The following is a 71,543-nucleotide window of genomic DNA, read 5'->3' on the forward strand; positions in this document are numbered from 1 at the left end:
AATTAAATCACAATATGAAGTGTTTCATATACTTCCTCAAACACAATAAATCCCAACTAAGTAGCAACTAAACAAACAAGAATTTTCCCTTTACAAACGTGGGGTCCCACAGTGATTGAATTTTGTATCTTGTTACCTTAGGTGCTTCATCATTATAGATGTGTGGAAATGGGCTTCTGCCATGAGTTGATGAATGTCCCCACAGGTTGGTGTGTCAGTGGTCTGATCCCCACGGAGATGCTATTGGGGGTGATGGGCCTTCCAAAGGTGGAGGCTAGAGGGAGGCTTCTAGCTCACTTGGGGGCATGCCCTCACACTGTGGTACCTAGATCGCTCCTGTTTGTCTTCATGCTTCTTGGCTCATGCAGGTTCTCCTCACATCATGTTTTACCCTCTCCAGAGGTTCTAAGGTGACCACTCCGAAGCCATGAGGCGAAATAAACCTTTTCCCGTTATAAGCTAATGGCTTCGGCTATTTCAGGATAGCCACACAAAGCTGGCTAAAATAACTTCTATTCCCAAGGAAGTACATTTCAAATATAAAAGTTTTCAAATACCCAGGTGTCTAGAAAACAAGAGGATATCATGTATCCCGGACTGGCTTCAAATTTGCTATATAGCCAAGGGTGTTCTTGAACTTCTGATCCTCCTACCTCTATGTTTCCAATACCACTGTGCCTGGTTTGTGTAGTACTAAGTAGCAATCGGTGCGTGCTAGGCAAGCACTCTATCCACTGAGCCATATCCCCAGCCTTCACTTACGTTCATAATGATGTCAATTGTCAATGTGATGCATGTACTTTTGATTGCTTTCTTCATGATAATACAGCCTCACAAGTGCAACAAGCATTGATACAGGCTGTAGGCTCTAGAAAGCTAAATGGGGACAAGCCAGTGTCTCTCTCTCTCTCTCTCTCTCTCTCTCTCTCTCTCTCTCTCACACACACACACACACACACACACACACACACACACATCTCAACAGTAGATTGCACTGGCAACTATACAAAGCAATGGAGCCTGTAGTTGGAAAATTTTCAGGAAATGGTAAAGTTAGTTACCAAGTTAGAGACAGAATTGTTTTTAAACTTATTTTCATAAAATTTTACTGACTCATTTACTTTTATACAAGGTTTCACTTTGTAGCTCAGGCTGGTCTTGAACTTATGATCCTCCTTCTGCCATCCCACAGGAATACGGGTAGGGATGGAAGCCAGAGCCTCGCATGTTAGACAAGCACTTTACTACTGAGCTGCACCTATCCCTAGCCTGAGACCTAAAGCTTCAAATTACAAATACATGCACTTCTAGCCAGCAAGATGATTCAGAGGACAAAGGAGCCTGACGATCTAAGTTCAGTCCTCAGAACCTGCAAGGCAAAAGAGAGAATCTACTCACACAAGTTGAGTCTGACCTTCATGTGCATGCCATGACACACAAGCTCACAAGTGTGCACACGTGTGTGCTCGCTCATGCACATATGCACACAAACAAATATAATTTAAAACAATGAATACATAAACACAAACACACACATTCGTTCATATGTCTGCTCTTTGTGTTGGGTATTATTTTGGGTTGGGTTGGGTTGGGCTTTGTGTGTGTGTGTGTGTGTGTGTGTGTGTGTGTGTGTGTGTGTGTGTGTAATTCAAACAATCTAGGTAGAAAGAGTCTTTTCGATGACAGAGTTGCAATGAATAGAGTCCCAGCTGGCAGCAGCACCTCTAATCTCCATACCCACTGGCAGGCAGCCGGCCAGACACAGCTAAAGAAACAAATGGCCAAGCGCCAGGGTGGGTGTGCAAAGCCAGGAGCCTCTGTGTACCCCACAGAAGACAGGAACAAAGCTCTGCCTGTGGCCTGAGAACACTCGTAGTCTTCATAGGGAGTCTCCAGACAGGTCAGTTGTTGGGAAGCAACAAGCTTAGACCCAGCATCCAAAGCAGATCCTGGGGGGGGGGGGGGGGGAGGGTGTCAAACCCTATGTAGCTACTTACAGACCCGGGACCACGGGGAAACTATTGTGGGCCTTCATGTCCTTATCCATTAGGAGTAAGTGAGACATGAACTTTGAGACATTAGAATGGCATTCGGGGCACAAGAAATACTTTTAAAATGTTTGCACTACTTAGGTTTTTTTTTTTTTAAGAGTTCTTTTTATCATTTCAAATGTTTTATTTTTGATATTTATTTTCATGTGCGCCTGAGTGCACACACATGGAGGCCAGAGAAGAGCTTGCAGGAGTTGGTTCTCCTTTTAGACAAGGTTTCACTTTGTAGCTCAGGCTGGTCCTGAACTTATGATTCTCCTTCTGCCAACCTCTGGAGTACAGGAATACAGGTAGGGATGGAAACCAGAGCCTCACATGTTAGACTCGCGCTTTACAACTGAGCTGCACCTATCTCTAGCCAAGGAGGCCAGAAAATTGCTTAGGATCCCCTCTAACTGGAGTTATAAGCACCTGAGAGCTGACGTGGATACAACAGCCCTCCCACCACTTCCTTGTTTCTGCCACATCTCCAGCCTTGTCTCTGGCCATGCTCACCTGCCCCTGGCATCCAGAATCCTGTCTGCCCCTGTATCAGTTCACCAAGATGGCAGAAACCTGTACCTACTGCCAGCCTGAGACCTGAGCAACACAATAAATGTCTCAGCCTGGGCACAGGATGGGGTGAGCGCATGGTTGCATGAAAAGTACCCACCTATGTGCTTGGGGCACTGGAGATCAGGAGTACTGAGTGGGACCGAAGGAGCCAGTCTACCTGCTTCTCATGTCTCCAGTCCTAGCAGCCAGGCCTGGCCAAAGGGAGGGGGATGCTGTGGACATATGTTCTGTATTAAGAGAGGAGGTGTTTTATAGGGCGTATTGAAATAGTCTGGGGGCTTTGCAGACTTCTTTCCTGTATCTTGAAGGAGCCACACATGCCCTCCCCACAGGGTCTCCACCCATCCAAAGTCTGTCTCTCCCCCTGTTTCCTTTGGCCTGGCAAACTGCCTAGGCTGATTGCCTTGTGTAGCTCGTGTGCCCCAGGAATCCACCCATTGGGAAGACCCTCTAGACCACAATTTTTAGGTAAATTCTCAAACTTTTCAGTCTAGAACTTGCTATTGAGCTGGGGCATGATCCTCCTGCCTCTGTCCCCTGAGTTACTGGTGTGCATAATACCACAGCCAGCTCAACATAAACCTGGGTTCTCCACCAGAACAGTTATTTTTCCAGACCCTGTTCATTCAACTCCTCTGACTTGTTCTGTTCAGGGTTTAAGGGCAGTTCTGTGTATCTGGTGTGTTTGTGTGTGTGTGTGTGTGTGTGTGTGTCTGTCTGTCTGTCTGTCTGTGTTTATGTCTATGTCTTTCTATCTGTGTGTATATGGTGTGTATGTAAGTGTACATTTGTGTGTCTGTGTATGTAAATGTCTATATGCATACCGAACATTTTCAAACCCTGTTCCAGAGCTGAAGGCCGGGCTAGGCTGGGGGCTCAGGGGTAGAGTCCTTGCCCTGGCCACGCCCAGGCTTCCATTCCCAACACTGCAAAAAGCTAAGGAGCTGAAGATGGGGGAAGAGGCAGAGTAGGTCAGCAGTGGGTACCAGTATTGGCTTCTAGGATTCAATTGCCCAGATGCCAGGCTCTTTGGAGGGAAGGGAGCCCTGCAGGTCATGGAGCCTGTGCTTCAGCTGTGTCCCAGTAGCATGGAGCCATCCCTACACTGAGCAAGGCTTGAGGCCTGCCTTTCTATATCTTAGATGATGATTGGCGGCCTGGTTGCAATGGTGGCAAGGAGAGAGCTTTGTAAAAGAAAACCTCTCAGCCTTCACTGCTTGGTGCTGGGTGGAAAACAGAACAGGCTCAGCGGTCAGGAAGCTACTGGCTGCCTCAGGACCACGTAAAGCTAACTCATTCGGCAGTCTACTGTATCTGAGTGTGCAAACTCACACATGCACGTGAATGGGAGTTTGTGTGATGGTGTGAACACACACAGTGGCCTGAAAAGGACTTGGAATTTCTCCTGTTCATCTCTGCCTCAGTCCCTTGAGACAGCATCCATCACCGAACCTGGAGCTTGCTGTTTTCCAGCTAGGCTGACTGGCTAGTTGCCAAGCAAGGATCCGCTCACCAACTGGCCCTGCCCACTTCTACCCCTGGCCCTGGGATTATAGAAGCACACGACAACATCTATCTTTTTACATTGATACTGGGAACCAAAACTCAGGTCCTGGTGCTTGCACAGTGACAAAATTAGGGTTTCTTTTGCTGTGATAAAGTCTCATAACCTAAAGCAACTTGGGGGAGAAGGGTTTATTTCACTTACACTTCTACATCATAGACTGTCATCAAAGGGTGATAGAGCAGGAGCCTAGGGGCAGGAGCTGATGCACAGGCCACACAGTGGCCTCCAGTGGTGCTACTTACTGACTTGCTCCCTATGGCTTGCTCTTCTTAGAGCGTCCAAGACCACTCATGATGAGCAGAACCTTCCCCCATCACTCACTAATTAAGAAAATGCCCTGCAGGTTTGCGTACAGCCTTCTATTATGAAGATGATTCCTCCATTAAATTCTCCTTCTCTCAGATGACTCCGGCTTGAGCCAAGTTGACATAAAAACTAGCCGGAAGACACAGCACGTCCTCTTACCCACCAAAACATCTCCCAAGTCCCTAGACAGCCGACTTCTGATTCTAAGGCCAGCAACCTCCTTTCACTGTCTTTAATCGCAAACCAGGAAAGTTGGAAGGCAGCTCAGCCACAAGGTTCCAACTGGCCCTCCAGGAGAGTTGTTTCTTGCACCTCCCTAGCTGTGCCCAGCCCCAGCAGGGCTGAGTCATGGAAAAGTTAGTTCTGCTCACTTCTCCCATCAAGCCCACAAAGGCTTCTTTCACGTTGTCAGGAGGGGAATGAAAAAGTGTGGGGCCCTCCACCCAAAGCTGGGATGCAACATTTCAAGCTTCTCTCTAGAGCTAGACTCAGTACCTCCTGCATCAAGAAAGCAGAATGAACGAGCACCAAGGGGGAAAGGGGACACATATCCCATATTACAACTTTCTTGTTGAAATCAGCCTGCTTAGTTGTACCGCCTTAACCCAGTGCTTCCCCCCACTCCTATCTTCCTGGGAACGGAGGTGTAGGGAGGGGGATGGATAAAGACAGTTACAGCTCATCTCTGGAAAGCTGATGCTGGAGGAAGCCTTAAGCTCACAGACACCAGGACCACAAAATCCACATCCTGGTAGACCTTGGATCTGACAGTCGATTTTGGAATTACCTGGCAGGTTTTTGTTTGGTTGTTTGTTTTGTTAGTTTGTCGGGGGGGGGGGTGTTTTTTCTTTTATTTTGAGTTATTGTTGTTGTTGTTGCTGCTGCTGCTGCTGATGATGATGTTGCTGCTCCCCTCTGACTCCAGCTCAAACTCAACATGGAGCAGACTGTAATGGCTTGAGATGCTTATTTATCTGTTGGGCCCAATTTCCTTCTTACGTTGAAAGGGCACGCGACACCCACCTCCCCAGACCATTCAGGAAATTAGAGTGTGTATAAGACACGTGTGAAGGTCCATTGGGGTTCACAGTGTCTTTCCACCTCTGTCCCAAACACATACACACACACACACACACACACACACACCTATGGGACCATGGACTCAGCTGGTCTAGCATCTGAACTGAATGTCTTTCTCTGAGTGGCGGATCTCTGGGTGTTAGTGACCTTTGCTATGAAACAAGTAGAGAAGAGGCTGTGATCAAGAGACAAGTCCTTGGCTTTACAAAGTTTGGGGGTTGTTAGCCTTACATGGAGAGAAAGGCCTAAAGCAAAAAGAATAGCTCATTAGCACCAGCACGGTGTTGAAAGCACCAGTAGCTTAGAGGTGCAGTGTCCCAGGTTAGCCACTAGGCGTCTCCAAGGATAATAGATGAGCGCAGACGCTATGCAGCGTTTTGGGGGTCTCCCCTCGTTGGCGTCTAGTACATAGGCCTTAGGAACTGCCGGGCGCCAAGAGTCCGACTTTCCCTGGCTGCCATTTCTTTCCTGTTGTTTTATAGACCTGGAAGATGGGGAGAAATGGCCACCATGAAGGGGTGGGATCTAAGGAATGGCCAGCCCTTCTGACAGTTCTTTAAAAAGAAGAACGGAGCCTGCAGGGACTCTCCACTGCAGTCCTTGGCCGCGCCTGTCCTCCACCTCTCTCCGGCCTTCTTGCCAGACTGGGGTGGGATAGGAAGAGAAATTGGGTCCGGATTGAATCCCTCTCTCCTGTACTTCCTGGCTGGGTAACCTGGGAAATGGGATGACAAAGTCCCCAAAGCGAGGTCAGCTGGAGGTAGAATCCACGCAGGAGAGTGGCTTCCTAGCCCCCTTCAACCCTTATGCTCTACCAAAAACTTGAGAGTTCTCACGACAACTTCTCCCCAGAACTACAGTAGCTGGCAAAAGAGGAGGCGCTCTCCACCCCCTCCCCCTCCCCAAATCAGCACTTCTCAAAGGGACTTGTTCACACCCAGGCGGGGGAAGGGGGAAGGGGGGATTATTAAAAGCACAGTTAGTTCCTTGTGCACCCAGGGCCTGCTGGATCCGTCTTTGAGGCTGAGGCCCAGGACTCCCAGCCTGAACACGTCCAGGGCTGGAAAGGGCTGCCCCAGATTACAGGGCAGGCTCCCTGGCTGTCTCTCCCTCTCCCGCCCAGGGATGTGCAGAGGGGGCGGGTGGCAAGTCTCATCAGCACTTTTCACTGGGCCTGCTTTTCGTGACTCACCTCCTAGACTTCCCGCAACAGGCAAGTCTAAATAGCTGCGTCCCGCCCTCCCAACAGGGAGCCGTTCTTGCAAAGGGTGGGCAAGAGGTTACAAGGTGGGTGCCTAACAGGTCAGCGGAGGTAAGGGCACCCAGAGAGGGGGGCAGTGTATGAACTGAACAGTGGCATAGGTCTGAAGACGTGTTGTTTACAGGCTTTTGCTATTAAGGAAATTGCTGTCAGTCAAGGTAATTCTAGCCCAGATAAGCAATAAATATGCTCCCAGCTAATCTAATAGGGATTTTATTGGCACCTGGGGTTAGAGGTTCCTTTACCCTGCTCCCCTTTCTCTCAAAACAAAATCCTGCTTCCCAGAGGTCCCTCTACCTCAATGTGAGAGACTTCACGCTAATACAACTTCGGATGTACACTCTTTGAAGGAAACCGGGAACGATGAAACACATAACCTCCTGGTCCTACCTGGAGGCAGGAGGATGACCAAGTGACCTGAAATGAACCCTTGGTGACCCAACTGCATCAAGGCATGCGTGAGCTTCCTTGCCTGGCCGCTCAGGGGTGGTCACCTGGCCCAGGCTGGGAGGAATGTCTGATCGGGCAAGCTGGCTTGCCAGAGTTGGTTGCAGCGTGTTCGAGTTCCGGCTGCGAGCCCTCGGGGACTAGGGCAGCAAGTCCCAGCTTGCAGAAATGAGAAGCGAGTCCCCGGAGAGTGCGAGACGCAGAGAGACCGGGTGCGCGCCCAGGCGCGTGCCCCGCCGCCGCGCAGGGGGAGGGGAAGTCGCTGCAGCCACTCAGAGGCACGGTAGTGAAGCCTCCCAACAACTTTAACTGTCAATCAGACTTAATGGGGTATTAAAAAAAAAAAAAGGAGGGGGCGCCCTTTCGGTCCACGCCGCAGCTGCCCCGCGGACGAAGTAATAGGGCGGCGCAGACTAGGGCGTCCTATCCACGAGTGCTCCAAGGCCCGACCAAGTTGGAAAGAACAAAAAAGAAGGCAATAAATACTAAACGGGAGGGGGAAGAGAGAGAGGGAGCCACACCGAGCGGCAACTCCCAGCCTGGGCTGCAAGAGAGGGAGGAGGGAGCCAGAGAGAGAGAGAGAGAGAGAGAGAGAGAGAGAGAGAGAGAGAGAGAGAGAGAGAGAGAGAGAGAGAGAGAGAGAGAGAGAGAGAGAGAGAGAGAGAGCGGGCGCGCGCGAGGGCGAGCTGTGCACGGGAAGAAACTGACACCCGGACCCCCCACTTCTCCTGCACGGTGCTGGCAATCAGATCGCGTTTAAGCAATTTCCTGAGCCCAAGAATAGCAATGAGTCGGGAGACTTTCGCGGACTGAAATTGGGAGCTGCAATCACTCCCCAGGTTTTGTGTGTGGTGTTTTTGTGTGTGGTTTTTTTTCCCCCTTTTCTTTTTCTGGAGAAAGTTGGAGGGGGCGCTACAATTGGGAAACAGCTTTTTTGTTTGTTTGTTTTTTTAATCTTGCACTTTGAAACCGCGGACTGTAGCAGTGTGCGCGCTTGTGGTTGGTGCTTTTTTTTTTTTTCTTCGTCCCTGGCCTTGCTTAAACTCCTCTGCCGGTCTGTAAACATTACCTGTGAATTTCCCAGCCGAAACGGCTGTTGGGGCAAGAAACTTGTTAAAACTTCCCACCCCTGGACTCCCCACCGTCCCAATCTTCTGAGACGCTTTTCTCCTCTCCGCCAGAGCAGAGTTTATCTCTTTTTTCTTTTTTTTTTTTCTTCTCCCCCCACCCCCATTTTTTCTCGCCCAATCCTTTGCATCTGGAAAGAGATCAGATCAAGAGTGACCAGGTGGGACCCCTCCTTTTCCTTATTTAGTTTATTATTGTTTGGGGGTGTTTTCTTTCTTTTTTTAATTCCTGTTTTGCTTAGTCCGGGGAGTGTCCACCGCCTCCTACCTCCTCCCCCTGTGCCCGGCTCCGCCGCGCGGAGGATGGTGTGGAAATGGCTGGGCGCGCTGGTAGTGTTTCCTCTGCAAATGATCTATCTGGTAACCAAAGCAGCCGTGGGACTGCTGTTGCCCCCCAAGCTTCGGGACTTGTCGCGGGAGTCAGTCCTCATCACCGGCGGTGGGAGAGGCATCGGGCGCCACCTCGCTCGGGAGTTCGCAGAGCGTGGCGCCAGAAAGGTACACGGCGTGGGGGCGGGGTGGCACTGCGACACCTGGAAGTGGGAGCTGTGGGTAAAGGGACTCTGGCGCGCAGGGAGGGGGAGGCGTTGGAGGGGGGTGCTCCCACCTGCTGCGGGTGCGGAAACCAGAGCCAAGGATCTGAAAGTCTCAGGTCACCAACTCCTTGCATCACCTGGGACTGCGAAGCCAGTCGGTTTCAACCTTAGTAAAATTTCCGGGCACCGGACTGTCTGTTTTGGCAGGCCCTGAGCTGCTCGGCTCCTCTGGGATTGGTATCTCGTTGGCTATTTACCCCCACCAACTACCATACCTAGAACACCCACCCATCCTGTCTCCCTCTCTAAGGTGTAGTGCCCCCCCCCCCCTCTCTTTGCCGGCACCCTGCTGAGCGCAGAGTGTGCGCGCCTCTGGGTAGAGCTGGAAGCCAAGCCGCCTGCTAGCTTGCGCTTGGTATTTTGCTTGGCAACTCGCTGCCTAGTCCCAAGCTGAGAGGTTGCGGCTCTGCAGGGACGTGGGGCGGGGGGGGGGGGGGGGGGGTACACGGTTCAGATTTATAAAGGAGGGAGTTGACGTGGATGGTCTAGCCCGGCTGAAAGACTGGGAGGCCCAGGTGTTTAAAATCCTGAAAGAGGAGTGCGGAGGGGGGGGGGGGGGGGTAGCCAGCCGCTGATAAAGAGCCCTTGTCCTCACCTTCAACCTTGATTCCCACCCCCCCACCACCCCACGCGCCGCCCTCTTCAACGGAGGGGATCCTTCTCCACTAGATTGGGAGGTGGCACTGTGCCCCACTGACCACCGCCTCTTATTATGTGAGTGACACTAGTTCCCCTTGCTCCAGGTTTTGGAGACTGGTGTAGCAGAGTACTGGAGGGAGAGCCAGCTGTCACCCAACTTGTAACTGCAGACCAGGCTGACTCACCCAGTGGCAAGAGCAATGGAGAGGGATTTGAGGCCGGCAGGCCGGGCTGTCTCCAGCCGGCCCTCGAAGACGAAGAACAAACTAGGGAATTAGTTTGAAATTTAAACTGTTGCTAAGGAGGGGGGTGGGAGGACCAGGCTAGCCAGCTGATCTGACATGGAGCCGCATACCTTGGGGATTAGAGTAAATACGCTCTGTGGAAAGCCAAACCTTCACGTAATTCCAGGTTGCTTTTGTTTTGTTAAATACTGCCCTGAGATTTACAATTCCTTCGGTGGCTGAGACTGAACTTTGGAGTCTGAACTATCATCCAAAGCTGATTGCCCATTAACTCTTCCCCGGCCAAGCTGTTCTAGCACAGCTGGGGCTGGGGTCCTCCAGCTGTCCAGGGCTCCTGAATCTCCTTGGGTGGTTTGGACAGCTGTTTAACCTTGCCTTTGGAAGGGGGGTTCAGAAGTGTTTTTAACCCTTGGAGTTGCTGAATTAAAAGGAAATAAGGGTTGTTCTCACCAGTTTCTCTTCTTGGGGTGTGTGTTGGGGGGAAGAGGGTCTCCATGGAACTCTTCCAAAGCTCTTTGTGGAGGGGGACCAAGAGAGCAGAGAAGGGGACCCTCACAGAGGGGATACTTGTGACAGTTGCTTATGCTTGACACAGTGTGTCTCAGTTGCCTGAATCTTCCAGCTGGCTCTGGTCCTGACGCTCTTCCACTGTTCTTGTGGCAGACTGCAGTAGCTTATGAGAAAGGCTTTTGTCAATCTGGAAAAACTTGACCGACTGTAAACAATCCTAAATTGAAGGCAGAAGTAGGCTTGTTGGGGTGGGGGTAGGGAGTGGTAGGAGATGTGAGGGCAGAGTGGATTAGACAGGTCCATACCCTGGAAGGCACAACCTCACCTATTTTGGAAAGGACAAGCTTTTCCAGGAAACAAGCCCAGGCTGATGAGAAATAGGTCTTTAATTGGTGGCAGGGTCGCCTAAAAGAAAATCCAGGGGAGCCTGGGAAACTCCTGGTGCCATTTCCTTGGCTGGCAGAATAACCCCCTTCTCTCTCCCTCCCCCGCCCCCCCAGAGCTCCCTGAAATAACTATCTGCAGTTACTGGAGCACTGGATTCAGAAAGCCCTTTCTCCAGCCATATCTGTGGGAAGATAGACTCTATCCTCTTAGCTGAGTGCAACTAGGGTCAGCGTGTGCACAACCCCCCAGACTCAGGAGTGTTTAGCTCCCTCTGGGCTTGGCAACAAAGGGCTGACTGCTGTAGGGGGTTGATTAGGTGTGAACTGGGCACTGGGGGGTGGCCCAGGAGTGTGGGAGGAAGCCAGGAGAGGTCTGTGGTGCCCCAGGTACAAAGAGGTAACCACCAGCACAAGTCTTGGTGAAAGTAGCGGCTGCCACGGCGAGAAATCCCTGCCTGGGTTCTGGTGAGACTGAATCTAGGAGAGATTCCCTAAATGGGGAAAGAAAGAAGGCTCAGAGCCTTGTGCAAACAGCTGGCATGTCCAGGAGGGGGCGGGCAACCCAGTTTCCCATAATGACCTTGAGTTAAGTAGGATTTGCAATATTTGTAGACCCATGGGGAGCCTCAGGCTACAAAGCTGACCCAAATAAAGGGTTTCTTTTTTTTAAAATATATATATTTCATTTACGTGTGTGTGTGTGTGTGTGTGTGTGTGTGTGTGCGCGCGCGCGCGCGCGCGTGTGCATGTGTGTCCCCTAGAGCTGTAGTTATAGCCTGATGTAGGTGCTTAGAACTAAACTCTGGTCCTCTGAAAAGAGCAGCATATGCTCCTAACCACTGGGCAATCCCTCCAGCCCTTAACTTGAGTGTCTTAAAGGAACACCAATGTCTGGAATTCAAAAGTTCTTTATCACAAAACAGCTCTCCCTACCCACAAGACACCAAGATGAGCCGAGACAGAAACAGTAAACTCTAGGGACTCAGAGGGAAGGTTCTTGTTGGTTCATCCCCTGAGCAAAACTTTTTTTTAAAGTTTGTTGTGCCCCCATAATTGCTCCCCACAAAACAGTCAAAACTCGGGCCTATGATCACATCTATAAGTTTAGCAGCGTTTTAACAAGAGCTCTTGACTGAAGCAGAAGGAAGATGTATGGGGGGGATTGTTTGGAAGAATTTGGGTACCCCACCTTTTGGTCCAGCTAGAGGCAAGCATCCCTACCATGACTGAATTCCTACAGAAGAGCGCCCAGTCAAGCGAGCATCCCCACTGAGAGCCCACGGCCCTATTTCAGGGAGGCAGTCTAAGAAGCAGCTTGAGTTGCATCTGCCTCAGTATTTCTGCATTTATAGTGCATGTGAGCATGTGAGCTAGCCAGGGCCTGGCCTTCAGGCCCATTTGTAAGTTTCATTCTCTTCCCTTCCTTTCTGTGCTCTTCTTCCGGCTCCCAGCAGCTCGTGCTCACCATTGCCTTGACTAGAGACCCAGTTCAAAGCTTGCCTATGGCATCTGGCAAGTGATGGCACAGCTCTGGGCTGGCAGCAGAGGCGGAAGGCAGGTAGAGGTATACCAAAAATTCCTAAAGACTGATCAACATCACACCTAGACGTTACAGCAAAAGCAAAAATTAGTATGTGGCAGCTTCCAGTGGCCTTTGTCATAACTTAACACACCAACTAGCTTGTGACAGACAGATGACGTGACGTGTAGAGAAGCAGAAGGAACTGGACCTTGTCAGTGACTGTCTCAGCCTTTCCTGCTGGTCATCAGATCTCTCTGAGTGAAGAATGAACGGGTTGGAAGATACACTGTCCCCCCGCCCCCCGCCCCCCGCATCTATAATACACTCCGTACCCACTTCCAGCCCCTTCAGCAACACCTAGCCACCAATTATACACTTTGAGAAGGCAGTCTCTGTACTTACAAGCAAGTGTCCTTCTACCTAGGAAAGGGGTCTGGTTGATACAGTCCTTAGGTCATTCCTAAAGTCACGTTGCCACCATCAGAGAGTCCTTCACATTTGATAGGTTCTCTGTTGGAAATTTTCAGGCTGCAGAGATGTCTCCGCAGTGAAGGGGACTGATCATTCTTCCAGAGGACCTATGTTTGATTCCCAGCATCCACGTGGCAACTCACAACTGTCTGTAACAGTTTTAGAGGATCTAACACCCTCTTCTGGATTCTACAGGCACTGCTGCGTGTAGTACACATGCATGCAAAGAAAACATTTGTACACATAAACAAATCTCAAAAGGGGGGAGTAGTTGCTGCCAACACTTAACATAGAAGAATACAGCCTTCCCAGCCTGCCCTCACCAGGGCCTGGGGCAGTTACGGCGTGCCTTTGTTCAGGTTTTTTCAGGCTACAGTAGGGAAAGTAGAACTAGGTAGGCTCGGGCTTATAATCTTCACCCTCAAGTTACTATAAGTTTCTAGAAACGCGTGCTGACATCTACTTGGGTTCCTGGCTCCTGGTGATACTTTGAACTGTCAGGCAAACTGTGATCATCTGTATTACTGATGATGTGAGTGACTGAGGTCACATGCAGGGTTATGGTCATACCATGACTGTCATTGTACATAGTAGTCATCCCACCGGAGGCTGTAACATTGTGGAAGAAGGTGGAATTACATGTGGCTGTGGCAACATCTGTAGTATGGTAACACACACGCCTTCTTACATCATTGTTTTGGGTGGACTTGATGGCACTTGGAGGCATGTGTGACATGTAGATTGTGTCCAAGATGAAGTTGAGACAAAGGCCCTTTGCTAGAACCCGTCGATGAACCCCTGATTCACAAACCCCAGTTTCACAACCAGAGTTTCTCTTTCTTGAGCCAGATAATCTCAGCTCCACCCAACTGCCTCCCTCTGGGTCACAGAGAGGTCAGACAGGAGCTGTTAAGTCCTGGGGCCTAATATACAGAGGGCTCTGGAGAGGGAGTCTGGCAAGCAGGGCAGGAGTCAACAGGATGCAGGCAGGATGTGGATAAGCCCACTTATTCAAAGAACCAGGTTGAGGTGTATTTAAATACAATGGATGGGATGGGTGCCAAAGGGTCAGACTAATTTTAAGCCAGGCTTGGCAACCCAGGTTTGTAATTCCAGCCCTTGAGAGGAGAAGCACGCCCATCAGGAGCTCAAGGCCAGCCTTTGCTACATGCTGTTTTGTTTCCTTTTGTTGGGATTTTTTTTATATAGTTTACTTATTTATTTTATATGGATGTGTGTATGCCTGAGTGTTTGTAAGGACACCATCTAGGCACCGGTGGCCTTGAAGGACACAAGAGGACTTCAGATCCCATGAAGCTGAAGTTACAAGTGTTGGTCAACTTCCCTGTGTGGGTGCTGGCAACAGAACCCCAGTCCTCTGGAAGAGAAGCAAGTGTTCTTTACTGCTGAGTCATCTCTCCAGCCCTCATAGCAGGGGAAGGAGTGACTAACTGGGAGTAGTACATCAGAGATGCGTGGCCCACTGTTAAAGAATTGCTACTGGGTCCTTAGGCCCAAAATCTGGATCCTGGCTACCCTAGAAGGTGAGGGTTGTCCACCTTTTCTCAATACACCAATTAAATTAAACAGACAAGGGCTAGCAAGAAAGCCCATCTTTGGGGTACTGTTAAGGGTTGACCTCTTAAGGAAAAGACCAGAGATATGCGTAAGTAAGTCCTGGTCACAAAAAAAGGGACACATGCAAGTGTCTCTCTTTATATCATAAGATGAGCCCTCGCTCCCTCTTGCCAAACCTGAGACCACCAAGCTAGAGCCTCACACATATCTATGACCTCTGAACCTGCAGGGTCGGAAAGGTCATGCAAGGAGGGAAATTTTGGGAGACTTCTGGAAGGAGGTGACTGCCATGGGAGAATGCAGTAAAGGCCTACGTCTTCCTGGATGGTGACCCTAGGGAAGGTAGATCATGGAGTCTTCCTTTCAATATATTAGCATCTTCTAAGATCACTTGTAGCTGGAGGTGGAGGTAGGGCGGGGCAGGAAGGTGTCGCATTCTCCCCTACTCCACCCACTAGGAAATACCAGAGGCCCCATTCCTTTTAGCATGGACCTGACTACCGTTATGTTGGTAGCTGCCATGGTAACTAGACCAAGGTATTTTCCACTCCAAGATGGGCAAGTAACTGTTGAAGGTATAAAGTTTTGAGCAAAAACCCATAGAACCCTCTAGATGCTTATGAACAAAATGAATGCACATCCTTGGAGGGCAGAGCAGTGAAAGCCAGGATGTGGAACCCATGATTGCGGTGAGCCCAGAGTCATGGGTAACCATGGCAGCTCACTATACTGTGGCTGCTGTTTTGCAAGCCTGTGCCTCAAAATCCTTTAGGAGGGAAGAGGCCTGCACAGGCTCTGGCTTTTCTTGCTTTTGGTTCTGGCATGGTGACTGATACTTGGTGGCACTTCATGAGTGACTGTTGTCTGAATAGACATAGGACCCACATTCCCTTGCTATTGAAAACTCATGTTTACTGAGAACCTATTACATGCCATGACCTTCTAGTCAATTCATACATGGCAGGGCCACTATCTCCTGATAGTAACCTATATTAGCCACTCTTTTTTTTTTTTCTCATCACTGTAGCAAAATACCTGGCAAAAGCAGTCTAAGTGGGGGCGGGGGGGAAAGGTATCGTGGCTCACAGTTTGAAGGTTACAATCCATTATGGCGGGAAGGCATGCTGACGGGAGTGTGAGCAGCTGATCACATTTCCACAGTCAGGAGGATTTGGATGTTCAACTCAATTTCTCCTTTTTATTCAGTCCTGGACCCAGACTACATTCAGTGTGGGTCTTTCTAGCCCAATGAGCATACCCAGATATTTGTCTACGGAGTGACTGTAGATCCTGTCAAACTGACAGTTATTGTCCACTGTCACACCTTCCAGTGAGACTACCATTGTTGTCCTCTGCTGACAACTACGACTATAAGAAAAGACAACCTAAAGTCAGCCAGCTGTGGACCAGGATGGATCCACTGGTAAAGCATGAGGCCTGAGTGTGTATCCCCAGTACTTATGTAAAGAGCTACGTGCAGCAGCTCATGCTTATAAGGCTGGCACTGAGAGACAGGCCTGCAAGCCCTGAGGCTTGCTGCTTCACCAGCCAACCTGGCCTACTTGGTGAGGGAGTATGAGCAGCTGATCACATTTCATAGTCAGGAGGATTCGGATGCTCAACTCAATTTCTCCTGACCTGGGTCCAGGTCTAGGTCCATCCTGAACCCAGCCTATGTTCAGTGTGGGTCTTTCTAACCCAATGAGCTCCAGGCCATTAAATGGCCCTGTCTAAATAAATAAATAAATAAGTAAGTAAATAAATAAATAAAGTGGAGATTGACTGAAGAAGATGTAAACCTCTGGCCTCACATACACAGGCACACAGAGACACAAACTCATAGCTCCTAAAAGACCTCAGAGTCTCTGCCCCTAATATTACCTCTGCTGCCACTCATTGATTGCATGGAAGAGACTCCTCACAGCCTCCCTGTCTCTAACAGCCAGGTGGTCTACTCTGGTCAGACCACAGCAGTACCAGTTCCTTTGGTAGAGTCTGGAGGAGTCCTTACGGTTCTAACGATTCTGGGATTGGGTGCTTCAGATCTCGCTGCCGTGCTCGTAGAATGATACTGCGCTCAGCCTGCCCATCTGGATGCTCCACTCACCTTACCTTTATTGTTCACTGCCCCTTGGTCATCCTCAGCAGAAACTGCCAGAGGAGCCAGGCCTGCCTGTGCCAGCCTGTCCTCCTGGGCTAGCCCTGCTGGGTTTGTCTACTGACTTTATCGGGTCATTTGCCAACATCCATGAGCAAAAATGGTGGAGGGGACTTCTCACTGTTGAGAGGAAACCTCTCCATTCTTCAGAGTTAGGAGTTCAAAGGGACAAAGTAAACAGCCACCAGAGTGGTCTAGTGGCTGTCTATACACCTCCTGTGCAAGCTTTGCAAAGGTATAAAGTCACCATGCTACGCTAGTAGACGGAGGTATTTGCTAGGTCAATGTCTGGGGCCATTTTTGTGGGTGTGAGATCTGCTTTTCCTCTTACAATCTCAATCCCTTGATTTGGCAGTTCTGAGGTGGCAGAACCAACTCCCCTCCCACCTTACCACCCCACTTCCAATCCCCCCACCCTCCACCCCATGTTCTTGCAGCTCCTGCTTCCTAACACACAGTTACCTACAGCCTGTCACTTGTCACAACCACATTGAAGGTCACCATGTGGGTAGGGCCAGTATGACCACAGAGGACAACTTCACCTTCACGTGGGCAAATGGTGCTGCCAGACACACCCACGTGGGGCCCCATCCACCCTGGGCCCCACCTCCCAACAGCCTCAGCTTAACAAAGACCTAGCAATCTGTCCTGCCCATCACAGCCACTTCCCTGTGAACACTCAGTGGAGAGGCCAAGGACCTTATGGATGGCAAGACACAGGTTCCGTGTGGGCTGGAGACTGTGCTCCCCTGGGGATTTGCACCTCCTTGGCTGTGACACAACTATTGTCTTGCATCATGCACGTGTGCTTCTCAAGGAACAAGTGTAATGAAGCAATTCCGATTTGGAGCTCAGGAGTCAAGAACAGCAAAGTTCACAGTTTGCCTCTTCCGTTTGCTCACCGAGTTGCCCCTGGCAAGGTTGCTAAACCTCTCCCTGACATTCACTTTTCCTTCTCTGCCAAATGGAATTAGGTAAGATAATTTGTGTAAAGGTCAGAGCATGGAGTGAGTGATCAGGAAGTGTTGACCACAATGGCGAGGGCTACAGGCTGTCGACTGGAAGGCAGGTACAGTTTGTTGTGTCCTTTGAACTGATGCTGATAGGTTGCCGTGGATTGCTAGGCTGCGGGTCCTGGCTGGGGGTGGGGGTCATGGACCGTGATTGCCATCTGAGTTTCTATGCTCATGCGTCTGGTGCTCACAAACTTGGGGCTTTCAGAATAGTGGACGGTGTCTCAGAAAGGTTTCCAGATGTCAGAAGCCCGGCCTGGAACTCAACTGGACTAACTGTAAGGTGTTAGACTGTGTTCCTTCTGGAAGCTGCTTCCTTCCCCTTCCAAATTCCCCTCCCACCACAGTCCTCAGTTTTGACCCTTGTTCAGACTTCCATTCCAGAGTCCTTGAATTTATCTCTCTGGACCCACAACAGACTCTTCTGTCTCCATCCATTCAGCAGGAGCCAAAACACAGAATCCCACACATCATATATGCTGAGCAGGTTCTCTGCCACCTCTCTGTAGCCCCAGCCCTTCCTTTGCCTGCTTCTTAAAATTTTCTTTTAAACACTGTGCATCTGAAGCAAGGGACATGTGTGCATTTGAAGGCAGTGCCCGTGGAGGCAAAAATAGGGCATCAGATCCCCTGGGGCTGGAGTTACAGGTTGCTGTGAGCCACCATGTGGGTGCTGCAAACTGAACTTAGGTCTTTTGCAAGAGTAGTTTGAGCTCTTGACCATGACACTGTCTCTCCACCCCTCCTTGCCGGCATTTAAGTCACCCTGTGACAGTGTGTGCTAGCTTGAATAATCCAAGATAACCTCCCCTGAAAAATCAAAGGGGTCAACACATTCAGTTCCCTGGGCCTTCCCCCCCCCCTTCCCATGTAAAATAGCATGTACATAGTTTGGGGATTCCAAGATGACCCCTTGGGGGCTGGTTTCCTGTAAGTCACTTCTCTCTCTTTGTATAGGCCTTGGTGTTCTTATCTGTGAAATGAGCATGCTTAGCCCAGCCACCCAGAGATTTTGAAAGAGCTGCCTAATGCTCAGGCTCTCTATCAAGTGCCTTGCCACACTCAACGCCTGTTACAGAAGCCATACACAAAGTCTTTGGGGGCTGGAAGATTTTACCGTCCCAGCAGGCAGTGGAATAGTGGCTGTAGAATCACTGGGGAGAGTTCTCCCTTGGGGAGTAAAACACAAATGGGTGTTAACTCTCCTGCTGAGCCATGGGAGAGGACATTCTGGTCTCCCTGAAGATTCTCCACAAGGGTAGACTGTGGAAGGAAAGGACATCTGGAATTCTACGAGGACACAGGAACCTTGTGGGGATTGCCCAAGTGTAGCAAAGGCCTCTGCTGCAGACCAGGGGAAATGGAGCAGCTGCCTCCATGACCTTAGCATGAGATCAAAAGCCTGTCAGAATGGGAATTCTGATGGACAGGTAGTGCAGGGAGGTTGCCACCATCTTTGACTGCACTATTATGAAAATACTTCCCTCATCTTGAGCATGTCCTGAGTAGGGTCCAAGTAAGATATCAGGATGAGGTAGATGTAGCCACTGGCAAAGGGAAGTGTGTCTAGTAAAGAACAGATGGGAGATGATGAGCTGACAAAGAGTAGGTGTCCAAGAGAGGGGAAGAGAAGGCAAGGAATGACCCCCTGAGCCGGTAGCTACAGAGGGAATTTGGACTTGATTGGGAGAGCACTGGGGAGCCCTAGAAGACTTTCCCAGAAATGCATGACAACACATTGAAGAACTGTGAGAGGAGTCTGACCTTTAATAAGCACTCTCTGAGAGTGGAGGGATGGGGTGCCTTCAGTGGTTACTTGGATAGGGCTGGTCCCCAGGAAAAGCCCTGCCCTTCCTGATGCCCCGTAGCTGCACTCCCACTATCCTGTTCTCTGCAGGATGTGCTGATCCAGACACTTCCTGTTGGGATGCTCCACTTCCTCTTGCATACACCAGCCCTGCATGTCTGCGTCCTTCTCTGACAGCCCAACTAGCAATCAACTGGAAGGTCAGCCCCATGGCATGTGACCTGTGTCCTCTCAGAAAGTAAATGGGCCCCTAGTGAACAACCCTCCCACGCCCTCTGAGTTCCTTAAGGCGTGCCTTTGGAGGTGTGTGCCAATAAAGTGCTTAACATGCTAAGTCTCCCGGGGAACCACCAGCCCTAGCATGTTGCATGTTGTATGACCTCTGAAGTATACCACACAAGGGAGTGGATGGGAAATGGAAGAGGGGAAGTTCATCTTTCTGAACTGTCTCTGAATTCTCAATTCTGGAGGTGCCACCTGCCAGGGCCAAGGCTATACCCAACCAGTTCCTGGCTGTACTCTTGATAGGCACGCTTCCAGGGCCTCGGTGCCCATATCTAAAACAGGTCCGCAGCAGCAAGATACCCAACTCATAAAGACTGTTGTTGCATAACTCTGGTGATCTGAGTTCAATCCCCAGAACCCACGTAAAGTTGGAAGGAATCAACAAATTCTACAAAGATGTTCTTTGGCCTGCACACACACGCGACAGCGTACATGCCCCCAACACATACGCCATGCTTATATACACACAATAATTTTGTTGAGAGAATAAGATGGAAGGCTCCGTGGTTAAGAAAGCTTGTTGTTGTGTGGGAGGCAGAGGCAGGCAGATTTCTGAGTTCGAGGCCAGCCTGGTCTACAGACTGAGTTCCAGGACAGCTAGGGCTACACAGAGAAACCCTGTCTCGAAAAAACAAAACAAACAAACAAAAAAAGAATGCTTTTGTTCTTGCAGAGGGCCCAGGTTCTGTTCATAGCATCCACATGATGTCTTGCTATTGCCTGTAATGCCAATTCCAGGGGATCCGATGCCCTTTTCTAGACTCTTCTGGCACCAGACATGTACATGGTATGGATGCCATATATACATATCTATATGCAAGCAAGTGCTCCGTACACATAAAGAAAAATAAACAAATCTTTAAAATTAGTTTATGTGTATGCATGCTCTTCTTCTTGGAGCCAACTCCACAGCACATGTCAGATCTTGAATGGCAGATCTGTGTTACCTGCTACCCAGGACAGGCAGAAGGCTCATGGCTTAGCAGTAGTGTTGAGTGTTGCTGATGTGAGTGCTGGTGTATCCAGGTGATCGCACTCGGTCCTCCACTTGGTCTCCCTCTTTAAGGTTTCCATGATTAAAATCTTTTGTGGTCACGCCTTGTCATTCTGTGGCTGGTCCTAATGGTAATGAGCAGCATTATCGTTGCTGACAAAAATGGCCACATGATATCCTTCATCACTCACGCGCTCACCAGGCACCCAATTACCCAGAATGCCTGAATTATTTGCTGGGGGTTGAGGGTAGGGGTGGGGGGGAAATACATCTTAAGTATTGTCGTTCTAATGACCTGGCGTTACAAAGATAACGAAGCAGGGACAGTGTAAGGGGAGGAATGTAAAGGCCGAGTCAGGACTGTGCCAAAGCCACATTTCAAGGGTGACTTGTCGGGGGTCGAGGGACTGGAGGATGGCTTGGTGGATGAAGTGCTTGCATTCGGACACCCATGTAAAAGCTATTGAAGTACACCTGTAACAGTAGCACCGGGGAACGGAGACAAGTGGAGCCCCAGATCCTGATGGCCTGGCAGCTGTGACGTCCATGTTCAGTGAAAAGACTTTATCTCGGAAAATAAGGAAGAGAGCCATAGAAGGCATCCCAATGTCAGCCTCTGCTCCCCATCCTAACACACACACACACACACACACACACACACACACACACACACACACAGAGGGATGTGGAGTCCCTTCAAGGCTCTCTGCCCTCCACAAAGCAGGTTAAGCGTGAGTTCCAGGACCCACTAAGGAAGTCAGTGTCAAGGTTCCTGAGGCCCAGAGAACTGCTGACCTCTAAGGGGCTGAAGCCCCAGCCTCCCCTTGTAAATGACTGAGGGCCAGTGGGGACAGCAAATACCCTGGGCTTCCTGTGGCTTTCCGGGTTGTCCCTAGGCAGGGCCAGCATCTATGGCCACTCATCAGCCTTCCTGCTCCCAAAGCATTTTCTTGTACTTTTGACCTTCCCGAGTCCAAGGAAGCCAGCTGGAAAGGACGGAGCCCAGAGACCCCAAGTGACTCATCCAACCACATAGCCAGTCCACTCCTGAGTAGATTCCTGGGAGCCCTGACCAGGCCACTTCCCACCCAAAGGGTAGCTTGGCCAAGGAGTTAGAGCCAGCGAGACCTTTGCACTGAACAGGCTGGCGGGGAACAGCAGCAGCCATCCAATGTGACATCTCTTTACACCTGGAGAATATTACTCCCTTCTCCATGAACTTTCCACAAAGTCCAGAGCCACTGCAGACACCAGGAGCCACAGTAGGCACTTCCCAACCCACTGGACAAAGACCAGAGCTGACCTAAGGCCCTGCCCCTGAGCTTGGCCGTCCCTGGAGGGAGGTGCAGGTTCAGGATCCCCCTGCGGTCCCTACTACAAGGGAAGCTGCCAGTCCCAGAGATGCTCCAGAAGAGGCAAGCCCTCCAGCTGGGCGGGTGCCTGTGGCTGGGGGTGGCGCACAGTTCACCCAGCGGCCAGCAGACTGACCGCGTGTTGCAATGTCTGGTGGCTTTTGCAGGATCCTGTCAGCATGTGCAGCTGGACTGCCCTCGCTGAGGAGCTAGGGAGCAGTCATGTGGCTGGAACAAGCCTGCATGTCTCCAACAGACTGCACGGCCTGGGGCTGCTGGGACTGCGTACTTGATTTGCAGCTCTGGCTTTGGCCACTGGTCAGTAGCACCGGTGACATCAGGGTATTTGTTTACTGCCAGTCTGGTCGTGGAGGAAGAGCCCGCGGTCTGAGTGGCCAGATTCTATCTTCAATCATTCCCTTGCTAGCTGAACCCAGCACCCATCTCCTGTCTCCCTGCTCCTTCCCATCTGTACGGATACCCGAATCAGTCCCAGTCTGCTACTCACCCCCATCCCTCCTCTATCTCCATTCAGAACCCCACCCCCAACCCCCTTATTCCTCTACCGCCCTCTGCTTGCACTCAAGATCCTAATCGCAGCCCCATATTCAACCTTTGCTTTGTCCTTAAGTGTAGTATTCAGGACCCAAACTCCAGCCTTCTACTCCTCACCCCTGCACCTATCTTCAGTCAGAACACCCCCCCACCTCACCTCTGCCTGCACTTTGGATTCCAGCCCCAGGCCTCTGCTAACCTACTGCATCCATTCCATCCTACTCTCCTCAGCCTAGAACCCTAATCCCTCCCCCACCAAGCAGTCCCTACTCACTGCAGTCCACCCCCACCCTGCATCTGCCCCGCTTTTTTTTCACCGACACCCTCCTACCTTAACCCACCTCCACTTGCAGAACGACTTCCTGGAGCCTCCTGCCAGCCCTCTGAGCTCCGTGCCTGACCACTGCCTCCCTCATGTGAGCCTGCTGGCCAGCCTTGCTCCGTCTGCATGGAGCACACAATCCTAAGGCAGCAGTGTGGTAGTTGTTAGGTGCCAGGGACAGGGGCTACTTTGTCATTGGAAAGCCATGTTTACAACCTAGGTGGTAGTTGGCCTGGCCACCCCCCTTCTCTCTGCTTCACCAGTGGCATGCTTTCAGAAACTGAAGCAGCCCAAGGACTTACAAAATCTCTCTTCTCAGATACCCAGACTTAGCAAAGCTCACTTTCCCTGGTGCAGGAGGAATGGGACTCAGGATGGCAGCTTTCTTTTTGCAACTTCTCCTCAGTTCTTTGTGAGGCTGGTCCTTCCGGGGACAGCCCACAGCCAACCCTGCAAACCTCCTAGATGCCTTCTCTCCCATCATACCTCTGAGCCCACCATACCTCCTAACTAGTCCTATCCCACCTGGATCCTAAATTCCCCTTCCAGGACTCAAAACTTGTACCAACATCTAAACCAGAGACTGTCATATCTGTGCTCACAATACTACCACCATCAGAAGGCCCACTATCATACTCAAACTAGAATTCAGCGCCCACTGGGGCTGGTATCCACTGTTGGGCTATGACACACTGGCCTCCTTCCAGTGGCTATCACCACACCATTATCACCCAGAGCTACTTCCTGCTCAGGGGCCTGTGGAGGCATTGGCTGCTCTATCTGCCTCTTTCTCCAAGACATCTGCATGGCTCCCTCCTCCACATCTCTCAGGTTTCTGCTGAAGTGTTACCTTATTTCCAGCAGCCTGCCTCCTTTAGTACCACTTCCCCCTGCCCTTTCTCCGATCCCCTGTGAAGCTCTCTGGTCCTCTTGGGATACTTGCAACCTCCTCCACTCTGCATGGTCATTGGGAGTTTTGTTTAAAGGGGATTGTATGTGCATGCATGTGTGTTGGTATGTTTGAGTGTGTGTGTGTGTGCGAGTGTGGGCCTGCGAATAGTTGCATATGAAGGCCCTAGGTTGAAGTTGCATATGAAGGCCTTCCTCAGTCACTCTTCAGGTTTTGGATTGAAGCAGGGTCTCTCACTGAACCTGAATTTGCTGTCCGGGCTAGTCTCTTTGGCCTTCTGTGCTGGAGTTACAGTGTGGCTCTAGGAATCCAAAATCTAGAGTTCATTCTTACTGGGCAAACACTTTAAGACCCACTAAGCCGTCTCAGCAGCCTATATGATCAATTGCATCTCATCTTATCTTTCCCCGACCTCCCCCTCAACACACCACACACACACACACACACACATACACACATGCAGACTGACCGCAAGAACGGGATAAACTGATCCCCTGCTATATCCCCGGGCCTACAAGTGTGCCTTAAAAACAGTTACCACTTCAGTCAGTATTCCATGAATGAATGAACAAAGGTACAAACTCTGCATTAGCTTGGCTTTGAAATCCATGTACTGCTTTGAAACCTCACCTGGGGCAACTGGCATATGTTCCTTGAACTACCTGGGTTCAAATCCCACTTGGCTGGAAGGTCATATTGTCATTGTGTAACATGCCAGGAGTGGGCAGATACTGTCTCCCACTCTCTCTTCAGCTCCGACCCCCAAGATCCCCTGGCCTTCTGTTCCACAAGGTCAAGGGGAGGAACTGGGGCAAAGGTCACAGGGCTTCAGCCAGGAACTATATAGCCTGTGTGTGTCTCCACCCTTGTGGTTTGCCCTTTGCTGTCTGTGGTGGCAACTGATATTTGTGGAAAGAAGCAAAGGCCCTTGTTCTTCTAGCCAGAGAGAGCAGTTGCCTCAGATCCAGTGCGGAGCCTTGGAGAATGACTGAGGGAAAGAGGCAGTTCAGCAGGCACCTGATCAGCACTTTGAATGGTTGACATTTGGAAAGGAGGAGGCTTCCTGTCTGTGTTCAGGGTGACAGGACAGTGCTGGCAATGGATGAGGACTGAGGCAGCCACCTATGGCTTATCATGAGAAAAGGGCCCTTCTCTCAGAGCCAGGTAAGAGCTAGAGCTTCAAGTCTGATAATGTTTGAACCAGTTTTTTTGTAGAGACACTAGTTCTAGAAGCTTAATTAAAGTGACACTTTATCCACTATTGTGGATAGCTGGGCAGGCAAAGAGAGGGTCCAAAAACATGTCTTCTAAGCATCCTCCCTCTCAACAGCCCCAGAGGCTCCTCCCTAGAATTCCCAGGAACTTTCAGAGTCCATCTTGAAAACCTAGTCTCCTAGAAAACTTTGCCCATCAAGGTCCTACTAGCTGACCTTGCAGATGGGGCAACTTAGACCCAGGTCTTTGCCTGTCTGGCCCATGGTTGTGGCTGAAGGATGTCTTTCAAGTCAGGGGAAAGATGAGACAGACAACTTCAGTTCTGGAGTTCTGACCCAGACAAGACCATGGCTAGGGGAAGCAAGACAGGGTGCAGCCAGTGAAGGCTATGGGCCACCATCATCCTCAGCACCTCCAGTTTTGTGGGCCTGGCAAATCTTTTACAAAAATAGGGCTCTGGAGCTGTTGTGTTATTGATAATAACCCCAAATGGTCCATAATGAGCCCTCCCCAACGCTCCCGCTGCCCTTCCAAGAGGGTACTCAAACTCTAACTCATGGAGGTTACCTAGGGTCTCCAAGTTCACAATGACAGATCAGAGGGACTTAAGCCAGCTTGGCTCCAGAGTCAGTCTTCACTGTATTCAAGAGATGACTTTTATCACTTTAGAAATACCTTAGGATTTGTCTATGCTTGGGATGTAACTTGGTTGGTTGAGCCAAGCATTCATGAAACCCTGAGTGTGATTCCCCGGCACTGCATAAAACCCAGTGTGCTGATACAGGACTGTAATCCTAGCACAAGGATGGGAGAAGTGAGAGGATAGGAAAGTCAGCCTTGACTACATGAGACCCAATCTAAAAAGGAAGAAAAGAGATGGGAATGTAAAGGTGTTTTTGAGACAGGCAGCTCATAAGCTCATGATCCTTCTGCCTCAGCCTCCCATTACTCATATTACAGACGCGTGCCACCATGTCTGACATCTTTCAATTTGAAAGTGTGCTCTGTCCCCAGGCCTGAGGAGTCACATGTTCAAGGCCTCCCTGGGCTACAGAACCAACTCAAGGCCAGTGGGCCCAACATTAAATCCTGTCTCAAAATGTTTTTATAAAGAAGAGAGGTTGGAGAAATATAGCTCACTGGTAGAATACTTACTTAGCATGGGCTGGATCCAGAGTTCAATCCCTGGTACCACCTAGATAGACAGATGATAGATAGATAGATAGATAGATAGATAGATAGATAGATAGATAGATAGATAGACAGATAGATAGATGGATAGATACATACATACATACATACATACATACACACACACATAGATAGATAGATAGATAGATAGATAGATAGATAGATAGATACATAGATAGATAGATAGATAGATAGATAGATAGATAGATAGATAGATAGACAGACAGACAATTAGGTGACAGATATAGATAGACAGATAGGTGAGAGAGAGAGAGAGGAGAGAGAGAGAGAGAGAGAGAGAGAGAGAGAGAGATAGATAGAAAGATAGAGCTGTGTCCATGTCTCAGACACCACCAGGGTTGCACCCATCCCTTTCTAGTCAGGACCACCATAGCCTTGACTATAGAGTAGACTGAAATTCCCAAGCTCACTCTCACTCAGCCACAAGCATGGCTCTTAATTAGCAGCGTCCTCTCACCTACCTACCTGCTGTGCTGGGTGTGCAGGCAAGAAGCCACACACCTCCCAAAGCTCTCTAACCTGGTCTGCTCCCCTGCCTCCCATGCTTGGTGTCTCTGCTTAGCATTTTCCTTCTGGCTGCAAGGCAAACATCATCAGTCTGATTCTTAAGCCACGGGGTTCATGGACCATGAGCTCCCTGACCTGTCCAAGGACTTGGACCTGAGATTTCTTGCTCATGTCACTAGCGGAATGCCCCATGCCAACCTCCACACTCCTGCCACACACACACAGCTAATTTCTAGGGTATCTCCCTGGATACAGAAGACAGAGGTAAATAGGAAGGAGTACCAGTGTCCTAGAATCAGCAGACTTTTCTAGAAGGGCCAGCACCATATGACTGGGTCAACTGACCCTGGCCGGTGCTAGGTTTGTAAGATGAATAAGAGTCCCTGAAGTATCTGAGCCAAGGCAAGGAGCTTCCAAATGGTCGACACACTCATCTGTCTGCCAGTGGAAACACAAAACAAGGGCTAGTCTTAGCAGGGAGGAGTGGACTTTCTGAGTCATACAGCTGTACAGATAGGAGAGGCGTGACCCTGGGGAAGTCACTTTATCTGTCTGAGACCTATTGTATGGGGAGTAGCATGCCCACCCACACTGTGTGAGGAGGAAAGAGGGCATTCTGTGTACTTGACACAGGGCCTGGCCCATGGTGAGGCCTCTGTTAATATTAGCTGTTACCCAGTGTTATAAGAAAAGTGGAATGGGTGGCTAGAGAGGCTTCGGAACTAGGGACATTCAGGTTTGGTACTGCAGGATGAATAGGAGTTTGCAATATTTTAGAGAAAAATAATGACAAGAGACAACAAATAGCTACCTTATCATGGGTACAGGCATTAAAGAGGTATTGATGAGGGGCTGGAGAGATGGCTCAGCGGTTAAGAGCACTGGCTGTTCTTCCAGAGGACCTGAGTTCCCAGCAACCACATGGCTACTCACAACTGTCTGTAACTCCAGTTCCAGTGATCTGACACCCTCACAGGCATACATGCAGGCATAATACCAATGTTCATAAAATAAAACATAAATAAGTTATTTAAAAAATGGAGGTATTGAGGATCACTAAAGCTAAACAGGGCTTATTGATACTGAGTTACAATGGGGGAGTTTTGTATTATGCCTTCTTTTTTTGCCTCTGTTCTTATTGCTACCTGTGTTGCTTTGAGACAGGGCCCTACTGTGTAGCCCAGGTTGGCCTTGAACTGGCCGTCCTCCCACCTCAGCCCCCTTATACTTCAATTATAGGTGTGTACTATTATACCTAGGTTCTGGGTTGTTGTTGTTGTTGTTGTTGTTACTGTTGTTAATTTTTACTTGGCGTTTGGGGTAGGTAACACAGCACGTGTGAGGAAGTCAGAGGATCACTTAGAGTAGCCAGCTATCTCCCTCCACCACGTGAGTCCCAGAGATCGACCTCGGGTCATCAAGCTTGGTGACAAGCACCTTAATGTGCCAAGCCATCTCACCAGCCCCTGGTTTTTAAGATCAAAGTCACCTAGTTGGTTAGCGATGTTTCCCATAAATAGACATAAAGAAGGGAGTGGCGGCCAGGCCTGATCCTTCCCCCTGGGGTCCATCTGAGGCTACTTGCTTCCTTGGCCTGATGAGGTATCAGAGGTGGGCTTTTCTGGATGGTTCTGTGCTGCTCCCCTTTTCTTCGCACTCTGGATCCCTGAACTTTCCTAGCCCTAAGACACTTGAGTGACTATGGCCCCTTGAGTGACTACAAAAGATGTCGAGGATGATACTACGGCCTGTCTGTTCTTCTTCCCCAGGACAATCCCAGCAGAGCCAACCTGCAGGAGACCCAGCAGGCACTAGCTCTGTGCTGAGTCCCCTCGGGGCCTTGGGAGGAAACATACGAGGCTTTACTTTGTCGTCAGTACTACTGGAGATTGAGTTTAGGACAGTGAATAGCAGTTGTCACTGACCACCTGTGCTGGGAGCCACACACCAGTGATGTTCAAACACCATCTCTGTCAGTGTGTGTGTGTGTGTGTGTGTGTGTGTGTGTGTGTGTGTGGCCTGGGAGATGGTGATTAGGCTTCGCTGAGCTGCAGTTTCCATCACTGTGAATAGTCCGTTTCCCATAGGTCCCTTTGTTTATTCTTTCTCCTCCTACGCCCCACCCCCACCCCCACCCCCACCCCCACCCCTCAGGTTACGACTGAGCCTTGATCACTCAACCTTCCTTACTGGAATGGGTTCCTGAGGTGGGAACTGTGTCTCTTTTGTTCTCTTAGGTTCCAGCACTGGGCTCGACAGCCTCCCACGTCAGATTCTCTGGCCCTGGCGGATAGGTGGATAAGGTTGTGGTAGAGACATCACGCTGAATGAGACACAAGGAGGGCTTCCTGGGCAGGAACAGATGCCAGCCACGGACAGAGTTAGAGTTGAAGTTGGGCATTTCATGCTTAACCTATCTAGCCGTGCCTCAGGGCTACACCTGAAGAGGATAGATAGACTCTGGGTTCAGATCCTGCCCCCACCATGCACCAGGTGTGTCTTTGGACCCCCGAATGAATAACTGAGCCCCAATTCCCGAGTATGGAAAGTAGGCGATATAGGTCTCTAATGGAGATAAGGAGAAGGGCTTCAGCCGCTGAGACTGGCAGGTGGCAACAGAGGCAAAGCAGGGTAGACACCGGTGGCAGTTCATACCAGGAGCCAAGACCCTTTCCTTCCTCCTCCTGCTCACCTGCCCCGAGAGGGGAAGGGAACGGAAGCCCACTGTTTAACCTCACAAGAGACCAAGAGGTGTGAAAACTCTGATCCTGACTTTATAGCTTAGTCTAACCTGACCTTGCCAGCTGGTCAGCCAGGAAATTTAAGAGGAAGCTTAGGCAGTTTCCAGGGCTACCCCATCCCCAGTGTCCTATCAAAGCTCACTTCTGCCTTCCACTCTCATCTCCACCTGGACCTGGGCAGGATTTGTCAACAGTTGTGGTCATCCAGGCGACTGTGGCAGTGCTACTAAGGGCAGACTTGCTGCATGCATTGCACCCATCAGGGACTCAGGTTCTCTGGGGGCCAGGCAGAGGCTCCAGGAGGAGCCTGTCGCTAGAGCAGCTTCAGCCGGGGAGTCCTGGCCTTCAAGACAGCTCCACATTTGAGCCACCAGGACCACAGAGGTCCAGGCTGGCTCACGAGGACAGATGGGCAGAGTGAGTGCATCCTATATCTAAAGACCTGTGTGCATCCGCCAGGGGACCTGAGGACACAAGCACAGAGGACTGCGCACCTTCATAGATGCACACTTCTGTTCACATGCACAGATGTAGGCTTATGGACACATACACACAAAGCATGCTCACAGGCACAGACACCCACAGATCCACACTCTCAGATCCACAGTACAAGCTCAGACAAACATTCACAGACACGCGCATGAATACATAGACTTACAGACACGGGTGCACACTCAGTCGGGTTTAGAGGTGCTAGCACTCACAGACACAGGCACAGACAGACAAACACCATACACAGAGATTTGCCCTGAGAGATGCAGCTGCTCCCAGCAATCATCTTTGCCCAGCACCATGGCTAGCTCCTTCTCTGTACTTGCTGGGATTGGGGGTGCTCTAGGAAACCCCAAGCCCCATTGACTCCTGGTTCACACATACTTACTTATGGAAGGTTCTGGGGCTGCAAATAGCTCAGCCACACAGAGTCTTTCAGCTGCAGGAAGTAGTTAATATCCACCTACCGTGTCCCAGTTTGGGCCCTGCTATTCACCCAACAGGCAATGTGTGCCTTGGTAGGCACTGAGATACTAAAATGAACAGAACAGAATTGGATCCTAGGGACTCCAGGTTCACGGAAACACTTAGCCCAGGTACCAGAGAGAGAGGTAGAACCACTCTGCCAGCACTCAGGAGGTGACCCCGAGAGGACCATGGTTTCTGATTGTGGCCATTGCCTGCTCTCAGGAGACAGTGTGCACAAAACTTCACACACATGCCTGACTACCACTATCTTCCTTTCCAGGGCCATCTTTGAGCCCAGTTGACAGGACTGGTCTCATTAGTTCCTGATTGCAAATATTCTGAGCAGACCATAGCAAACGTTAAACACTCTCTGGACAACCAAGAACCAGGAGGAACATATTCCTCTAGAGTCGTGGAACATTCAGGCTCCTGCTGATGGAACCCCAAGCATATCTATTTGTGCTAAAAAAAAATAGGGGTTCATAATGACATCCAGCCCCTTGTTGGTGATTTTAAAGAGAAAAGAAACATTGATCTGTGGCGGAAGAGATGGCTCAGCAGTTAAGAGTACTTGTGCTCTTGCAGAGGACTGGGTTCAGTTAGTGCCCACACAGTTCTTCACATCAGCTTTAGCCAGATCTAGAGGATCATGTGCTCTTCTGACTTACACAGGCACCGATTTGCATGTAGTCCACATGCATACACACATACACATGAAATAAAAATAAATCTTTAAAAATGAAATGCAGACCCTTGCTGGAGCCTTGCCTCTCTTTTGCTGATTTACCTGAATTGTTTTCTACCTCTTTCTCTGTACCATAAATCTGTATCTCATGGCACTAGCCCCCCCAGGCAGCCAAACCTGGGCTGCTCTTTTGGTGGGGGGGGGGGGGGAGATGTGCACTTCAATTCAAGCCTTTTGTGGACCATTCATACATCCGCCTAACCCCTTTAGGACCCACTTACAGGTCCTGTCAAGGTCACTGGGTAACTCCTTCACTTGTCACCTGATGGGTACCGGAGCCCCTGTATCTCAACAGGGGTCTCACTGTCTGTCTTGTGTCTGTCTTTGCATCCTTCCTTCCCAGTGTGACCACCACAGGGAGGCAGAAGCTCTCCAAAGGCCTTGTGGAAGGAACACGTGACCTCTTTCCTTCCTAGCAGCTGGTGGAAATAATCCCAGCTCTAAACACAATTAGTGGAAAGGCTAGCTGCTTTCCTGATAGAAAACATTCTGGAATATTGTACCAGAAAGCTTTTCTATTGCCTCTAAGAATCAAGTAAAAGACTAGAACCGGGCTGGCAGGAGGTGTCCTGCTGGGAGGAAATATGTCAGAAAGGCGTGAACTTAACACACCAGCTGATTGTTCATAAGTGTGCTCAGAAACAGCTGGCTCACTTAAGAGTAGGTGATATCCCTTTTGAAATCTTGTTGGGGCAGCATTTATAGCTCAGTGGTTAAGAGCACTTGCTGTTTCTTCCAGAGAACTTGAGTTCTCTTCCTAGTACCCCATATGGAGTACTCTGTAACTCCAGCTCCAGGGGGATCTGACGCCCTCTTCTGGCCTCTCTTGGATCCTGCACCCATGTGCACACACCCATACATAGGCACGTACACATAAAATAAAAGTAAAAATGACAAAGAAAACGTATTGCTAGCCAGTGTGGTTGCTCATTTTATGTCACCTTGATACGAGCTAGAGTCATCTGAGAGGAAGGACTTAGCTCAGCAAATGCCTTCATAGAACTGGGCTGTACGTTAGTGATTGATGGGTTCTACCACCCCTGGGCTGGTGGTGGTCCTGAGTTCTGTAAGAAAGCAGACTAAGCAAGCCATAGAAGCGAGCCAGTAAGCAGCACCCCTCCATGGCCTCTACCTCAGCACCTGCCTCCAGGTTCCTCCCCTGAGTGAATTCCTGTCCTGATTTCCCTTAGTGATGGACTGTTAGTTACCTGGAAGTTTTAGCTGAATAAACCCTTTCCTCCCCAAATTGCTTTTGGTTGTGGTGTTTCATTACAGTGATAGTAACCCTAAAACAGCAAAAGGAGCAAATCGACTCTTAAAAGCTGACCTTTAACCTCTACGCATGCACTGGCATGCACTGTGGTACACTTAACATACACAAACAATAACAACAACAACAATAATAGTAATAATACTTCTAATAATTTTTATTTAAGACTCACAGTTAATTTGCTTTGGGCACTTCATTTTTGGATGGAGTCAAGGAAACCAGCATTTAAACACTATTAAAATTCCAAATTCCTGGCACCATAATCATTGTATCTGTACCACCCATTTCAGAGCCACCCATTCCATGCTGGTTTTCTCTCCTTCCAGATTGTTCTCTGGGGGCGGACTGAGAAATGCCTGAAGGAGACAACAGAGGAGATTCGGCAGATGGGCACAGAGTGCCACTACTTCATCTGTGACGTGGGCAACAGGGAAGAGGTGTACCAGACGGCCAAAGCTGTCCGAGAGAAGGTAAGTAGCCTGGGCAAGTCTGGCCCCAGCACACTGAATTCATATGGTCTGGGAGGGAGCGTTGTCACGGCAGACTGACTTTGTGTAGGGCACCTTTGGGGACTCTCCATGAAGCTGGTCCAAATTGCTTAGGCAGGGACTGAAGTTGATGACACTGTAAGAGTAACCCACTGTGGCCCCTTGAATATTTAGACTCTATTAGTTTCTCTCTGAGACCAAGGGGAGCAAATGTCCCGTTGCATTCTGGGAAAACCTGTTCCCTAATCCAAGACATTTGGGCTGGGTATATAAGTGAACACCAGTAGAAAAAGAAGAATTCACCCTGTTACACATCCCACTCATGGTGACATTAACCATTTTTATGTGACCATAACCTCATTTATTATAAATATGCTATGTTCTGGGTATAGTATGTACCATAAACTATTTCTAATCCTCAGACACAGCTGGTATGGCACCAGTGCCATTTATAAGCAAGACTGATGCTCAGAAAGGCCATGTGGCTGGTGGTTGCGGAGCCTGGTCTGTGCCCCTCCAGGTACAGCCCACAGGGACTGGCTGCCCTCACGGCTCCACAGCCCCCTCTTGCCCACAGGTGGGTGACATCACCATCCTGGTGAACAATGCCGCCGTGGTCCATGGAAAAAGCTTGATGGACAGTGATGACGATGCCCTCCTCAAGTCCCAGCATGTCAACACCCTGGGCCAATTCTGGGTAAGGGTTTTTCTGGCTCAGAGCCAGCCATAGGCAATTCAGGGAGCCTGTGTGAGGTGGGGAGAAAGAGAGGCTCAATGGGACTGAGGCTCATGCTAGCAGGGAGGCTCAACAGCAAAATGGCTCAATAAGAGAAATGACTGACAGGGAGATGTAAGAACTTACGACTGACTAGCCTACTGTTCTTCAGTGGGAGGCCTTAGCCTCTCCGTGATTGGAGGCTATCACTAAGAGTAGCTATGCATCCAGAATAGGCTGTTCTTCACAGTGCAGGGGTGCAGGGGCTTGGCAGAAGCTGTATCGCTCCACACTGACCCCTGCTATCTACCCTCAGACCACCAAGGCCTTCTTGCCACGTATGCTGGAACTCCAGAACGGCCATATTGTGTGCCTCAATTCTGTGCTTGCACTGTCGGCCATCCCAGGCGCCATCGACTACTGCACGTCAAAAGCCTCAGCCTTCGCCTTCATGGAGAGCCTAACCCTGGGGCTGTTGGACTGTCCGGGTGTCAGTGCCACCACTGTTCTGCCCTTTCACACCAGTACCGAGATGTTCCAGGGCATGAGAGTCAGGTCAGTGGGTGAGACCAGCCATCTCTCCTGAGTCAACCCAGCCAGTGGTCTGCAAAGGAAGACCCCCCCGCCCCGCCCCCCAGAATCCCTTGGCTATGGTCTCACACTCTCAGACCTCATTTTCCACTCCCAAAGCAATGGGATACAACTGCACTGTATCAGTTACTTTTCCAGCTATGGTAACAAAGTGCCTGACAAAGGCAATTTAAGGAAGGAAGGGTTTATTGAGGCTGCAGTCTGTCCTGGTAAGAAGTCTTGGCAGCAAGTAGCAAGGAGGCAGATGGTCACATGGCACCCACAGTCAAAAAGCAGAGAGAGCTGGAAGCTGGCACCCAGCTCCCGTTCTCCATTTGGTTCAGTCTAAGACCCGCTTCCCATGTTTAGGATCCTGCTTCTTAGTATAGGAGCTTACATGGTCCTGGATGTTCATAGTGGAATTCTACCCAGCAACAAGAAAGGAAATGAATATTCTCATGTGACCTGCCTAAGGACGCTCATACCCATGATGCTGAATGAGAGAAGCCACGTGATCACATTCTGCACGGTCCCATGTGCAAACGGCATCCTAGACAAGGCGAAACTATGGCGCTAGAGACAGGATTGGTGGTACAGAGCTTGAGAAGGAGCCCAAAGGAACTGTTTGGCGGTGATTAACCAAGCGAAAGTTAATTGAGCTGTGTGCTGAACATGTGAGCCTTGATTAGAGGGACAGGACAGGCAAGGTGGTTCCGTGGGTAAAGGAGCTTGCTGCCGAGCCTGCCAGTCTGAGTTCTATCCCTGAGACCTACGTGGTAGAAAGGCAAGAACTGACTCCAGCAAGGTACCCTCCTCTGACCAACACTTGCATTCCGTGGCGCATGCCCACTCACACATATACACAAGCATGTACACAATCACACCACATACACATACACGCATACACCAATAACTTTTTTAATTAATAAATGCAAATTATAGCCCCACCTGAAGAAATCCCAAGGCACACGTGGGCTTAGGTTGCTTGAGTGCTGGGTGGGTCCTAGGGTGGCCGGGTGGGTCCTAGGGTGGCATCATGTTCTTACTGTGATGTGCCTGCCGTGTGACCCCAGGTCTCATGGTCTGTAAAATTGGGTGATGAATGACCATCACAGACAGTAAATGGCACTGATATGGAACACCCAATTTAGAGGAAGATTTGTCGCCTCTCAGAGCTGTCATTGTAAAGCGGCAGGAGCAGTATTTACTGGATAGATTGCTGGTAAAATGAGAGACAATGAACCTAGCTTACCTAGCACATACAAGTTGCTCACAAAAGAGCTGTTTCCCTGTAATCTTACTCTATGAGACAGGGTCTCATCTGTAGCCCACGTGAGCCTTCAACTGGTGGTGATCTCCTGCCTCAGCCTCCCGAGTGCTTGGGATTATAGCAGTGTCCTGCCATGCCTTGCTGTTGTTTTTTTGTTTGTTTGTTTGTTTGTTTTTTTACCAAGACTAAACATGGTCTTAATGAGTTTTACTTGTTTTCCTAGAAGACAGTCTCTTTAGAGTGTGTCCAGAAGTAAATAGTTCTATCGGCTTACAAACAAATTATCACACATTCTGAATTTCAAGGAGGTTACACTAGGGACTATACTGATGTCCTGGGATAGAATCCCAGTTCTGTGTAACCCCTAGCTAGTGACTTAACTTTTTTGAGCCTTAGTTTCCATATATATATGTATATATATATATATATATATATACACACACACACACACACACACACACACACACACAGTGATTGCCAGTAGTACCCCCTACTTCACAAGTTAGGAGAACCCTATGGAATTGAGTGGCTCTGTCTGCTTTGTGAGAACTAGGTGGATACCAGCTATGTGTAGCTGTGCAAGAGAGAGTCAGGGGTTTGTCTGGAAGACCTATGCTTTGACTTAACTCCTCCTTACTGAAAGAAAAAGGAACAAAAAGAGCCTTGGCTTTGTCCTGTAGCCATCTTAGCAGTTTCCTGCGGATGGTGATTGGGATAGGACCTAACAGGTGGGCATCCAGTCAGCAAGATTTGCTGTGTCAATGGCCATCACTGTTTTCATATTTACTGACTTATTCTGCATTTCGGCCACACCACTAGACGCTCCCCTTTCCACTCCTGTTGTTGCTTTTAGCCTTCCTAGCAGCCCTCCTTGAAAATGAGCTAAAAACCCATTTCACAGATAGGGAACTGAATGTCAGAGAAACGTCATCGGGAGGCAGCACAGCTAGAATTGGGCTAGCTGAGCAAGCTTCTTCTGGACTCTTCCCAGAGTCCTTTGTTGTCATCCCAGCCACCAGGGAGAGAAAGGGGGAGATCTTAACAGATTTGAAGCCTCTCCATTGGGTCCTTCTGCAAGGGTTTTACCAGTTAGGGTCCCCCCAAAGCCCAGACAACTGGGCCTTGCTGTCCTGTCTCTCCTCTCTCAAGAGAAAGTACTGAACACAGGTGAAGGCTGGAGACGGCAGGTATGCCATTGTCACCAGAGCGCCTCTCTGGAAAACCTTCTAGGCTGCAGGTTCATGGGGCTCTAGGAACCACTATCTTAGCCTGCAAAGAAAATCTAGTCAGCAAAGTAGGACCTGAGTTTGATCTCCAGAACTCACACTTATAAAAATCCAGGCAAGATAGCATACGCTTGTCACCCCAGCACTGTGGAAGCAGGGACAGGCAAATCCTTAGGGCTGCTTGGCCAGTCCGGCTAGCCAAGTTTCAAGCTTCAGGCCATTAAGAAACTCGGACCATAAAACAATGTGGATGACTCCTGAGGGACAATACTGAAAGTTGACCTCTGCCCTCCACAGACATTTCTATTACGTGCCTCCACACACATAAACACTCATACACACACACACACACACACACACACACACACACACATATACACACAAACCAAAGCTACACTTGTCACAGCTGAGAAGGGACAGAGAGCTCAGGAATGGCATCAGACCTGATGACTCACAACCCTTAAATCATAAACCTTAAATGGTATCAGCGCAGATCACAAGCCCTTTGAGGGACAGAGGAAGGAGGTCAGGGCTAGCAGCATATACCTACCTTCAGACTCAGGAAGGCAGGAAGAACCAGGAACAGAAACATTGGAATAGTAGCCAGTAGTTCATCCCTTTGCCCTCTGCTTCACTGTGCCTGTTTCCTTATCCATAAATGGCAGAGAATATTTCTGCATTGGCCTGATACTCGGGGAATTATCAGTGCATGGGTCTGGGGTCAGATGCCTCTGAACAAGCATGGGAAACCCATGTTGTTCAAGTATTTGACCACTTGTTCATCCAGAAGTCCCATGAAAAAGCACTTTATAAGTGACTGACTGATTAGTGATCCAAGCAGGCTGGGGACCTCCCTAGCAGAAAGGCCCAGCAGAGGGGTGGGGCAGAATAACAAGTATTTATTGAGCCCCTACTGTATAACAGACACTACTAGATGCTGACAATACAACAGGATTGAGGCTCACTAGGCCTCTACACTCTGAGAGCTTATAATCTGATAGGCAGACAGACCATTGACAAAGGAGAACTTGATGTTCCAGGTCATTCGAGGTGTGGTTGATGTGGTTAAGGTGAGTAGAAAGAGGGTAAGAGCAGAAGCCACCCAGCCATGTGGGGGGCTGAGGTCTCTCAACAGAAGAACTAGGAAGAGTGAGCAGGCCGCAGGCCACAGGGATTGCTGCCAAGGAAAGAGGTCCAGTAAGAAAAGCTGAAGACTGGCCTATGCTGTAGAATGTGGAGGGAGTCCAGTGTGCTGGGAAGCCTAGAGGGCATTGGAGAATGAGCCCAGCAGGGTGGACTCTAACTCCACGACTCTGAGAGATAATGCCCTGCTCGTGGGCACACTCCACTCAGGTGGTAGGTGGGTGGAGCAAGATCGAGGGAACATAGGACTCTAACAGGCATGGTCTGAGAGAGAATCCCACAGCCTCAAGTTCCTCCTCACACAGAAGAACCAAAATAATGCCCGCAGAAATATTAGCCCCTCACCAAGATGCCCAACAGAAGGGTCAACTTCTCCAGGAGAAACCAATATTTTCCTGCCTTCAGGTTTCCCAACCTCTTCCCGCCACTGAAGCCAGAGACAGTAGCCCGGAGGACAGTGGAAGCTGTACAACAAAACCAAGCCCTTCTCTTGCTCCCATGGACCATGAATATCCTCATTATCTTGAAAAGGTATGGGATTGGGGAGAGATAGCTCTTTGTTAGGTTCAGGCCTAACTTTTTCCTTAACTTCTATGGGCTCCACTTGGGAAAAAGGCAACAGGCAGGAGAAGATGAATGTGAGATTGATTAGTCATGTCTGCTGGGGAGCAGGAGGCTGAGGAGTGGCACCTCTGACTGTACTGACCAGTAGGGCAAACTTGTTGATGTAAGGATCTCTATGAATGATTTGTTTGCTAAATTTATATCTCCTCTCTCTCTCTCTCTCTCTCTCTCTCTCTCTCTCTCTCTCTCTCTCTCTCTCTCTCTCTCTCTCTTTGAGGCAGAGCCCACTGCAGCTCAGCCTTATGTGGAACACAATACAAAGAAGCCTAGGTTGTCCTTGAACTTGAAATTCTCCTGTCTCTCTAGTCCTGGGATTCTAAGCATGTACTACCATGCCTGGTTTAAAAATTATTAAGAGATCCAAATAGCTCTTTTTGTGTGAGTTTTATCTATCACTACTTAACTGCATTAGAAATTAAAACTGAGCAGGGATCTTGGATTTATACATCAGTTTCTATTTATAACATTTTTCATTAATAAAGAACAGTAACCAGATCTATTAAATTATCATAACTGTTTTATTTGTTTGCTTGCCTTTATAGTCTCTTTTTAGACAGGATTTCACTAGAAATCCCAATCTAGCCTCAACTCGTAAATATGTTTTTATGACAAGCAATTATATTTTCTAAAATAACACAGACAAGTAGTTAAGAGAGACACTGGATTGTGTTTCTACAGATCTCTCCATTGTCTGATTTAATCTGAAGCAACTAGATTCTTACATCTGCTTCTTATTTCAGTGAATTAGGATAGTCCCCTGTAGCAAAACCTCTGGAAAACTCCACTGCACATGCAGAGAGAATAGAAAGACAAATGAAGAGCTGGGGATATGACTCCATTGGTAGAGAGCTTGTCCAGCTTGCATGAAGGCTTAGAATCAGTTCTTGATGCTGCATGAACCAGATGTCGTGACTCCTGCCTATAATCCCAGCATGTAAGAGGAAGAGGTAGGAAATCGGAAGTGTGAGGTTTATCTTCAGCTGCATAGTAAGTTCGAGGCTAGCCTGGGTGATATAAGACCCTGCCTTAGAGAGGGGGGAGGAAGGAAGGAAGGAAAGAAGGAAGGAAGGAAGGAAGGAAGGAAGGAAGGAAGGAAGGAAGGAAGGAAGGAAGGAAGGAAGGAAGGAATTAAGGAAGAGAGAGAAAGAGAGACAAGTTATACTGCAGTGGAAGGAAAGAAAGGAAAGAAAGGAAAGAAAGGAAAGAAAGGAAAGAAAGAAAGAAAGAAAGAAAGAAAGAAAGAAAGAAAGAAAGAAAGAAAGAAAGAAAGAAAGAAAGAAAGAAAGGAAGGAAGGAAGGAAGGAAGGAAGGAAGGAAGGAAGGAAGGAAGGAAGGAAGGAAGGAAGGAAGGAAGGAAAGAAAGAAAGAAAGAAAGAAAGAAAGAAAGAAAGAAAAAGAAAGAAAGAAAGAACGAGAGAGAGAGAGAAGACAGAAACAAACAAACAAAGAAGCAAAGAAACAAAGAAAGAGGAAGGAAGGAAAAGAGAGAGAGAAAGAGAGAGAGATTATACTGCAGTATGTTTATAAATATCCAGAGGAGATCTCAGGTACCCCCAAGAGTTCCTGGACCACATTTTTAAGAAACACTGCTCTACAGACTGTCAGGCATAGCCCTAGCTCCCAGGTAACTCAGAGAACAGGGGTTTTCATGCCAATGGCTCAAAAATTGGAGATGTTTCATAGCTCTAGTGAGGTGGAGTTTACCAGGGTAGACCACCTGGGTCCCATGCTGAAGGGATAGCACATGTGGTCTGTCATCACCACCCTCAGGACATGAGGGCTGTAACCTCACAGCTATGTTTCTGGGCCCTGTTTGTGAGGAAGGGCAGACACCTTTTTCCAGGCTCACTCTGTTGTTATCAGAAACTGACTCCCAGGGAAGCCAAGACATTGGCTGTGTGACATGGTACATTGACACTAGGGGAACAGTGGCAACTGGCTCTTTGTCCTCCACTCTGACCAGCCTTTGTGCAGGGAGAGGGTGGAAAGTAGAAATTGGGAGAGGGCACCTGAGACATCCCAGCGTACCCTGACGTTCAACCTCAGATTGCTCTCCTGACTGCCTGAGGGATCCTCTACAGGAGCAGGTCCCAGGCTGGGTAGATGGCTTAGATGCTAATGTGCTTGGTGCATAAGCATGAGGATCTGAATTTGATCCCCATACTCATATCTGACCTTCATATGTGCACTGTAGCAGGTGAATGCACACTTGCGCATACATGGAGAAAGACAGATTGGCTTCTTTACAAGAGGACTGGAGAGGCAGCCGGTGGTTAGGAACACTTGCTGTGCATGCGGAACACCAGAATTCAGTTCCTAGCACCCATATCAGATAGCACACAACTTCCTGTTAACTCCAGCTTCAGGGGATTTTGTACCATCTTCTGGTCTCAGTGAGCAACTTTACACAAGTGCACACATAGGCACATATATGTCCATATACTTAAAAATAAAACAAGACTAAAAACAACAGAAGTATGTGTATCTTAGGATTCTAGCAGCTTGGTGCTAGAGCATGGTGTAGTGTCCGGCAAGGACCTTCCTGCTGCCTCATGACATGATGGACAATTGTTCCCCATACAGGACAGAGCAAGTATGACCAGAGAGATCTTACTTCAGCAATAGAGCCAGTCTTCAGATTGTCCACTAGTCCATGGCTGGGTGGATCCCCCTCATGACCCAGACACCTCTGTCTCACCACAAAGACAGTCCAGTTTGAGCTTGCATCTTGGAAGGACACAGCACCTTGAAAGCACACTGGATGTTGTCACTGCAACCTTGTCTGCTCTTATTTCTTTGTTTTCGTTTGTTGTCTGCTACCGTTTGTCATTGCCACCACTGACTGTCTTCTCTCCTCTCAGCATACTCCCACAGGCTGCACTGGAGGAGATCCACAGGTTCTCGGGGACGTACACCTGTATGAACACCTTTAAGGGGAGGACATAGAGGCAGGAGGAAGACACACCTGAGGAGCTATGGAGCCTAACGGGGGAACACAGCAACCGGGCACACACCCATGTGCCTGTGCATTGGCACATCTGCTGGGTGAGCAGGACCATTCTTGTCCCCAGGGAAGATTTTGTAGCTCCCCAAGTCAACTCCAGGACCTTGGTGCAGGACTGATGGGTATAACTTTGACCCCCATGGGGGAGGCAAGAAGCCAGCCGCCACCCAACAAACTTTGTACATTTCTCATTCTGTAGGGTTTATCGTGAAATTGCTTCTCCAGTCTAACCTGCCTGAGCAATGTGCATCTGCTATTTCCAGGAGAGTCTGCCCCTCCCCACCCCCAGACACTCTGCCTTTCCCTCCAAATGCTCTCAATTCCCAGCTCATGCAAACTGGTTACACAGCAGAAATGCGAAATAAAGAGGTGGCTTTCGCAGCTTCCTTTGTTCATATGCTGGGAGGGAGGCAGCTGGGAGGGAGCCTGTCCCAACCCCAAGGCCCCATCTTTTGAGAGAGAAGGGGTCCACCTTGGGCTCTACAGAGTGCAGGAGAAGAACTGCATCCAAGAAGAGAGAGGGGGGAGGGAGGGAGATGTGGCCAGGCCCCTCCAGACATGTGGCTTCCCTGGTAGGATCCCTGAGAGCTAGTCCATGGAAGAGTTGACCACATCCATCCTTCCTTGGTCCCACTGGGCTACCAATGTAAAAGTAAAGTCAGATGCCACTGAGCACCTGCTCCCCACCCTACATGAAGGAGCCAAGATGGTACTAGCAAAAGATGCCATTCATCTGTGAAAGAAGGAATCATGAGTCATCAGAAACAATGGCAATTCATCACTTAGGACCAGCACCGTGGAGTGTTAACAGCCCCTACAGCACATCTAATTGTGGGAAAACCCAGAGGATGGAAGGAGCTGGCATGGTGTCAGTCAAGGGTAGAGGTGCCAATGGTTCTCATGCTTCGCATGAGCTAAACGAATTCAATAAATGTCCCTGTGGTCTGTGTGGAGCAGAGAGCAATGTTAACTGCTAGGAATAGCATCCATGTATACAAGCAGGTGCTCCTTCAAACAGGGAGAAGAAGGTCTCGGGCCTCTGACTTAGCGAGGGGCTTCCTTGAAAGCCGCAGAAAGGCCCCACAGACCTGAGCAGTTCCGGCTGGACGCTTGTGCTCACAGCAAGGAGGATGAGGTAACTCAAATGAAAGCAGGCTGGTCTGCAAGAAAAATACCAGGCACCCTCTGTTTATGGAGCACTGATGGGGTACTGCCAGCCTAAGACATGGTGTTCGCACTGTATCAGGTATCAGCTCTCCCTGCAGTCACTAGAGAAACAAACAAACAAAGAAACAAACAAGCAAAACAACTCAGTGATCACTGTCTAACCACTTGGTGGTGGGTGTCAGCCAGATATGACCCCCAGATCAGATCCCTATGGCTTCCTGTAGGGAAAGTGTCTGCCCCGAAACCTCAACTTATTCACAAAACCGTCTTCCCTCTGGGAAGCCACTATCCAAGATGAGATCTCCTACAGGATAAATATTCTGGTCTACCCTCATGGCCTCTTTAAGTTCTCCCTGGAAATAGTGCATGTCACTTCCGCTCTCATTTCTTTGGCCAAATCTGGTCATGTGATCATGCCTACCCAAGATCCTGGGAGGATCACGTGGGCTGCCAAGCCTTGGAAGAAGATGCCATGAGGAAAAGTTAGAAATGAAGCCAACACAAGGACGTAGTAGCCCCGGAGCCCATGCTGGTGCTAAGCAATTCCTACAGAGTCAGAGGCCTGGCTCACTTCCCAAACACCGTTCCAAAGGGAGAATCTGGGAGCTTATTTCGTGGATGAAAACATGGGCTCAGAGCGGGATATCAGCTTGTCCAGGTCCAGAATTTGACCACAACTTTGACTCCTGGTTTTCTGTGAAACCAGACAATAGCAAGCAATGAGAATCGGGGTCATCTGTCATCTGCATTTTGGTCCTTGAGGACAGGCATCTCCAAGGAGCGTGGGGGATGTTAATACTGCCTCAGCTTCCTATGATGTCTAGAAATCTCCTACAGCAGGTGCGTGTGCCTTGCTCTTCTAGGAGAGAGAGCGGGGGTGGGAGGGGTCCTGTCTGCTGAGCCCCAGTTTTCCTGACTACCTCTGAGCAGCAGAAGTGTTTCTGTGCCATGGCCTGCAGGCTGACCTTATGGAGATGCTCTGATTATTGGGGTGTCCACAAAGTTGTATTTGGCCTATAAACTGGAAATGTAGTGAGAATCCCAAGGGAATATGCTGGGATTCTGGGATAAGCAAGACTCAGAGAGCCTTTCCCCGGGCAAGCAGGATCACTACCTCAGCTACAGGGACTGGATACCTTGGTTTCCCAGTATGCCAATGGTTTCTTTTGGTGGTTGGGTTGGGCCTGGATTCCTTACAATGCACACACACACACACACACACACACGCACACGCACACGCACACGCACACACACACACACACACACACGTACACCAACACCCCACTTTTGGGTCTTTTTTTTTTCCTTTTCCTTTTTCATTTCCTTTTTTTCTTTCTTTCTTTCTTTTTTTTTTTTTTTTTTTTTTTTTTTTTTGGATTCCTTCCAAGAGAAACCAGAGAAAAGGCCTTGGGCAGATTCCCAGGAGGCCTCTCTGGTCCCTCCCTGGAATGGTTTGACTGCCTGGAGAGCTTCAAGAGTGAGAGTGGAGAGCTAATTCTGTCCCTTTGCTTGTCCAAGTGAAGGAGAGTGACAAGCGCCAACCCCCTGAGGGGCAAAGCAGCTGTGCCAACCCTGTAAAGAAGCCTTGGGTCCTGGGAAATGACCCAGTTGCCAGGCTGGAGGTTCCTCCCAAGCCCCAAAGAGACGCAGATCGGGGGTGGGTGCCAAGCCCAGGGAGGCATCAGACCTCAGCCCTGTCTGGCCTGGGTCCAGGGGAGCAGGCTGTCTGGCTGGACCAGTGGTCAGGAATTCAGTCCTGTGGTCACCAGTAGCTCCCAGAGACCGAATTCTTTGAGAAACCGATGCTCCCAGGAATAAGCTGATTTGGAAAGGGACGGACCAAAAAGCTACAAGGTTGACTCCAGAGGTCACTGTTAGGCCCCTACCCTTCCTAGCTGAGAGCACCATCCCACAGGAGGCAGCTTGCACATTGACGGTGTTTCTATCTGATGGAAGACAAACAAAGAAAAAGAACCCAGGCCACAGGAACAGGAGCTGAGGTCCTCAAAGAACAGCTCTAGTAGCTGGGAAAGGAGAGAGGAGGCTGGGGTCCAAGTACAACCCCTCCCCCAAGGTACGTCTTTCTGACGCTTGGTGGTATGGGACTGAACTAAGCTGAGAGGACTTCACGCACACTCCTGGCAAAGCCAAAGGCGACAAATATCCGCTGACGCAGAAGGAAGGGCTGGAACTGCTCCCGGACAAATCTCCTAAGTTCCCAAACATTCCTCAGGGCTTGAAGTGCCGCTCAGTCTGTGGAGTGCTTGTCTAGCTCTGGGTTTGATCCCTAATACCACAAAAGCCAAGCAGGGTACATGCTTTTATTTCTAGCATTTGAAAGATGGGGGCTGAAGAATCAAAAGTTCAAGGCTGTCCTCCGCTACATAAGGAACTGGAAACCTGACCGAGATTCGATTTGAGACCCTGTATCAAAACCACAAACAAAAAAACATTGATTAGGGTCCAGAAAGACAGCTTAGCAGACAAGTGTACTTAATGTCTACCCAGACGACCTGAGCTAGATCCCTGAGGTCCACATAGTAGAAGGAGAGAAGCAGTGCTCTTGGATTATTTTCTGACCTCCACATGTACCCCCCCACACACACACACACGTGCACACACAATAGATAGATCAGTGTACAATATTTTAAAATACACCTGGGTCCACACGTGTCTACATGGGAGGGCCGTGCAGAGTGGGATTAAGACAGCTCTTCACATCCCCAGAGCCACTGTGCTCATCTGTTCAAAGCGCCCACTCCCCAGCTCTTGAGCCCACCACAAAGCCAGCAAGCGCCACAGGAAGTGGGAGGCCCTGGGATCTGGGGGGAAGGGAAGCTGACTTACACCTCCCTTTCCCGTGGCTGTAATAAAACACTGGGAAACGCAACTTAAGGAGGAAAGGGTTTACTTTGGCTCATAGTTCAAAGCACAGTCCATCAAGGTAGGGAAGCAGGAGCCGGAAGCAGCTAATCATGTTATGTCTACAATCAGAGCCATGAACGCATGCATGGTAGGACTCAGCTCACCCTCGATTTCATAGAGGCCAGAATCTCCTATCTAGGGAGTTGTCCTGCCCACAATTAAGATTCTCTTCCCATATTGAACAATCTCCCATGGGTATGCTCAGGGACCTCCTCCCAGGCCATTTTAGATTCTGCCTTGATAGCAATTAATATTTACTCTTAGAGGAAAGAATCCACACTGTTGAGTTCAATCCGGGCTCAGGAACTTCCTCTGTGATACCATCTCTCTTGCCCTTTTGTGTCTAAGGGCTGGGTGACTATCCAGTGTGAACTGAGCTAAAGAAGACATAGTGAAGTTAAAAGAGGTGACATGATATTTGTGGTTCTCATAGCCCTAGAAACAAACTGATGGCCCCTCAGGATACCTGGATCGATGGTGTGGCCTGGCTGTGATGGTGACATATTTTGAGGCTGACTATAGTATGATAAGGCTAAGGCTCAGAAGACCCCATCGTGTGTAATGGCACAGGGGTGAGGAGAGGCCTTAAGGGAGGACTTTCGAGGTGCTTTCTAGAAAGCAGGGTTGCATTCCTTCCGTGCCTAATGAGCGCTATCCCACCATCTTGGCTCCGAGAAGCCCTTTGACACAGCTCCCTGTCTGTGTCTTGGGAAGAAAAGAAACAGATGACCCTTTAGAAGGCACAGCTGAGAGTAACAACTATTGTCCTGCTAGGATACTGCTCTCCAAATGGGAGATGCCCAGGGTAGGCAGACAGCAAATGCTGTCTTAGGGTTCTCTAGAAGAACAGAACTAAAAGAAAAAATAATGACTATATATATATATATATATATATATATATATATATATATATATATATCATATATATATGTGTGTGTGTGTGTGTGTGTGTGTATACATAACATACATGTACATGTGCATATACATATACAAGATTTATTAAAATGACTTACTGGCTGAGGTCCAGCCAGTCTACCAATGGAAGGTCCAAGATCCAGTAACTGTCTATTCCATGAGACTGAACACCTCAGTTAGTCTTCAGCACACAAGAAAATCTTGAAGAAGAAGGTTCTAATCCCAATAAGGAGTGGACTTACTAGCAAGGATGAGGGCAAGCAGGCAATGAGAAAGAAAACTTTTTTTTTCATGTCCTTTATGTAGTCTGCCACCAGAAGGTGTGGCACTGATTAAAGATATTCCCTCCTCAAAAGATATGGATTAAATTATTCCCACTTTAAATTATCTAATTAAGAAAAAAAAAGCTTTTACAGGTATACCCAACCACTTGGGTTTTAGTTGTACACAACCACTTGGGTTTTAGTTAAATACCAGATGTAGTCAAGTTGACATCCAAGAATAGCTATAACACTGGCACTAGGTGGCTTGTCTTGACCCAGGAGGCTGTCTGGTCAGTACATGTCAGGGAACATTACTGAGATAAGAGTCAAATTCATTAAACTGTGTGATCCAATGGCATGTAATATAGTTTTCAAAACTGGTTTCCATGGATACTTTGCATCACATGCACAAATCCACATACACACATACACATATTTACATAAATATAAAAATAAAACATTATTTTTAAAAAAGTAAAGCCAGTATGTAGATAGAATCAAGATGAAAATCGCATGATCTTTTCAATAGATGCTGAAAAGGTATGATAAAATTCAACATTCCTTCACAATCAAAGATAATCAAGAGAAAAGGGATAGCATGATAGTCATTCAGTATAAAGTCTGCATACAACAAACCTCTAGGTAACATTATACTAAATGGGGAAGAATTGAGAGCAGTCCCCTAAGATGAACAAGACAAGGTGTCCTCTCTTTCCACTTCTATTCAATGTAGGGCTTGATTGTCAGCCAAGTAATAAGGCAAGAAAGAGAAATGAAGACAGACAGACAGACAGACAGACACACACACACACACACACACACACACACACACACACGCAAATAGGAAAGGAAGATGTCAAACAATTCCACTTCCTTATGATAGTCAAATTGAGACAGGCTGACTCCATGACAGGTTTCAAATTGTCAGTCTAGGAGACTAGGCCTAAGAACTGGACAAGTCCAGGCAAGTCAGTTAAAAAACAAACAAACAAACAAACAACAGCAACCCAGGCTTCAGGCAACTAGTCAGAAACTAGAAAGTGCCCAACCACCTAGCTTGAAGCAAGGACAGTGGGTCAGCAAGTTTCCAGACCTTCCCAGTAACAGGTTCCAACCCACATGCCCGAGTAATGGGATGTCCCTAGGGATGGAATAAGATAAAGGTCACCTATCCTGGACTTCCTCAGTGACAATTTCCAGCCCCCATGCCCATTACCGAATGGAATGCCCTTAGAGATGGAGGAAAGATAGAGGTCACCTGTCCCAGAATCCCCTAACATGCATTAACTCTAGCCTATGAGCTCATTTGGTTGTCTCTTTGTTTTGGAATGAAGGATCCCCTCATGCTGGTCTTTTACAGAATAAAACGCTTCTTGCTTTTGCATACTATTTGAGTCTGAAGTATCATTCTCCGGCGAACAACGGACCCTTACAAAATAATCTTCCATAATATGACCAGATCATAGTTTATCCATCCATTATCAAAGACGATGGATATTTGAGGACAACATCTGATTTCTGTACTTGCCTCCTTGAGACAAGACATTCCATGAGGGCAGAGCATCTTGCACAACCTGGTTAATTGCATAAATAGACTCTTTAGCAATGGCTGCAAATAGGGAAGCCCCTTCTATGTCCAAATAGAACCCCTGAGCAAGAAAAGCCACAGTGTATTGCTAAATGTTCAAGACTTCATCCCAGTATTCCTGACCTTGTGGGCAGGGTCACTTGGCAGGGCTGTCCTGAGCTCTATCGGACACCTGACAACACCACAGTCTTTACCTACTGCCTTTCACAGTTGTGACAATCAAAAATAACCGTGGCACTCTATGAAATGTTTCCTACAGAGCTGAGTCCCCCTGGTGGAACTGTTTGGGAAGGATTAGGAGGTATAGCCTTGCTAGAGGAAGTGTGATACCAAGAGTGGCCTTTGAGGTTTCAAAAGCCTACACCTGCTGAGTGTGGTGGTACATGCTTTCAATCCCAGCACTCAGGAGGCAGAAGCAGGCAGAGGCCTGTAAATTCAAGGCCAGCCTAACCTACATAGTGAGCTCCAGAACAGCCAGAATTGTGCAGAGAGGCCCTGTCTCAAAATACAAAATACAAAATACAAAAATAAATAAAAAAAAAAAAAAAGGAGTTACCATTGTTTGCTGCTGGCTATGGAAACTCAGGTCTAGGAAGCTTTAGTGGCCTGTTCCCTAGAAGGTTAGCAGATCCAGGAGCATGAGCCTTTCTCTGTTCCAGGACTAGTCTCTAATCCTCCAAAAGATCTTACTCCGCTCAGGCATCCATGCCTCCCTCCTGGCAAGATACCCTGTATCTGCAGAATTTTCTAGCACCCCCCACACCCCTAAATCCTTATCATTCCTTTCATTTTTCAAGACTCACAAGACAAAGGAAATCAGCAGTTGAAGAAGACACACGCTGTGCTGTGCTCAATCCCCTGCTGCTGCCGCTGGGTTGTAATTGAATCCTGCCTGGGAAGGTGACTTGGGTCTGGGCAAAACCCCCGAGACTGGGAAAGGCAGTAGGACTGCCTGGGCTCTGGGTTTTGTGAGCTGTTCTACCAAGGGTGAGTATGAGTTGGGGCTGCCACTTGGGGTCCAAGTGCCTAGGCTTCTTGATGGGGGTGGGCAGTCGAGGGTGTAGCCCAGTCTTTACCATGTTAGACTTACGATCCTGCTGCCTGCTCTGTGTGAGAGGCCGAGTGAGGAAAAGCTGGCTTGGCTGTCCATCCAGACCTGCTGAGAGCTAGAAAGGAGGCAGGGCAGGGGTGGGTCTAGAGCTTGAAGTCGTCCCTACCTGGCTGAGTCTGAGCTCAGCAGGACCATGAGCTTCACCTTAACCTGAACTTAACCTTCCCAAGCCTGTTTGCTCATCTGAAACATAGAGCCCTGAGAGAAAAATCAAAAGACAAATACAAATAACGAACTAACACACTGAGCACTACTACACCTCCATTGATAAATGTGCATCTCCTTCACTTTGCAATAACAGCAACGGGTCACTGTGGGACCAGTGGGACAGACCCAGAGCTCTATGCTTAGCAAGGAAACAAGTTGGGATTTGAACCCCAGAGTCTCATTACAAAATCCTGCGTTTAATCCTCGGCCTGGTGTCTTTGTGAAGGAGCCATCTGTGTAAAGACCAGCACTTGCCAGGACTCCAACAACATCTCCATCTGGCCCGACCTGGACACTTCCTGACATATTAGCCATGTCCTTGCCTTCCCTGCTGGAATCTGAAACAACTCTCAGCCTAACTGCAGAAGGACAAGCAGATGGCTTTTGTGACTTTTGTGAATAGAGTGTGCTGGCCTCCCACTGTGGGGTGGGAAATTGTAGAGTATCTCTCTCTCTCTCTCTCTCTCTCTCTCTCTCTCTCTCCTCTCTCTCATTTTTCTCTGTCCTTCTCTCCTTCCCATCTCAAGGGCCAGGGACAAAGCTAGTACCTTGATGGGACTAAGGAGATGGCTCGATAGGAACATTTCAGTACAAGCAGGAGGACCCAAGTTCAAATCCCCATGAATCGTTAAGGGCCCTTTCTTATGGCAACTATGGGTAGGTGGGACAGGGACGGAAGAAACAGGAGGATCCCTTGGGCTTACTGGCTCCCAAGGTAGCTCAGGTCTCAGTAAGATATCACAAGGAAATAAAGCAGAAAGAAATAGAACATGGCACCCCAAGTCTTCCTCTGCCTTTTATATGTATATATGTATATGAATGCTTACATATAAATACATACATACGTGCATACATACATACATATAATTGTTTAAGCCAAATACCCCGTATAGATCATTCCATTCAGTAAATTACAAGAGCCCTTTACAATGTACCCATCACCCTGCCCAGGACAATGGGAAAAGCAAGATGCTAGTTTCCCAGGCTTAATTCTCGTTGGTTATAGAGGGCTCATGTTGAGTCCCTTGTCCACATATCAACCAATGCTAGCAGTCAGAGGATGTTGCCATAGACAAAGCCTGAGTCTTGCAGGCTGTCTCTTCCAGCCAAGGAGCAAATCAGCGCTGAAGCCCACAGACTGAGAGTTGAAGATGGCTGAGATCCATGCCAAGGAAAGGATGACAGAACACTAGGTAGCACAAAAAGTAGCTGTCACCAGGATGACCAGTGGTGGGCCCCCTGACTTGCCCCTGGGCCTTGGGAGTGACAGTTGGCTGAGGTCCTGACAAGCAGTCTAGGGTTCCCAGGCCTTAGACTGACTGACAGTTGGCTAGCAAGGCGACAGGCAGTTGGCAGGCTCCTAAAGATGGGCAGTAAGCTAGCATCCTGGTGGGCAGTTGGCAGTGTGGCGCTTGGCAATAGACTCAGCCTGTCCATCAGCCCATCACCACTGCCCAGAGGAAGAGAAGGAGAGGAACTCCCTCAACTCCCCACTTCTGTGTGGCCTTTAGTCTTCTAGAAGCAATAGGAACAGCTTTCTCTACTACCTAAACAGATAGAGGCTGCACAGGCTCTAGAGGGTTTTGGTTTTGCCCTTGTTTGACAGCAACTGCCCCTGCATAGCAGGGCAAGAGTCTGTTTGGGGCCTATAGTGTCTTCTGAGAGGTATGGGTCACTATGGTCCCTGGGTGGTAGGGGTTAAAACATTCTGGGAAGGGCCCTGATTCATCTTGTTCATTTGGTGCAGATGGCTTGGGTTTGCTCATCATTTCTGAAATTTTGTTCTTAGGGGCAGAGGCCAGCCTTGAAAATGACCCTCTGTTAGGATGTGTCAGGTACCAATAGGGAAGGCATCTGAAAGTGTGTGTGTGTGTGTGTGTGTGTGTGTGTGTGTGTGTGTGTGTGTGTGAGAGAGAGAGAGAGAGAGAGAGAGAGAGAGAGAGAGACAGAGACAGAGACAGAGAGAGACGGAGACAGAGAGAGACAGAGAGACAGAGACATACAGCATACAGACAGAGACAGAGACAGAAGCAAAGAGACAGACTCTGGGGCAGGTCAGCTCCGTGGAAGAAAGAAAAGGTCAGAACATCTGGAGAGAGAACCATGGCACAAAGCAACTGAGATGACAATGAAGACCCTGGGGGGGATTTAGAACCATCTCCCATATCTTGAAGGAGAAGGAGACAGAGAGGGGAAGGGCCATAACCAAAACTGTTGTAGAGAAGTCTTTCTCGATTCCAAAGCTGTGAGAAAACTTTAAAACCAGCAGAGGGAGGTTACCTGGGGCAGGACTGAAAAATGTCTAAAATCAAAGGGGATCGCAATGAAGCCATCACCATGGATATGGCCTGGCTCATCTGCACTAAGACCCAGGCTGAGACAAGACTGAGGGAGGAGGATCCACAGCTGGATGGCTGGAGGCAGACAGCTGCCCAGGGCAGAGTAAGATGGTTGGCTGGATGGTCATGATTATAGTGGAGGATGCAGTCCCTGCTTCTAGATGGGGAAGAATGAGTCAATTCCCAGGGGCCTTTGTGTGCTTCAAACAATAAAGAGACATATGCTTCTTCCTATAGGCTCCCTTTCCTACTTCTCCTTGTGTTGGCCTGGAGGTCCCTGATAGGGAAGTCAGGATTCAGGGATTGGCTACATGGGGCAAACCTCTCCCTGGAAAAGGAATTAGCATTTGTCCCTGTAGATTTGAGCCTCTGAGGCTGTCTTCTCAATGGTATTGAAATGGGACCACCCTGCTGTGACTGAGGACTCTGGTGAGGTAGGAAGTAGCCCTCTGACCTGTGTCTTTGGCTGGTCTCTCACTAAGTTTCCTCAGCTCTTCCCCAAACCCTCCATCTCTCCCATAGCCAAGTCTTATCCCCACCATGCATCTCAGAAATCCTTTCCAGAATACAGATCTGAATACACGGCTCCCTGCTTAGAACCCTCAATAGCTCACCGATGCCCGATGGTTTCTGACTCAGCCCAGACAACAAAGGCTCCACAAATTCTGTGAATGGTCTTCCAGAATGAGAAAAAAAATCACTGAGGCAAAGCATAGAAAGAAACCTTTTATTCTCGTCAACAAATAGACATGTGGAGTGTCTGCAGATAAGCATTCAGGCACACACAGAGGTTTGCAAAAAGAGTGTTATGACCACATTGTGTTTATTAAAAGTAAGGCACTGAAAGCTATGTACATTTCTATCTAGTTAAGATTTCTTCAGTGGAACATTACACAACACTGAAAACAAATGGGTTGTTGCCATACACATCAATATGAATAAGTCTCACAACATAATATTGAGCAAAAGGAACCAGAGACAAAAGACTTCGCTTGGCATGATTTAATTCATAGGAAGTTCAAAATAGGTCTAGCAATTATCTTTGGGATTGGCTTAGTTAGAGGGGGGCGGGGGAAAGGACGGTCTTTATGACTGGGAATATTTGGCATGGTGATCTGAATGACAGCCATCCACATGACACTGACTGAGTCCTGTGGCTAGGACTGACTATAACTCCTACCCAGATTAGGAATGACAGGCAGTTATTAAAAGGAATGACTGGCTAGGTGTGGCGGTGCGTGCCTTTAATTCCTGCAGAAGAATTGCCAGTTCAAAGCTCTCCTTGTCTCAAAAGCCCATTTTAGGAGATGACTCTGTGGGCAAAAGCTCTTGCTGTACCAGCATGAGAACCTCAGCCTGCAGTGGCTTCTCTGTCAATCCCAGTGCTGGGGAATCTGAGACTGGAGAATCCCGCGGGCTCCCTGACTAGCCAGCCTAGCCAATCAATATACTTCTGGTTAGGTGAGAAACCCTTGTCTTAAAAATATAGTGCAAAAATATGTATATATGTTTATATATGTATATACATGCACTATATATGTATATATGTAAATATATATATATATATATATATATACATATATATAGTGTAAAGTGACTGGATAAAAATGACCCCCATAGAGTACATGGAGTGGTACTATTAGGAGGTGTGGCTTTATTGGAGGAAGTGTGTCACTGAAGAGGGCTTTGACGTTTTCAGAAGTTCAAGCAAGGCCCAGTGTCGCACTTGCTTCTTGCTGCCTGCCCATCTGGATGTACAACTTTCAGCTACCATGTCTGCCTGCATGCTGCCATGTTTCCCACCATTATTATAATGGACTAAACGTCTGAGCTGTAAGCCAGCCCCAATGAAATGTTTTCCTTATAAGAAAACATTTAAGAGAAATGGTGTCTCTTCACAGTAAAGAAACCCAATGTCAAGGCAACACCCAATGTTGACCTATGGGCCTTTAGACACATGAATATACACATATACATATAAACACAGGGAAAACATCCTTTATATCACTTATTGGCTACAGAGGGATGTGTACCCCATGCCTGTGAGGTCCTCATTACTATGTGCTCTGCTCTGACCGTACACTTCTGTGCATCCACAAGTCAGAGCCTAGTGCTGAGAAAAGGCCTCTGAGGCCCGGAAGTGGCAAGGACATTTGTTCTTTATGTATCTTAATCCTACTGGTTGGCAGGAATGTCATAGCTGCCAGACAGATCACAATGGGAGCATGAAATTGAGACAGGAAGGTGTCTAGTTGGCTCATTACCGTGAGAAACACCACGACCAAAATCCATTTGGAGAGGAAAAGGGTTCATTCGACTTATACTTCCGGGTTGCAGTCCATCACTGAGGCAGTCACGGCAGGGCCTCAAGCAGGAGTAGAAGCAGTGAGCACAGAGGACTACTGCTCCCAGACCCATGGTTACCTTCCTTACATAGCCCAGACCCTGGATGGCATTGCCCACAGTGCTGTAGGCCCTTTCACACCAATTAGCAATCAAGAAAATGCTCCACAGATATGGCCACAGGCCATATGGAGAGGACGGAGACCTCCTCAACTGAGGTTCTCTCTTCCCAGTTGTTTCAAGCTGGCGACAAAGACTTGCTGTCACAAAAGGTGAGTATTGGGCTGGTCACACTGGCCACCGCAGCAGTGATCTCTGCGCAATCTGGGTTCTGTCAATAATGAAGGGACGGAGGGTGGTGTCTCAGCTTGTGACAGGCTAGATGAAGAAGGGCGACTACTATCAGGACTGCACCCAACTTCCTTTCATATGTGTGAGAGACAAGGGTTGGGCCAACGGGATGACTTAGGGTGAGGTGGTAGCTATCAAACTCGACTACCTGAGTTCAGTCTGTAGATCCTATCTGGTGATAGAAAGAAAACCAACTCCCACAAGTTGTCCTCTGACCTCCACACATGTGTTCTAGCACGCACACACTCACCACACACTGTAAACAAATAGAATGTAATAAAAACAAGGGGTGGGCATGACGGAGAGGGAGAGAAAGTAAGAAAGCACTGGGATAAAGGTGAGCCTACCAGGCAATACTCTGAGCAACAGGGGACAGATGGAAGTCACAGAAGCTATCCCAGGGCCCGGGAAGGAGGCTGGCCTTCTGTCTGACACCAGGTCTCTGTGACCAGCTGCAGTTCTAACCAGGATGACAGATGGCCCTGAAGGAAAGGTCACTGTCTCCAGTGCCGTTGTGTGTTTGGTGAAGGCAACGGGTGGGACATCTTGTACGGATTGGTGGATGTCTAGCCTTTGGGGTCCCAGACCACGTGGCAACTGAATTTTATTTTGGTTACTAAAGATGGGGAGAAGACCTCAGCCATAAATAACTTCTGTCCAGGCAGAGGGCCTCTCCCCCAGGCAGCCCTTGGGCCCCAGGTTGCTTCAAGGCCAGCGTGTCCCGCCTGGCCACAGGCAGTCTGAGGGATAGTGGCACCCCAGGAGCCCAGTGGGAGGCGGGGGAGAGAGTCAAGGGGTCTCGGGCCTGGGTTCAGAGTGAGGTTAGCCAAATAGTGGATAAATTAAGCAAAGGAAACAGACAGCTCCCCTCGCAGCGAACTTTTCACCCAGCTAACCTGCTCCTCACCCACTCTCAGGTGGCGGTGGCGGGCTCCCACCTCGGGGCTGCTGTCACCTCTCCTGGGGGGATTGTCACCTGCCTCTTTTCCCCAGTCCCCGCCCCCACAGGCCCAGGTGAAAGTCTGAGAATGAAGTCCCCAGGAGGGAGCAGCTGCCTTACTTAACTGGTTCGAGGGCTTTCCTTCCTCCCCGCCAAGTTCATGGTGGGTGGGCAGGATGGCTTTGGCAGCTGCTCTCCCCACAACAGGGCCAAATGAAACAGGTAGGCTGTCTCATCTGACGTGTGGTACTCCAAGCCCAAACCCCAGCCCTTCTCTACTTCCAGGCCACCTGCTTTCCTCCTGAGCAAGGGAAGGGCGTGCCCTAAAGTAAAATGCAATAGCCCTACATCTGGATCCTGACATAAGTAGGCTTGTCCTGAACCAGGGCCAATGGACAGAAATGGCCTCTCAGGCCACCAAGTCACAGAACCTGTGCTAAAAGAGGGCATGTGTGTCAGGACAACCTGGCATTATAGGATCTTCCTAAGAAGGATGGAGGGAGGCACCTTCAGTGCCAATTTTACTGGATTTAGAATCACCATGGAAACATGACTCTGGGTGTGTCTCTGAGGATGTTTCTAGAAAGCTTTAACTGAGTAAGGAAGACCCACCCTGAATGTGATCAGGATTATTCCAAGACTGAATGGAAGGAGACAGGGAGCTGGGCACCAGCATGCATGGCTCTCTGATCCCTAACTGCAGATGCGATGTGACCAGCCACCTCACGCTTCTGCCACCATGGCAGACTGTGCCCTGGAAACTCAGCGGAAGTATACCTAGTTTCCTTAAGTCACTTCATGTGTTTCTGTCCCAGTAATGAGGGGGTCTGCAGAAGAGTTGACGGGGGGGGGGGGGGGGGGCCTAGGCCCAACCCCTAGGTCTCCACTGTCCCCTCTCACTGTCTCCTCATCAATGGCCGCCCAGCCTAGACACATGATGGCTCTTGGAGGATGAGCACGATTCCAAAGCACAAAATGGAATGGGCTGTAGTGAAGGGTCTGCACTCGCGGGCACCAGAAGTAGCCCACTCTCCATTCACCCTGGTCTGTAGCATATTGGACCAGTTAGAGGCATGCTGCACACTCTTTGAGGGAAAAAGAAGCACGGGGCAGGGGTGAGGGGACGTCCTTGGACATAGTCAACAGCAGGGCACATGCCAGGTAATGTGGGGCTTCATGAGGACATGACAGATTGATTCATCAGAGTCAGGTCATGGGGACCGTGGCTGAGTGACTACAATCCTAATGACAAGGCTATGTGAAGAGGGTAGTCTGGGTTAAGTGAATAGCCAGGCCTGCTTATCTAGAGGTAAGGGGTCAGGGCTGGGCCAGAGTCACAGACGTGTCTATACCCTTGGGCTTCTTCTCAGCATAATGTTCTGCCATCCACCTTGCATCTCTCTGACAAGGCTTCCTCTCCTCTTCCAAACACATGGAAGACCTGTCTTCAGGAGGTGGGTGTCAGGATGAATCACTATGCCACTGGTATACTGTGACATAGATACTTCTAACCCTGAATATAGTTCAGTCTTCTGTGAAATGGGCACTCAGCCCCAGTCTTCCCCAGGTAGGGGAGAAAGGCAGCATTCAACTTGCTGGGATGTCTTGGTCCCCAGAATAGATGGAAGAGGAGGCCTAAAGACCCAGCTTGAGGCTGCGAAGAAAGTAGAAGTGTCTGGCTCCATCTTCACAGTGAAAGACATCTAAATGCAGCCAGCACAACTGTAGTACATGAAAGCCTGAACTCTGTGGTTACAGCCATGGTCTGGAACTTTCTTCCATCCCTAGGGGTGCTCTGTGATGTTGGCAGGCCTAAGATCTTTATAGAAAGGGAGGTCCTGTCCGTTCCACATTCCTCTCCCTCTCCTCCCTTGATGTCCCTAGTTATTGGATGGAAGGGTCTGAGAAGCCTCTGTGAAACCGAGAGACATCTGCCCCACCTCTCCAGTCAGGGTGAAATAATATAAAAAACACGACTCCTCCAGTTGGGTTCCTGAGTCGAGCAGGGCAGCATAAACCAGCCCTCTTAGCTCTCTCTTCCTTGGAGGGGTCAGAATCCTGCAAGCCCGAGAAGAGACCAGTTGAGAGGGAATCTGGTCGTTGCCAGGGAGCTGGGGTTGCAAGTGGCTTTTGGATAGAGGGCACCGATTTCTGGAGTTCTTCTTAGGTTTCACAAGCCACCATTGCTCCTTTACGTCCTCACATGAGCTGAGTTCTGCATTTCTGAGCATATTCACAGTGCTGGTGATCAGCCCGAGGCTTTTCATACACTAGGCAGGTGGGTGGCCGATCCCTGAGCTCTGCCCCAAGAGAATATTCGCTAGCTTTAAAAAATAAGTGTTAGCCAGGCGATGGTGGTGCACGCCTGTAATCCCAGCACTCTGGGAGGCAGAGGCAGGCAGATTTCTGAGCTCGAGGCCAGCCTGGTCTACAGAGTGAGTTACAGGACAGCCAGGGCTACACAGAAACCCTGTCTCGAAAAAACCAAAAAAAAAAAAAAAAAAGAGTGTTGAAGCATTGAAGCACCCATACTTTGGTCTTCCTTATTCTTGGGCTTCATATGGTCTGGGAATTGTATCTTGGGTATTCTGAACTTTTGGTCTAATAGCCACTTATCAGTGAGTGTACACCGTGTGTGTTCTTTTGTGACTGAGTTACCTCACTCAGGATGATATTTTCAAGTTCTATCCATTTGCCTGTGAATTGTCATTGTTTTTAATAGCTGAGTAGTATTCCTTTGTGTAAATGTACCACATTTTCTGTATCTATTCCTCTGTTGAGGGACATCTGGGTTGTTTCCAGCTTCTGGCTATTATAAATATGGTTGCTATGAACATAGTGGAGCATGTGTGAAGACCAAAGTGTGGATGCTTCAGTGCTTCTTGGAAGGGGGAACAAAATACTCACAGGAAATATGGAGACAAAGTGTGGAGCAAAGACTGAAGGAAAGGCCATCCAGAGACTGCCCCACCTGGGGATCCATCCCATATACAGTCACCAAACCCAGGCACTATTGTGGATGCTAGGAAGTGCTTGCTGACAGGGGCCTGATATGGTTGTCCCCTGAGAGGCTCTGCCAGAGCCTGACAAATACAGAGGCGCTTGCTCACAGCTAACCATTGGACAGAGCACAGAGTCCCAGATGGAAGAGTTTGAGGAGAAACTGAGGGAGCTGAGGAGGTTTGCAGCCCCATGGGGGGAGCAACAGTGTCAAGCAGTCAGATCCCCCCTGGAGCTTCCAGGGACTGGACCAACCGAAGAGTACACATGGAGGGACCCATGGCTCCAAGCACACATGTGGCAGAGGATGGCCTTGTTGGACATCATTGGGAGGGGCGACCCTTGGGCCTGATGGGATTTGATGCCTCAGGGTAGGGAAATGCCAGGGTGGAAAGATGGGAGTGGGTGGGTGAGGGAGCACTCTCATAGAATGAGATTGGGGGTTTCCAAAGGGGAGACCTGGAAAGGGGAAAACATTTGAAATGTAAATAAAGAAAATACCCAATAATAAAAAGATTTAAAAAAAATGAGTGTTGAAGACCAAGCATATAGCTCAATTGGTAACACGCCAGAAACCTTGGGTTCCATCCCCAGTACTGGGGTGTGGTGCGTGTCTGTCACCCCAGCACTCAGGAAGTAGACACAAGAAGATCAGGAGTTCAAGGTCATCAAGTTAGATACTTGAAACGCTGTCTTGAGAACAACAACAAAACAAATACTGAAATGAGTTGTGTTTAATTTCTCATAGCATCCAAGAGCATCTTCCTAGCCCATTCAGAATGTTCTCTGTTCAGAAGACTAGTGAAAGAAAGGAGGGAGGGAGAGGGGGAGGTCAGGAGGGAGGGATGCAGGGAGGAAGGACCCTCATAGAATGGGATTGGGGGTTTCCAAAGGGGAGACCTGGAAAGGGGAAAACATTTGGAATGTAAGGAGAGGGAGGGATAGTCTTACATTAAACTTGTGTGATCTTTTGGAAAGTGATATTTAAAAAAAAAAAAAAAAAGGCCATCTAGGCTGAGACAGACCAGTGGGTAAAGCAGTTCCTAGGCCATCAGAAGGACCTAAGTCCAAGTCCGCAGAACCCACCCCAAAGCTGCACACAGTCACTGGATCCATAATCTAAGTGCGCATCTGGCGAGATGAGGCAGTGACAAGGGACCTTTGGGAACCCAGGAGCCACTCGGCCTGGCACACACACCAGAAAAGAAACTGGAGATGATACCGTTTCAAACAAGCTGGAAAAGCCAAGAAGCAACACCCGAGCTTCTCCTCTGACCTCCGCACACACAGGAGCACATAGACATGTGCACATACAAAGAGTAAAAAAAATAAAATAAAAGGTCATGTGGTCAGCAAGGAGGGAGATGTTCTCCAAAGCCAGATCCATCATCAAACAGTGGGATTCCCCCTATAGATCGTGACCTTTCTGCTTCCTGTGTTTCCGACAATTCCTGGGCCAGGGGCTTCCCAGAGTAGATGATCCATCCATGGGTTCATTGTTTAAAATATTTGTTCAGTATTATTAAAAAGATGATGTGACAAGAAGGAGAAAATGAAAGCAAATATCAGGCGCCCATCAATTCCCAGAGCCAATGCCGTCTTCATATCTGCATATGACCCTCACAATCCTGCTCACAGCACACAAATCTGCACATGGCCATAATCTTTTTATACTTTTCAGTTTATTATCATCATCATTATTATTATTCTGCTGCTGTGTGCATGGTGGATCAGGGGAGCATGCATGTGGAGGTCAGAGAATGACTTTCAGGTGTCAGTTCTCTCCTTCTACTTTTGTGTGGGTTCCGGGCATTGAACTGGGAACCTCAGGCATGCGCAGCAAGCGCCTTACCTGCCGAGCCATGTCACTGCCCCTATAAATCTCCTTCTTTTTATTTTTTTAGTATGTACATGCGTGTGTGTGTGTGTGTGTGTGCGCGCGCGCGCATGTGCACAGAGGCCAGAGATACCTCTGGTGTCACCCTCAGGAACATTGTCCACTGCCTTTGAAATAAAATCTCTCATTTGACCTGGAGCACACCAATTCAACTTGACTAGCTGGCTAGTGAGCCCTAAGACTTCTCAGTGCTGGGATTATAAATAATACAAATATAAATAATATAATGTATAAATGTACACCCTCTTGCCTGACTTTTTACATGGGTCCTAAGGCTTAAACTTAGGTCCTCTTGCAAAGCGGTGATCTACAAATGACATCACATGCTCAGTGTGCCATGATATGTTTTGTTTATAGTAATACCACACTGGACACACACACACACAGTGAAATTTTTTCCACACAACAACAAATTTTGGTCACAGGTTCTTCTCCCTCAACTGCTCCCACATACTCTACCTCCCGACCTACCAAACTCCATGCCCTTTCTCTCTCTCTCTCTCTCTCTCTCTCTCTCTCTCTCTCTCTCTCTCAAAGAAAAGAAACACGCAAACAAACAAAAATAATTAAAACAAAGGAAAAAACACACAAGAAACATATACATAGAGATATATACAAAAACAAACCCCGTAAAAATACAAAATTGAAAATGGTACTATAAAAGCAATGGACCAATAAGGAAACAAAAATTCCAGCCAGCAGTGATAGTTACAGGCCCTTAATCCCAATCCCAGTGTCTCTAGGCAGAGTTGGGTTGATCTGAGTGTTCTTAGGGCAGCAGTGTAGTCTACAGAGCAAGTTTTAGGACAGGTTTAGAGAAACCCTGTTTTAAAAAAAAACAAAAAAGACAAAAAAAAAATCACTAACTCTGTTTTTTGTTTCTTGTCTATTGCTGGGCAGAGGTCTACCTGTAAGTGTGGTTTGCACACCCAGTGAGACTCCATTGGAGAAAACTTTTTTCCTTTGTGAGCCGTGGTCAGTTGGAGATAACTTCTTGGTTAATAGGAGCTCCTGACCCCTTCTCCCTTTCCCTGCTGGTGCTCTGTCTGGCTCGAACCCCTGCAGGCTGTGCTGTGCACGTGCTGCCACAGTCTCTGTGAGGTCTTATGGGTCAGTCCTTCATCATTCATCCCCTCTGGCTCCTTACAATCTTTCCACCTCCTCTTCCCCATAGGTCTTTATACATTGTAGTCATTCTTGTCTTGTATCTTGTTCTATAGCATTTGTATACAACATTGAAAAGCGTTATCTTTTTTTTTTTTTTTTTTTTTTTGGTTTATTTGAGACAGGCTTTCTCTGTGTAGCCCTGGCTGTCCTGGAACTCACTCTGTAGATCAAGCTGGCTTCTAACTCAGAAATCCACCTGCCTCTGCCTCCCTGAGTGCTGGGATTACAGGAGCACACGCCACTACTGCCTGGCTAGGAAAGCGTATCTTTTGATGTCTATTCCTCACTCACCCCAGAGATGTCCAGAGTATGTTAGATAAACACACACACACACACACATGTATGCATGCACATACATGCAGACATCTATCCACTGATCAAATATCCAACAAGAGTCTATTAGGTTTGGGGGCTACAATGGTGAATAAAACACACCAGTCCCTGGACACAGGTTGGTGGAATGTGTTCATACAGCAGGGGTTGCATTCTGTAAGGACAGGGTAATAGCAAGTGTCAGATACATGTCTGGCTGTCTGCATGGACCCCAGGCAAGCAGAGACAGCTCTGCCTGTTTGGCTTACTACAGCCTAACATGAAGATGTGGCATTTTTTTAGACTGGCTCTGTGGAGTTCAGCAGAGCCTGACTCAGAATGGAACATGGCCTACTGTGTCTAGTGGGGTGAGGGGACCCTCTGAGAGCAGGATCTGTGAGGGAAAGCCTTCCAGAAGGTGCCACGGCAAAAGGATGCTGGAGACTGCCTTGGGGCTGACTGACAGGAAGAAATGACTCTGGGAAAGAAGTTTTAAAGCAGCTCCACAGACTTGAGGCTGGACACTGGGCCTCATGGGCCTAACTAAAAGTCCAAAGTCTGTTTATGTCTGTTGGCTCAGAGTTCGAGGTTCAACCGTCGCTCTACGGCCCCACCTATCTACCTTGCCTTGTTCAGGTATGTCATCTTTTGTCCTGCGTGGAGGGCATCATTGCTGAAGGACAGATCCCTGATTTAGAGGGCCTGCCCCTAGAACCAGAAGGACCACATGGAGTCCCATAACAGCTTTGTCACTTCCTCTGACCTTGGCTGGGACTTGGCCTCCTGCCCTTTGGGAGTTCACAGGGAGGTGATATCTCCTCCAAGTGGAGAGAGGTTCCCTCCCCTCTCTCTCCAGGGAGGCCTGGGTTTATAGATGAAGCTCTAAGGAACCAAACAGCTGGGACTTCTGAGACTGTCCTATTCTTGGTGCAAAGCCCCAGGGAGCCTTGAGGCAGAAGATATCCGATGACAGTGCCCCTTAGCTGAAGGGTAGCTGAAGGGTGGCAGTGTGTGTGTTTCCCTCTGCAGCTCCTGCTTTCTGTGAGGGCTGGGGGATAGCTTAGAGTTCAAGTTCACTTGATGCCATCAGCGGTGCCAGGAGAAAGGTTGGCATTTTGATGACCCCGGGTGGCTCAGAAAAATGTCGCAAACCCTGCTCCAGCTCCTTGACTGGGGGTTGGGGGCCTGGGGTTATCCAGTTTTCTCCAGAGGGAAATTCCAGCCTGTCACCCAGGGCCTTGGGAATAGCTTTGTGGTCTTCAGAGCGATGTCTGCTCTGCATTACACTGGGCAAATACACAGCTTTGAGGCTCATGCGGAAAGTGAGCATCACCCAGAAGCCATAGGATAGGGCGCCAGCGTAGAGAGCGTGACAACTCCTAACTGAAATGTTGGGTGTGCCCCTGGTACCTCCTCAGAAAGTCAATCAAAGGGGCCAGCAAGACGGCTCAGTAAGTGACAGTGTCTGCTGCCAACCCTGGCGACCCAAGTTTGATTCCCTGGAACCCGTGTTGTAGATAGAGAGAAGTGACTTCTGTAAGTTGTTCTCTGAGCTCCACATTTGTTCCATAGCATGAGTGTGTGGGTGTGGGTGGGAGTGGGGGTGTGGCTTGAGAGGTAGTTATTGCCAACCAGGTAAACTGAGACCTGGCTTATAGGAGCCTGTGTTCTGACAGTGCCTCATTTTTATTCTCATAAAAACCCAACGAGAGAAAGACACTAAATATAAGCCGTTTAGGGAAAAAGACTCTAAGTTTCAGCAAGGTTGATAATTCACTCACAGCTACACAGCAAATGGAAGGCCTGGCTGGACACCCCCATGAGTGGGCTCAGAGCTGGTCAGATGCACATGAGATGGGGAATCAGACGAGAAAAGTCCATCTTGGACCCTGACACTTGGAACCTAAAACGAAGTACTTAATTGGTCAGCCAGGCTTGAAACCTCAGAAGGCCCCATTCCAGGCATTGCCCCCAGGACCCCAGAATGGTTCCAGAGTTTATCGGGCTCGTCCCTAGACCTGTCTCTGGAAGTTTGGCACTGGCTGTTCAGGAAGCAGGGAGGAAGGCCAAGCCCCTGGAGCTGCCCCAAGGAGGAGAGCAGTTGGGCCAGCCAGCCGGTGGGGCCGGGCTCCTTTGTTGCACACTGACAGGAAGGTGCCGCCACCACACACTTCAGCTGCCAGCTCACTGTGGTCACTCAATCCATCACCCAGGGTGGGGGCGGCAGGCCCCCAGACTCCTGGCGGCTAGGCCTGCAGTGTTGTTTTAGTCTGACTCGGGCTGTGAGATAAACGGGGCATGAACTGGCCCCTTGGCAGGGGGTCAGCCCCTTCTGCCCTCATTAAAATGCCAATCAAGAAGAGGAATGGAGAAAGCTGGTGAGCTCAGCCTCTCCCCAAGGGGCAGGATCCAGACTCCCTGGGAGAGAGCCAGCAGTACATTCCAGCGGGCCAGCCAGGCCAGCGGCCTGCATCTGGTTGCAACATTGCAAAGTTGAGGATGGTCTGTTCTGCATGGGGGTGGGGTTTGGGGCCAGTCCTTCAAAGCAGGGACCGCCCTGCCCTGGCCTGGTCTTAGGCTTATGGGGAGGTATCTGCTGCTGCTTGATAGCCACACTGGCGACATAGGTCGTCTGATTACCGCTTCTGAATCTCAAAGCACCTCCTGCTTCTTCTGATAGTTGATGGAGAAGCCACGGCCTTGTGGGTAGGGAGCCAGCGAGGGGCTGGGGACTGGCCACTGGGCTCAGGCGCATACCTGGTGATTTTGTTGTGGCACTGGGAATGCTGGGTTCACTAGTGTGCTGGAGAGGCTGGGTTTACCTCTCCTCTCCACATTCTCTGGAAGCCTCTCTCTGACCTGAGTCCTGTCTCCAGGGTAACCGGACAATAGCCAGCACCCTCGAGAGCTTTGGAAACATAACAGTGGAAGGTGCAGAGGCTAATGAAAGCACCATTACCTCTGTTCTGTCCGACAGAGACTCAGGTGCTGGCCTGGATGCAGTGTCCCTGAGAGCCTCCTTGGGGTCTGAATGCCACCCCATGGATTCTTGTGGGAAGTTTGACGTGAGCTCGACCCCTAGAGACCACACTGTCAGAAGCCTCTGGGATGAGGCTGGAGGAGGGGATGCTGTACTTCCCTATATATCCCACACAGTGGGTCTGCTCTCCCACTAAAGCAATCTAGGAAGATCCCCCAATATTAACCTTAGACCTCTCCGTGTAGGGGCACACACATACAGCCCCCCCATACACATGTACATCTATGCATGCAAGCCACACATACACATGAAAAGAATAAAAGGATGTTATGATTTTGAATTCCTTTCACATGCTAAGCAATAATAATAATAATAATTGCTACCATTGCTTGGGAATTTGTGACATTTTCAAGCACTGTCTGAAGCAAATCTTACCTGATTTAAGTCTCCTAACAATGCTGTTGAGATGAAGTTGTTCCACCCTGTTCTGTGGCTATGCAGAGTTGGGTTGCTAAGTAAAAACCCACACCTGTAGTAACTCCAACCTAAGTGTGGTTTATAACTCTCTCTTAAATCGGACGCCAGCTCCTGCCTGGCTGGCAGCCTTCCCCTAGTTAGTGTCGTGGGTCCAGGTTCTGGCCGCCTTGTGGCTCTGCTTTCTCCTGCCTTCCCCTGAAAGCACGTGGGATCCTCAGGCTGCTCTGTGGAGAATGGCCTGTGGGGAACAAGGTTTGGGACGTAGCCCACTTGCCTTCTGAGCAAATCTGCTCTTTGCCATGGGCCTAGCTGATTTCCATGATTTGTCTCATGTGATAGATGTGACTGGCTTCCACACATTGTATCAGTTGGGCACCTGACCCGGCTTCCTGTTAGTCTCAGCCAATGGGAGACAGTGACAGAAGGTCAGAGGGCATCAGGAGAGGTGAGAGCATTTGCTTGTCAAGAGAGATAGTCCTAATTTTCAACTTGATACAACCTACAGTCACCTGGGAGGAGAGTCTCAGTATAGGACTGTCTAGAACAGGTTGGCCTGTGGTATTCTGTGGGGGTTGTCTTGATTACATTAATTGATATCAGAAGAACCAGCATGTTGTAAGTGGCACAAATCCCTAGGTTTGGTCCCTGATCTGTGTAAAAATGGAGAAAATAAGATGAGTACTAAGCACACATACAAAAAGAGTTGTCAGTCAAATAAAGAAACACCCTATAGAATGTGAGAAAATACTTGCCAACTATAAATCTGGTCAAGCATCAGTCTCTAAATCATACGAAGAACGTAAGAAAATAAATATCAAGAAAACAAAGCAAAGCAAAACAATTCAAAATGGGCCACAGAATTGAACAACAACAAAAATATAGCTGGTTAAAAATCGTTTTTTTAAAAATGTTTAACATCATTGGCCATCAGAGAAATCAAATTGAAACCACATTGATATTCCTTCTCACCCCAGTCGGAACACCTATCATCAAGAAAACAAGTAACAACAAATGCTAGGACAGCCACCATGGAAACCAGTGGGGAGGGTTCTCAAAAAGTTAAAAATAGACCTTCCATATGACCCAGTCATGATACTTCTGGGCATGTCTCCCAAACACTCCAATCTTTCCAGGGAGAAACTTACTCATCAGGGTCATTACCGCTCTGCTTGCAATAGCTAGGGAATGGAATCAGCATAGATGTGCATGAGCCAATGTGTGGGAAAGGAAAATAAACACAATGGACTTTTATTTATCTATGGGGGAAAAAATGAAATCTCGGGAAAATAGATCATATATGAGATACCTTGGGTCCAGAAAGACAAATGTTGCAGGTTTTCCCTCAGATGTAGGTCCTAGTTCAAAATTTTAGATTTTTGTGTTAATGTGGAGTAACCGTACACCCAAGAAGCAAGAAAGGACTCTTGAGAGGGAAAGAGGCCTTAGGGGGAAGGGAATAATAGATCATATAATATGAAGATGGCAGGGTATGGGGTGAGGAGTGGAGTACTGAGAGTTAATGGTTTAATGACCAGGAACTGGGGTGTATGGGAGAGAAGAAGGTGAAGGTAGGTTAGTCAAAAGTAAGAATGCATGAGAAACCTCTATAGGAATCCATACTTTATTAAATCCATACTTTATTTAATAATTTAAAAATAGTTGGAGTTTCAACATAGAGTTCCTACATAGGGAAATAATGGTTCCCAAGAAGACATAGGTTCTTAAATGAAAATATCAGTATTAGGTGTGTTATAGCTCATTGGTTGAGGAGGCCCAGAAGCACTCATAAGGACATGGGCTGTTGTCAGAGCTCCTGGTTGTCCTCCACAGTTAGACAGTAAAACCCCATTGCTGAAGATACCATGTATTTTGCGGGTCATAGGGAAATCAAATTGGAATTGCCTTTAAAAGTTTCTCCCTGCCAGAGAGTAGGCACATCCTCTCTCACTGAGGCCAGACAGGGGAACCCTGTTGGAGAGCAGATACCACAGTCTGGATGGGGGGAGGGTCTTGGGGACAGGGCCTCGGGAGGAGGTGCAACATTTGATATAGATAAATAAATTTAAAAAACTGTTTCTCCCTGCTGGCTAGCTATTGAGGTTGCTGGGAGAGAAAAGCCATCAGTGGTGTCTTCAGCAGCCAATCCTGCATGGGACAGTACTGACCTGCCAGGATATTTTTAGATTCATCTGAGGCCTGCTCCACAGGAAGAAATTCATGTCTCATACCATTAACCTGGTCAAAAGCCAATGGCCTAGGAGGTCACTGGCTCTGGAGGAACCCTCTACTGCTGTGTTGTTGTTGTTGCTGTTGTTGTTGTTGTTGTTGTTATTGTTGTTGTTGTTTTGGACATGTTGTCAAACCACCTACTAAATAGTTACACTCACACTTACAGATTAGTAGTGCCTTCAACTTTGGCCAGGGACGTTCCCCTCCACTGTGGTCAGCAGTTAATGCAGATTCGCAAGTGGTCAGAGTGCTGAGAATATGGATCTGTTGAATGGTCAGCCCTGAAGATGTCATCTGTACTAATATCCTGAGGCTCAGGGAATATCCTGGAAGAGGGGTTGAAAGAATGTCAGAACTGGAGGGAGGGGGAAAGTGCTGCAGAAAGCAGTCTTCAGGACACGGCCAAGGCACTCACAAACATGCTGTAGCTGTGGTTTCCATCACAAGATCAAGTCAGTACAGTCAGGCAACATTCTAACCAACAGCGCCAATTGGACCTAGTAGGTTATTAACAAAGGAAGCCAGAGGACATGAACTCAGTGAGAGAAGATGTACCTGATCCTCGAGAGACTTGAGGGGGAGTGGGGAGGCCTGGGTGTGGGGGAGCATCCTCTCAGAGACAGAGGACAGGAGGTGTGGGATGAGGACTTGTGGGAGAGGAGACCAGGATGGGGGGGGCAGTGGCTGGATTATAAATAAGTAAAATAATTATAATCATAACAATACATATCCTAGCACTTGGGGAGCTAGAGACAGGCAGATCTCTGTGAGTTCAAGGTTACACTGTCTAAAAAACAACAGTAACAAAATAAGCAATAACATTTTTAAAACACCACAAAATAGTGAATAAAATGTTGTTAAATAAAAATGTTTTTTCTACTTTCCAAAATTTCATGACTATGCCACACATGTGTGGAGATCAGAGGACAATTTGTGGGAGTGAATTTCTGCTTTCACTATACAGGTCACCAGGCTTGGTGGTAAGTGCCTCTACCTGAGGGCCATCTTGCTGCCTTTGGAGATGCTTTATTTGAAGTTACAGAGGATAGGAAATGGGACAAAGAAAACACTGAAAGTAATAAAGGCCATTTCCCCAAATGGATGAAAGATACCAATCTACAGACTCAAGAGCTCAGTACATCCCAACTAGGATAATTGCCAGAATACCACACCTAGGCCATTATAGAAAACTGCTAAAATTCAGAGATAAAGCAAGCATGCTTAAAATTCACCCAGAGGGATCTGAGGAGCTGGCTCAGCTATTTAAATGCCCATCACACAAAAATGAAGACCTGGGTTTCTAATCCTCACACTCTGTCAAACAGCTGTATATGGCAGAGCTTTTGTAATTCTAGTGCTAGGCAAGTAGAGACAGGAGATGCTCTGGGGCTGGGCTTGCTAGCCAGCCAATGTAGACAAATCATCAGGCCCCAGATTTGGCAAGAGACCTTGCTTCAAAACCTAAGGTGGCATGTCACTGAGAAAGGCACCTAGACCTGAGCTATGTACCAGCTCCGATGTCTTTCATTATTATAGAAAAACTGACCAAATTTGGGTACTTGAGGCTCTTCCACCCCAAGGTTTCATTGCCTTACCAAATCATTCTGCCAACTGGGATCAATTGTTCTTGTATATGAGCCTACTGGGGACATTTCTCATTCAGAGCACCCGGGTCAAGAAACTGGCTGGGCAGTGGTGGTACACGCCTTTAATCCCAGCACTTGGGAGGTAGAGGCAGGTGGATTTCTGAGTTTGAGGCCAGCCTGATCTACAGAGTGAGTTCCAGGACAGCCAGAGCTACACAGAGAAACCCTGTCTCAAACAAACAAACAAACAAACAAACAAACAAAAGCGAAGAAACTGGGTGACTACTGCTGTGGTGCAGTAGCCCATGGCTTAGAAACAGAAGGAAGGAAAGAACCAAGCACCCCTTATTACCCTCTGTGAGGCTCAAGAAGCATTGTCAAAGGGGTAAACAAAATTGTGAGAGCCAGAGAAATAGGTGGAATGTTGTGTAGCTATTTCCACCTAATTGAAACATTCTGTTTTGGTTAGGAGGTGCATTAAGGTTTAGGAAGAAAATACAACTCACAAGTCCTAGGAAGATCCTGAAATTTATAATGCTGACAAGCCCCACCCACCCACTCAAGGGTATATAAACAGTAACGATTGCTCTGGAGATGAGACTGCTCATGTTTTCCAGTCTTGATGCAGTCAATAAGAGTTGTCATTCATTCTGGGGTGGGCTTTTGGTGAGGCAGTATGCCTGTATGCCTGTAAACCATCCCAGTAAACTCACTACTGCACTAAGCTAGCTAGACTGGGGTAGAATTATTTCTTTGGTCTGCTATTGTGTACTCTATCTGAGGAAAACAGACATTTGTTCATGTGTCTTCATAAAACAGCATAGAACACCCAGTCTGCCTTCAAATCTGTGATCCCCCTGCCTCAGTTCTCCTAGTGCTAGAATTGTAGTTTTGATTCACCACACCTAGCCACAACTACAACTTACACTTACAATACCTAAGTCAATGATGGCAACTTGAACTATGTTAATCCCTCCTGGGGGCAAACCTCAACCTAAGGGCCGCTCACTAGGTCTTGCTTTTTGCATGGCCCACCTCTCACCACCATCACTTTGAAGGTAGAGGCTCCAGCACATGAACACTTAGGGAAAAAAAACAAAACCACATTACAGCCATAGTCAACTTTTCACTTACATTCTCATTTCTCTCTAATTGGCAAAGATTTAAAAAAAAAAAAAAGATTATCATATGACCTTGATAAAGATGTTAGGAAGCACACTACCCTTCATTTCTGGTGGCCATATAAAAATTTAAACTCCATGGAAAGTAATTAGGAGCATTTATGAAACTGGCCCTGTGTAGAGCTAGAGCAAGTCCCCTTTTATGACTCTGGGCATGTTGCAAAATCAGGCCTGAGCAAGGTGATTCACTGCAGCTTTGTCTGTAATAACAAGAAGACTGGAAAAACTCTGAGTGGCCATCAGTGGGGCACTGGTCTATACTAGAGATGCAATGGAAATCCTATATGATCCAAGAAAATTAGAATGTGATTTATGTGTTGATATAGGATAACTTCTAAGACATATTATTAATGAAGATGCAAGGGAAAAACTAAATTTTCATCACAAAAATAAAAAGGACAAAGAATATATAGATATGCATGTATTTGCTGAAACACATATACTTATAAATGTGTGTATGTGTACATGTGCATGTGTCTGGAAAAATACACAAAAGACCAGGAAGGGAAACTTGACAAATGGATACAGGAGTGGGAGGCAGGAAAATGATAAAGCCACCATAAACAAAGGCAAACACAGAAGGCAAGAGATAGTGCTCAGCAAAAGATCTCAATGTAGCCAACTTCCAGTTCTCTTTCTCAACATCCCTTCCTGCTCTAGAGAGAGATGTTTAGGAAGTTTTCCTCTGAGGAAATCCAAAGGGAATTTAATTCTCAAATTAGACCATTTGCCAGGCTAAAGAGGGAAGCTATGAATTAGGGCTAAGTCTCCCAATCACTTTGGGTTAGGATGCAATTAACCACTCTTGAAGGTAGTTTGTAAAGAATGAATCCCTCTGTTTTCAGTTTGTTGGTGTTCTTAAAAATTTTTATAAAATTCATGAAACTGAGGAGGCTCAGTGGTTAAGAGCACTGGAGGCTCTTCCAGAAGGCTCAGGTTTGATTCTCAGCACCCACATGGTAGCTCACAACTGTCTGGAACTCTTGTCCTCTTCTGGTGTCTATGGAAACTGGACCCAAACAGTTGTATACATACACGCAGGTAAGGTAGCCATACACATAACATTTAAATTTTTTTTAAAAGCCTATTTTAAAACACTAGTAGCCACAAGCATCGAATCCTCATCTGTGTGAGCTCT

At 48.4% G+C, this 71,543-nt stretch overlaps 1 protein-coding gene across 6 annotated transcripts; it reads left to right on the forward strand.

Annotated features, from left to right (window-relative positions):
* The first annotated feature begins 6,585 nt into the window (after window positions 1-6,585).
* On the forward strand, window positions 6,586-41,808 carry Dhrs3 (dehydrogenase/reductase 3). 6 transcript variants are annotated; one of them, XR_007977138.1, is made up of 7 exons: window positions 7,976-8,892; window positions 32,714-32,857; window positions 33,453-33,572; window positions 33,907-34,145; window positions 38,205-38,330; window positions 41,285-41,468; window positions 41,627-41,808. XR_007977138.1 is itself a non-coding variant. In XM_052177993.1 (6 exons), the coding sequence occupies exons 2-6, from the start codon at window positions 32,774-32,776 to the stop codon at window positions 41,367-41,369; spliced, it is 654 nt and encodes a 217-aa protein (XP_052033953.1). In that variant the 5' UTR covers window positions 6,586-6,772; window positions 32,714-32,773; the 3' UTR covers window positions 41,370-41,808. The 6 variants fall into 6 exon arrangements, 5 of the variants coding, with proteins under 5 accessions (XP_052033953.1, XP_052033954.1, XP_052033950.1 ...); XM_052177993.1 differs by lacking the exon at window positions 7,976-8,892 and adding an exon at window positions 6,586-6,772 and having other exon boundaries at window positions 41,285-41,808; XM_052177994.1 differs by lacking the exon at window positions 7,976-8,892 and adding an exon at window positions 7,631-7,742 and having other exon boundaries at window positions 41,285-41,808.
* Window positions 41,809-71,543: the final 29,735 nt, after the last annotated feature.

This window comes from Apodemus sylvaticus, chromosome 3 (assembly GCF_947179515.1).
Source record: "Apodemus sylvaticus chromosome 3, mApoSyl1.1, whole genome shotgun sequence".
NCBI lineage: Eukaryota > Metazoa > Chordata > Mammalia > Rodentia > Muridae > Apodemus > Apodemus sylvaticus.

Coding starts and splice junctions, on each gene's coding strand:
- Dhrs3 (XM_052177990.1), top strand. CDS start 8,698: ATGGTGTGGAAATGGCTGGGCGCGCTGGTAGTGTTTCCTCTGCAAATG. Junction 32,858..33,452: donor CCAAAGCTGTCCGAGAGAAG/GTAAGTAGCCTG, acceptor TCTTGCCCACAG/GTGGGTGACATCACCATCCT. Junction 38,331..41,284: donor ATCCTCATTATCTTGAAAAG/GTATGGGATTGG, acceptor CTCTCCTCTCAG/CATACTCCCACAGGCTGCAC.